General features: G+C 38.8%; 1 long non-coding RNA gene across 1 annotated transcript; it reads left to right on the top strand.

The window, feature by feature from the left end:
* Positions 1–32,902: 32,902 nt before the first annotated feature.
* On the top strand, positions 32,903–64,375 carry LOC143686376 (uncharacterized). The gene is made up of 3 exons (XR_013177098.1): positions 32,903–33,186; positions 61,590–61,753; positions 63,959–64,375. It is a non-coding gene; the product is annotated as an uncharacterized LOC143686376 (long non-coding RNA).
* The last annotated feature ends 7,714 nt before the right edge of the window (positions 64,376–72,089 follow it).

Raw genomic sequence — 72,089 nt, 5'->3', positions numbered from 1 at the left:
TTATCACTAATTATAAAGAACCTCTGAGAAGTAGAAATAAATAAAATAAGAACTGGAGCAGTGCCCTAGGGACATTTTGTGCCCCCGTGAAAAGCCACGTGATAGCTCTTTCCTGACCCTAAGGTCTCTGGGTGTTTTGACAAGCTTTACGGTGGTGTTGGCAAAAGCTTTGCTGTGATGGTAAGCTTACGCCTGCTCTCTGATCCCAAAAGGTAGTGCAGGGACCCACGGGAAATAGGGTCAACCTTTTGGATTCAGTTCAATTTCCACGTTTATAGATAGCCATAAAACTCAAATAGAATCTAAGGAAGTGAGAAATTTTGAAAACAGGAAAACAGGATTGCCACTTGTCCTGATTTCACCCCAATGCTTAGAGGAAATATCCCCTTGTGTCCAAAACAAAATTTTCCCCTACTAGCTCCACCCCACATCCTCAGGGATCTGCCTGGAGCCTGGCAGAAAGTGCGTACTGTTTGGCCAGAGCTGTCTCTGCTTTCTCCTCCCTTTCCTTCGCCTTCCTGTTTAAGGTACTGAAAAAATATTAACTTACTTGCTCAGGCACATCTTGTTCCTGAGACAGTCCTGATCACCAAATGCCTGGAATAAGATTTGTGACTCCTATGGCTGGAATAAGATTTGCTAGCATTGCAGTTACATGAAGCCAATTCTATGCAGCTGGAGATCCCTCTTGGCTCGCCAAACGATAGCAGTTGTCCCTGCACGGTCCTCCCGCAGAGTTAACAAGTCCACAGTCACTGCTTTTGCCTAGAGGACTGATTCACTTTCCACTGTTGGGAATGGTCTTCTCGCTGTGGGTACCATGGGCTCCCTGGGCCTTCCTGACCCTTCGTGTCCAGCATCCTCCCCCTGCAAGAACTTGCTCAGACATACTGATTTGGCAGAAAGGGGCTGGAACATCCAAGACATGTCTATTTAGACACCTTCGTCTCAGAAAGAAGAAATGTTTGCAGATTTATTTAACAATTATTTAGCAGCACCTGCTTTGTCTTTGGATGATAAACAGGCCTGGGTGAAGCTCTTAAGAGAAATGTTTTGACAATATAAAAAATAACAAATTTTAGTTATAAAGAGCAGGTCTCCTTTTATTTATATAACAGAAAATCCTGTACAGAATTAGTTTAATTAATGTATGAAAAAAGAGAACAGGAGGAAGAATACAAAATGGTGAAGAATTACCTCCCAGTGATCCTCATTAGAAAACACAAACAAAACACTTTTACAATTTTAGGGATGCCTAGTTCTATAGAAATCAGTTCTACCAAAATAGAAGCATCATAATGTAAGGATGTTTATGATGGCATAATATGTAGCAGCAAAACAGTAGAAATGACTTGAGTACCCATCATCGGAGGATGATTGAATACATTGTATATCCATATCATGGAATATTATGTGGGCATCTTCAAGGTCTGGGTATCATATCTGTATTGCAGATGTTCCCAGGAATGGGTTTCATTTGTAACTTTAAAAAAGAAAACACTTAGAAGTTCATGATACTTCAGTCTCAACCTGACTTGCAACCTCTAGAGAAATTCTATGAGGATGTGTAAAAAGAAATAAAATGTATGATTTGCATGGAGGAAAATAGTTTTAGATCCATTAAGCTTCTTTTCCCTCCTGGAACCAGGACAGGTTCCTCTGTTGCATTTTCAAGGGTACTTTGCTTTACTCTTCTATCTCTTTTGCCACCGAAGGAAATCATAATAGTGTTTGATCCACCTTTAGGATCCACTCGAATAAAGAGGCAGCCTATCTGTTTACTACCTTCTGCTCACTGTCTTTGCTTACACCGAGTCAACAATTCCATCCAGAAGGAGCTGCAGTCCCATTTTTCAGGCATCGAATGCGGTGGCGCTATAGGAGCGGATCTGTCTCCTGGCAGCTTGATACGTGCTAAATTCAATAAAGCTACCCTGGAGAAACAGAAAAATAAGGCCATGCTGCTACCCATCTACGGTTTGTGAAATCCATGTCTTTTCCACATAGCTACTATTTCATTTAAGAATTCTAAATTCAGGGGAAAAACTCATAGAACCCGAAAACATTAGACTGCTTTGGGGCATTATGAAAATTCCTCATGATCACCCCCGCTTGTCATTTTTACGGCCAACTTGTCATTCTGATGAAATCCTGGGACTGCTCCTAGATTGAATGACACGGCTGGCATCTCACTGGAAGGTACGTTTTAAAATAGTTTGATGTAAATTGAAAGAAATTCCCCTAAGAGACCAGGATCCGAAGTGGTAGAGTTTAAAAAAATCTTAACTTTTAATTTATCTATATAAGCAAGTGTAGGCTGCTTCCAAAGCAGGTTGGTTCCCTTTACAGAAGAAATGTGGTCTGCGGCAGATACAACTGTGAATCAGGAGCTTAGGATCATGTTATTCTCAGTTTCTGGAATTAGATTCTAAGTGTTTAAGCACTCGTGTTCGTGAACCCGTTGTGTGCCCCAGTACATAACTTCTTCCTCACGTCGTTGTGTACATAGATGGTGTTGAAGGAGTATTTGTTGATGGGTGACAGAATTTATATATATAATTATATCAAGTTTTTTATTATTTAGATATGGTGTTTTTCATTTGTAATTCAAGAAAGCTGCAATCTTAGTGATAGGAAGAAGATAGTTTTAAATCTAAACGGTTTTGATGCCGTGAATGTCATGCGCACACACACGCGGGCATGCGTATATGAAACTGGGTACATAAAACAAATGCTACAGAAAATATTAAATAGTGCAATACCTTTTCTTTTTAACAAGCACTTCTTGCTTCTGAAATAGGATAAGCAATGCAAAAAGTTTGGAGCGAAACAAAAGCCAACTTGAACAAGTGAGATAATGTTGGCTTTTTGAACATCTCTAGAAATCAGTATATTGAGGAAAAGATGGAAATAGGACAAGTAATACTGATTGCTTCATTTTAAAAATTATTTAGTTTATTACAAGTGACTGTAGTTTAGGTTAGGCTTGTGTATTCCTAACTTATCAAGGGTCAGAGGACACGCTCAGTGATTAGCCACTTCCATGGAACCATAAGGTCCCAAACCAATGATCCTCCAGGAGCAATAAGTCAATAATATGATTTACAGCTTAACCTCCTCGGAAATACTCCTCTTTTTTGGCTTCTCCCTCTGTTTCTCTCTTCTATCCACATGTTTTCTCATCTTCTTTATTTGTGTATCTCATCATTGCACTTTTCACAGCTTCTAAAACCTTTTTTTTTTTTTTTTCCTTTTGGCTCCCCTTCTCCTTGCCATTGACATGAAAGGCTGCCTTTTCCCTCAGAAGTGCTGGGGATCAGTGCACAGAAAAGTTAGAAAATACAGATTCAGTGGGCATCTGTTCATGTCTGCAATTCTAATTTCAGAAAGATTTTCATCCTAACCTGTAAAATTATGAGACAAAATGGTTTCTTTCTTCTTGAGTCAGGTTGCATTTCTAATGTAAATCTAGAACTTCTTTCATCTTTCTTGATTTGTCATTTGATTTCCTTGGCACAATGAAGCTTTCCTAATCTTTTTCAGGAAGTTTTTCAAAGTCCCTGAATGTATTCTTAGACATTACCTCCATGAAAAAAATTGGCCACACACACACACACACATACACACAAAAAAACCCAGCCTGAAAAGTTAATGGTAAATGAATCAGAAACATACGGATTAAATTCCCCTTAGAACACACAAGGGTTTAAAAATTAAGCAGAAAATTACTGAGTAAAATATTTTCTTGCCAAATTCCAAATGTTTGAAAAGTAGTTCAAGATGTCTGTTGAACCTGAAATAGGCCCAAGTCACCCATCCACATTTAATTCAAGCAAAAATAATTCTTACCAGCTGAATGTTCTAGTTGGTAGACTTGATTAGAAAAAATCAATAACTTAATCTAGAAGAAGCTTTTAAAAATATAATCTTTCATATTGAAAACCAATTTCCAATAAGGTATGATGGCTGCATTCGTGACTTCCCAGGCCACACAGGTTACCTGGTTATCAAAGCATGTTTTGATAACCTATGTATCTACGCTCCTATCCACAGTGTGGCAGTTCGGAGCTGTATGTATCCAGAAAAAGAGGCTCTTAAACTCAATCCACTCCTGTGGGTGCGAACCCATTGTAAGCAGGACCCTTTCATGAGGTTACTTCGGTTCTAAGGTGTGGCCCACCTCAGTCAGGGTGAGTTTTCATCTTATTACTGGAGTCCTTTATAAGCAGAGTGAAATTCAGACAGACAGAGAAAGACACAGGAAGCCAGAAGCCGAGCCCAGAGGAGAAAGGAGAGACAGGAGACACTGCATGTACCTTGCCGTGTGGCCAGCAGAAGCCCAAGGATTGCCAGCAGCCAGCTGCACAAAGCTGTCATCTTCGGGAAGAAAGCACTGTCTTGATGATGCCGTGATTTGGACTTTCTTGTAGCCTTCATCCGTGGGTGAATAGATTCCCATTGTTTAATCTGACCCTTTTCATGGTATTTGCTTGAGCAGCCCAGGAAACTAAAACACACACTCTGTGTTTCCCTGGGCGTCTCAGTTTCACTGTTTTCTTTGGTAATGTGGGCAACAAATATTGTAAAATGGTAGCAATCGACATGTTGAGCTTATTACTGTATGAAAAATTTCCCAGGGAAACTTTGACCTTCAGTGATGTTAAATATTCCTATTTAATTCCTTATAAAACCCGGTTTTTTAAGTAATGGTCCCATCAATCTTGATGAGGGATGAGTCTCAACCTGACAGATGAGGCCAAGACTAAATAGTCAAGAAGTAAGTGTGTTTGCTGGAAAGTTATAGTTGGTAATAAATAGAAAAGGTGATTACTGTATCAAAATATAACTCTTTTCAGGCAGGCCGTGGTGGCTCAGCAGGCAGAGTTCTCGGCTGCCATGCCAGAGACCCAGGTTTGATTCCCAGTGCCTGTCCACGTTAAAAAAAAAAAAAATGACTCTTTTCTAAAATAAGTACTTTCTATAGCTATGGAAGTCTGATGGAGTCAAATGGAAAATGAAGAAGAGAAATTTTCTGAGAGGGAAGTAAAGAAGGGGAGAAGAACTGGAAGTACTCAATGTCAAAGTTATGTTTTGGGGGCCAGATTAATGGCAACTGCATGTATTTTAAATGGAGGAAACAGGAATTTCAAAAATGAAAAGAAACTTTAGAAATCTTCTAGTTTAGAGTAGCTTTCTCATTTTCCAATTTTCAAATATTTCATTTGGTGGCTTTAGTTTATAAAGTTATACAATAATAAACACTGTGTGTTAGTTTTCTGTTGCTGCTAAAACAAATTACCACAGATTTAATGGCTTAAACTAAAACAACTTTATTCATTTACAGATATCTTAGTTGATATCTAAAACCAAGATGTCAGTGAGGCTGTGTTTCTTTTTTACAGGCTCTAGGGGAGACGCGGCTTCCTTGTCTTTTCCAGCCTCTAGAGTCCTTGGCTCATGGCCTCTTCTTCCTTCTTCCTCACCTTCTTCCATTTTCAAGCTTTCTCTCCAACTCTTCTTCCATCATCACATCTCTTTCTCTGGCTTTTCTTTTCTGCCTCTTTCTTCCCCTTGTAAGTACTCTTGTGATTAAATGGGCCCACGTGGGTAATCCAGGATAATCTCTCTATTATAAAATCTATTTAGCAACCTTAATCCCAACTATAACCTTAATCCCCCTTTGCCATTCAACCTACTAGATTCAAATTTTCTAGGGATTACAATGGAGCATTTTGGGTAACCATTAATCTTCCTATCACATGTGATCATAGATGAAAGTGTGAAATTCTATAGAAGACAGGGATTGGACTATGGCCTTTGTGGCAAACTTTTTTCTCCATTTATCAGAGTATAAGGAAGCAATTATAATCTGCCACCCCTAGTAATTCTAGAGATCTCAATGATTTCCAAATAGGAATGTATATGTCCTGTTTAGAGTCCAAACATTGATTTACTTTAGGCCTGTTCAGGCCAGTTCATGAACTAAAAGGAATCAATCATTTTTTTAAAACTTTTTTATTGTATAATAAAACATATATACAAAGCAAAGAAAGGAAAAAGCAATGGTCTTCAAAGCACTCTTCAACAAGTAGTTACAGGATAGATCCCAGAGTTTGTCATGGGCTACCATACCATCCTCTCAGATTTTTCCTTCTAGCCACTCCAGAACATTGGAAGCTAGAAGGAATAACTGTTTTTTTTATCATCACAATTGCCTTTTTCACATTACTGTGAAAAATAACATATATAAAAAAAGCAATAAATTTCAAAGCACAGCACAATTTGTAGAACAGTTTCAGAGTTTGGTATGGGTTACAATTCCACAATTTTAGGTTTTTACTTCTAGTTGCTCTAAAATACTGGAGACTAAAAGAAATATCAATATAATGATTCAGCAGTCATACTCATTTGTTAAACCCTACTTTCTCTGTATAACTCCACCATCATCTTTGATCTTTCTCCCACTCTTTAGGGGTATTGAGGCTAAACCCATACTAAATTTTTCATATTGGAAGGGGCTGTCAGCAATATGGGGTAGGGGGGTGGAACTAGCAGGAATCAGTCAATTTTAAGTTATTGAGTGGCTACCATATACCTAGAAGTCGACTCCTGAGGGAGATCGTTTACTTGTGTAGAATGTGGGGAATTTGAAAACCAAACTCCTAAAATTAGATGAAGGTGGATCTACATTATATCTGAGTTGGAGTCAATATCTCGAGCATTGTCTTATCTCCTGAATGTAAATTAAAAACTTTTTTGGCAATTATGGATAATGAAATGAAGCAGAAGTTAAAAATTTAAATAAAAATGGAAAAATCTTTGACCTTTATGAGAATGCCATAAAAGCTAAGCATTGCAGTGAGCTCTAATCTCCTGAGTTCAGAAATATAATGTAACTGGTTGTGGGGGAGAAAAGAAATTGAATAATTTTGTAAGGAACTGATTTTACTAAAAAGTACACAATTTACTAAAAAGTATCATAATTTTCCCACTTTATTCAACACAAATAGACAATTTTCAATTACATTTTAAGACATTAGACATAATAAGTATATATTTGACTTCATCATATTTACTAATATCATCTAATTTTCTTTCTATTGACTTACTTCTACTGTTTCAGCTATCATGAAGTAGCACATTTAGCACAGTAATCTATCCATTACTGGTATTCTATAAATTTTTTTGAAAAGAATAAATAAAAATAGAAATGTATTTGTGGCATATTCATATTGTTCTAGTTTGGAAACTGCCAGAATGTGATATACCAGAACTGGAACAGCTTTTTAAAAGGGGAATTTAATAAGTTACAGATTTACAGTTCTAAGCCTATAAAAACGTCCAAACTAAGGCATCCAGGAAAAGATACCTTAACTCAAGGAAGGTTGATGGTTCAGGAACACCTCTGTCAGCTGGCTAGTCACGTGCTGGTATCTACTGGTCTCTTGCTCCTGGGCTTTATTGCTTTAAACCTCTGTTCCTATAGGTACTTCTGGGGCTGGCTTTCATCTCTTGGCTTCCCTTGACTCTCTCCAGGTTATGGCTTGCTCATATCTCAGTGCAATGTCTGCTGGGCTCCAAGCATCCATGTCAGCTCTCTTTCTGTATCATTTATGTCTCCCTCCAAAATGTTTCCTCTTTTAAAGAATTCTTGTAAACTATACAAAACCCACCAGAAGTGGGTGGAGTCACATCTCTATCTAATCAAAAGGTCACACCCACAACTGGGTGTGTCATGTCTCTGTGGAAATAATCTAATCAAAAGATTTCAACCTACAGCATTGAATCAGGATTAAAAGAAATGGCTGCTCCCATAAGATTGAATCAGAATTGAAACATGGCTTTTCTGGGGCACATAATATTTTCAAACCAGCACATATATCATACATAAACAATAACTAAAAAGGAATATATCAATGGATGAACAAATTGCTGAGGCAAAATAAACAAATGTTTATTCAAAGTTTAGATTCTCAGTAAAATAATACTTTTAAGTAACTAAAAAGAATGATAAGCTATATATCAATTTCTAGCTATCAAGAAATTAAAACAAAAACTAAAACACTGCTGTTTGGAAACATGCCACATGGCATACACTGTGGTTATAAATTTTTTCTAAAACCTGGATGGGAACATCTAGTTGGTCAGAGAGAACGAAATATCAGTATGCCTTCAGGTTTCCATAGAGGCAGGTAGGACCCAGTCTCATTTTTCTTGGGAGCCCTCTCAAATTAAAACGGCCTTCAAGAGGCTGGTGAACCCAAATAAGTTCCATTGGATTATATAGGTGATTTTATGTATGAAGTGTCTTAGTGTTATTATTAACAATTACAGTGTTGATTAATTAATTGAGAGAAAATTACAATCCATGGGTTATTCCCATTATACACATTATTTCATTTATCTCTTTAAAAGCATTAGGAGGTGGGTGTCAACATCTCTACCTCACAGAAATTAACCTGCCATAGGATCTCATAGTTGATTCCAGACACAATACACTCCTGCTGGTCTGTAGCTCTAATCCTCACTGCATTAAAATGAACACTATACCATTAAAAAATATGAAACTAAAGGAACAAATTCCTCTTGGTGGGCTTCTACAAAGCCCAAAGGGCATATTGCATCTTACTCCATCCTGTTGAAAACAAGGACAGGAAGTCTTTATACACTAAAGGAGTGCAATTTGTCTCGTTCATTTCTTTTCTTAAATGATGCACAATATTACTGAAATCTTGATTTGAGTTCTGCACACTAACTTTAAAATGATTTATGGAGGAGAAGCAAAGATGAGTTTTGGATCACTGACTATAGAAAAGCGAAGAACGAGATGAAATGTAATACTGAGGATATGAACAATCAACAGGATAGTAAGCCATTACCTTCCACATTTGATATAATGAAAATCCTAGCATGAGTTCCAAATCTTATTGGACTTTTTTCTTTCTTCAGTTCTTTAAACTCTGTAGAGATTCTGTGTTCTGAAATTGTTAAGGACCGATTCTGGATAAAGAATGGGCTGGACATTTCAACCTCAAGGAGTGTTTTCCCAAATATTTTGACTTACTCTTAAACGTGCACATAGGAAAATACCAGGAAGAAATGAAACCTGACAATGTTGAGAACCTGAAATTACAATCCAAACCTAAAGTATTTGTTTCCTTCAACTTCTTCCCAATGATGTCATCTGGATAGATTTTCAGCGGAGTTACATGATTTTCTTAGCAATATTTTCTGCGCTTTCTAATATCTATCTGACATCCATATATTTTGGTAAATGAGTGTTGATATTTTTATGGCTTCAACTTTATATTTGTTTTTATGCACATTATCTTAGCAGTTGCATCAAAGTTCAAACAGTAGGCATACCCCACTCCTCTACTATTCTTTTTTCTCATACATTATCTCATTCTATTTCACAATACAGGCAGGACCTCCTGTTCTTTTCATGCCACATTCTCTCCCTCAGTGATATTATAAATGACCAAAATTTCAGCAACCTAATGCCCTTCATCCCTTCTATGTGCATTTAGAACATATTTAGATGTTCTCTAAATGCCTCTCTTCAGCCCAGAAGCCTCCCCTGAGTTTCTGGCTCACGCATCAAGTTTTCTGCTGGTGTCTTAGCCTGGATGTCCTATAGGTACCTAAATGAACATGTGTGAACACTCATCATCTTCCACATCGCACCAGCTCTGCCTTCATCATTCTTGGAGGCAGCCATGGGAGTCTTCTTCCTTATATCCTCGACTCCTCTCTGCCTTTGCAGGTTTTACTTCCCAAATATTTCTTGACTTTTCTCCAACCTCCTTCGCTGAGCTCACTGCCAAGAGATTCCCAAATGACCTTCTTCAAAACCCTTCATAGAGTCACCTGAGTGAATTATTTCAACATAAATATGGCTACAGCACCTTCCAGATGGCTCTTCATTGTCTCCAGGATGAAGTCCAAGTCCCTCAGCGAGAGGTACAAGACCGATGATGAGCCATCCTATATCCTACCAGCACATTTATTTTTCTTTTCAAGTTAGCCTAAGTGGATCAGTATTGCTTTGCTTCATTTCTTACCACTTTCTGTACTTAAAATTGCTTGTATCCCTTACAAAAGACACTGTTTCCCAATGCCCTTTCTCCTGTTGAACTGGCTCAATCCCATTGTAAGTGAAGACTAAACCTTAGCTCATGAATCACCTCTTTCTGGATGCTTTCCCTCAGCTCCGTTTGTATTCCCACCTGCCTAATAGAAGTTCCTGTCCTCTAACTCCCACAGATGTATATGCCCATCATTACAAATGAGCACAGGGTCACACTGTATCAGGATGTGTCAACATGTGTCTTCCTCCACCCCCATTTCGAGCCTGAGCATTTCTTGAGAAGAATACCTGGATATGCCTGTTTTGTTTTAGTCTTGTTTTTGTTTCAGTGCCTTGTACTTACTAGGTTCTTTATAAGTATAAGGAGACTAGAATGGATGAATAAGTAAAGGTGACTAGAGAACAAGTGTGTATGTATATATTGGTACACCATGCTGTCTCTAACTCTGATCCCATCTACTTGAAATTCCAAGTACTGCAATTTTGGTAGGACAAAATCACTACTTTGAAATGTTACATTTTCATAGTTTGATACCATACACAATAAGTAGAAATTTAAATGAAAATTGATTGATCTGGTAAAGTGTTCATATTCTGCCCACTATTTTCACAGTTCTGGGTCCAAAATCATTATAATAAAGTTTCTACCTTAGCATTCATCAAAACTATAAAAGAAATGTTACCCTTCATGGGTGTATTAGTGCAAAGGGCCCAATGCTGCTTTCAAAGACTATTTTCTTATACAGAGACATTTTCTAGTCAGGCAATCATCTTGTTAAACATTCCCTATAAAATTTTAAAAATCATTACCTGGGAGTCTATCACTGTGGCACTAATCATACCTCTACAATTAAGCTTATTTCAACCCTTTCACTGTAATCCTTTTTCTTTAATCAAGGGTTTATTATTGGACTGTTAATGTGAAAGTTGAAATAAAAAAACGTCAGCCCAGAAATGAATTCTAATAGTAGCAGTTATAGAAAGCCCTGAGAAATTCTAATATTTTTCTATGAGATTTATGTCAGGGTGTGGGTTTCATTTCTTCCCCCTCCTCTTTTTTTGTCTGTGGAATGATTTGTCTTTCCTAAGGGAGACTGAAATGTTTCCTTATGTCTTTAAGGATATCCTTTATCTACTACATTTCAGCTTTCCTTAGTGTGAGCACAAATGCACAATTATTTTATTTAGCTGGGGTATTGGGGGAGCAAATACGGTTGGCCTGCGGATGTCTTCTGTCTTTTCTGCATCACTAAATAGAAGTGCAGTTTTGACTTCTGTAAGGAAAAAGGATCAGAAAGTAATTTTATCTTGCCAAATGAATTAACCAGCTTTTGTATCTCCCAGGAATTTCACTAATGGAGAGAAGTTTAAGTTCAAGGACAACATGTATCTTAATATCAAATTAGGCCAATTCTGACTTGAAAATGTACTAATTTGATCTAAAGATTTTAAAGTGAATTCACACACATGATTGCATTTGCAAGATGCAATAATCCTATGAATAATCAGAGCCATTCCAAACCTCCTAAATCTCTCCTGAAGCCCCTTTCTCCACCTATCTCCACCACTCTACTCCCTTGGTCCAGCCTCAGTGACCTCTCATCAGTCAATATCCTTCTATCACCTCATATCATCTCTTGCTCCGTACCCCAATTAATTTTCCCCATGAGAGCCTGAGAGATATATGTTTTGAAATGATCATGTTAATTCTCCTAGAACCCTCAATGGCTTCACTTAATTTGTGTGTGTGTGTGTGTGTGTGTGTGTGTGTGTGTGTGTGTTTAAAGATAAAAAGCAAAGCCTTTTACATGGAGGGCAGGCATATAGGTTGCCTGGCCCCACATCAGTCCTCTGGCTGGCTCTCCTTACCCAGCTCCTCCACAGAGGCTGGAAAAGCCAAGTACTTCCCAGCCTTCCTTGCACTTGCACCTAGAGGAGCATATGTGTCTGATTTCTCATCAATGAGGTATAAGTAGAAATGTGCTGAGGAATGGGGCTTTTGTTTTTTTATATGAAACAGACAGATGCAGTCCATGTTTCTTCTTTTCCTTCACTTCTTCCTTCCTGGGATATGATTGTGATGGCTGGGGTTTCAGCAACCATCTTGTGAACATGAGATAACGTGAAGGTGAAAAACAATACATGGATAAAGGAAGGAGGAAAAACAGAGCAAGTCTGGATCTCTGATGGTATCAATGAGTAGCTAAACCAATGCCAGTAATAACCTATTTCTAAAATTTGGGTTACATAAGAAAAATTAAACCCATATATATTTTAACCACTATTAGGAGAATCTTATATTTGTGGAAATCAGAAGCATTCTTAGCAGAAATACATGGCTTACAAAGTCTCCCATAATTCTCCCATCTTCCAGTTGTGCTGAATCTTCTCTGAATTCCTAGTATGCTCCTCCTGCCTTGTTGACTCCCCTATCACCTCACCCCAAGCCCTCACTCCATACACCTCACCTAATTCATTCCTACTAAATCTTCAGATCTCTCTGAATTAAAGTTTGTCTTTCTCCAAGAGACTTTCACTGATTCTCAAACTAGTGAGAATATATTCCAGTTATATACTCTTACAGCAATGGACAATTTTTCTTGGCATATATTATATTGTGACTCAATATTTATTCATGTGAGTAATAATGTTGTCTCTTTTAAGAGTTCATAAGATCCATCAGAGCAGAAACTGTATTGTTCACTATTGTCTGCCCTCTTCTTAGCAAACTACATGACACCAAACAGGCATTCAGTAATTTCAAGGAAGAAAGGAAGAGGTGAAAAAAAGGGCAATAGGAAGGCAGGAAAGTATGCAATCTTTTACATCATGAAACAGGAAACTTAGGCTCAACAAAGTCAAATGATTTATTCCAAGTCACATGACTAGTTACCTTTTCATAACAAAATGGTTCATTAACAGATTTTGAGCAAAATTGAATTTTTTCATTCTTAACTTCTTAACTTTTCATAAAATTAGGAAGTGAAGGTCATACATCCACATGGAAACTCTGTACTATTTTGATAACTTTTCTGAGAGTCTAAAATTAGTTAAAATAAAAAAGATTTTAAAATTCCTACTTTATCTAATAAGAATATCTCTACTTTAAAATCTTTCTTCAAAGTTTCTATTGACCTTATATTCAATTTTACCTAGTTATTCTTTCTAAAATTTCCCCTTTGATAGTTGCAGACACTTACGTAGTGGTAGGGTTGGCTCAGCAGGACTCCACAAAGAAGATTATTGCATTCGACCTTAACTATACTTCAGGAAAAATATGAATAGTATAGTATTTTAAAAGGCAAGAGAATCCTAATTTGAATTTGGCCAGTAAAATCTGTTCCATCAGAAACACAAGGATTTGTGCCAGACGATAATTCAAAGGGAAATTCTGCTATAAATAGGGCCCCACAATTTTAAGAATGAGAGAGAGAAAGAAGGAAGCAGAGGAGAAGAAAGGAAGGAAGAAAGGGAGAGGGAGAGAGAGTAGGAGGAAGGAAGATCTGATGAGAATGGATGCTTTGAACTTTCTAAAATCCCAAATCTGAATATGAACTGGGACTCTCCTTTGATTTTGTAGCTTTCTATGTCATGTATAGAAAGGAATAGCCTAAAATGAGTTTCTGAAACCCAATATGAGAGTATCATAGTGCACTTGTTTCAAAAAGTATTAAAAGAAACATATGCTTTCATTATGTTAGTTTTATTTTACTTCGTTTAATTTTTCTTAAAAAAAAAAAAAGCAAAGTTTCATTCACGTGTTCTGCTATAAATAGATGTTGGAGATCAATGCAACACTGTCAGAGAGCCAAAGATGGAGAAAGTGATCAGAGTCTACACTGGATTTCAATGGCTTGGTAAGACTCTAACGGATCCCCAGAGATCCATGAAGGGACTATAAAGGATTATGAAACTCTCTGGGAATATAGAATCAAATTTTGTGTGGATAGGTATTTTTCTGGGGAGATAGCCTAGAGCTTTAGTCAGATATTTCAAGGGTCTTGATTCTAAAATAGGTTAAGAACTACTGGTTCAGATAACAAAATATAGTAGTAGAGTTAGAAATCAGAAGTTAGATCCTCTTTAAAAGATTAAAATATAGGTGTTTACTATAGCATATATAGTTTGTTTTAGAGAGGGATACTTATGGTATAAATAAATCCATGACATGATCAGTTGTGTTTTATGCAATTTCTAAAAATCATTGAATCATTTATTGGTTTGCTACTTACCTCTTTTCACTGAACTAAGGTAGTGACACTTTATATGTGCCAGATACTATGATAAGCTTGTTAAATTCATTACTTCATTTAATTCTTCTAACAAATCTAGGTAGCCACTATTATTATCCTCATTTTCCAGAAGAGAAAATACAGTTTCTAAGGTTTTCAATATACACTTAATGTGAAAGCTCAGGGCTGAATGGAGGAAAGAAGTAAATGAAAGCATATTTTCAGGTTTCAAGGAAAATAAGACACATAAATGAGAAAATAATGAGCAGTTAGAAGTAATGCATGATAATGGCCAAAGAGACTGTAAAATAAATAAATAAATAAGCAAGCAAACATTTTAGGATTTAAAAAAGATCCTTTGGGATTTCGTCTGGACCATGACCACTGGTTAAAAGCTAAGTAGAAGAGGAAGAGAAAATATTAGTCAGCAGGAGTTACCCAAGTAAGGCTGGGAATTAACAAAGGGACTAAGGAATCTGACTTAGCAAGGAACGAATTCCTGTTGGGGAGTGATGGGAGATAAGGCTGGCAAGGTTGTCTGGGTGCAGATTTTGATGGTCTTCCGTGTTGAACTAAAACATTTGACCTTTACCCTGTAGATAATGAAAACCACTTGAGTGTTTTGAGTTGGCTGACATCATGCAAAGTGTTTTTAGTAAGATTAATTTGGCATCAGTATGTTGGATAGACTGAAAATAGGCGAGATCAGAACTAGGTGGTCCAGCTAGGTAAGCAAAAGAATCAAGAGAAAGACGACCTGGATGGAGGTGGAAATGTCAAGAAGGGAAGGATTTGAAGACATCCCATGAAATAATTAATGGCATTCCGGTGTGATTACGCTCCTTTAAATATGTTTCCTATGTAAAAAGGAGACCACCAAAGAAGCCCCACATTTATGGAATTGGTCTCTGAAGGAGGTGTCAACTTGTTTATAGCTCATCTCTTCCCATTTCAACTCCTTTTTGTTAATGTCTCTTTTTTTTCCTTTCATTTTTCATTTCTTCATCTAATCAATAAACTTTTTTAGGGCTGTTAGAGGCCAAGCTCAGATTCAATGCTAGGAATTGGGCAGGAAACAAGGGAGAGAAAACCCCTGCCCTGACGGAGGTTATTTTCCATTGTTGATAGGCAGACAGGGACCAAATAACGGTAATGTCCCAAAGGAAAAAAGCAGAGAATTAAGTAAGTTAATGTGCCAGGAGTGACTGTGGGTAATTTGGGAGACTGGTTAGAGTGGTCCTTCTTGATGTTTAAACAGAGTTTTGAAAGACAAGGATCAGACAACCATCCACAATATTGGGATATGAATATTCCAGTAGAGGACACAGCTAGTGTCAAAGGCCCCAGGACAGAAGTGAATGTGGTTTGTTCCAGGAACCGAAAAGGCCCAGTTGAACTTGTATACTGTGTGCCACAGTAAGAGAGGCAAGAGATAGTGTCAGAAAGGTGGGTAGAAGCCGGATGGGGTAAGGTCACATAAGGCCCCGAAATAAGTTGAAGGGCTACTCTCTGTTTGAGAAGTGAAATGATTGGAACATTTTCAAGAGGAGTATAAAATCTAATTTCCATTTTAAAAGGTTATTCTGCTTGCCATCTTGAACACTGATCATAGGGGCAACCGGAGAGCCAGGGAGCTCAGCAGGAGTCAGTTGCCCTCGTTCAGGGAAGGGATTGCCGAGATATTGGCAACATGGAATAGGGTTTTAACAGGAGGAGCAGAGACTTGTTGGGAGTTGGATGGGTTTTGCAGGCAGAATTGTCAGCACACACTGATGGATTGGAGGTGCACAGGGAAAGAATAATTCCCAAATTTTTCTGCTTGGGCATGAGTGATGGAGCTAAGAAATGGAAAAATATTAAGAGTGGCAGGGGAGAATTGAGAATCTCTCTTTTTGGCTGTTCTGTTTCTTTGACTTTAGCCTGACTTGCCCCTCTTTGCATAAAGGCCTGATAACTTACCACCTCCCCTTATATATCCTCCCAAATGCCCAGTTCCTCTTTGCTGGGCCCTGGGGAAAGCTTGACTAGGCAGCCTGACTTTGACCAATAGCACTTGGTGGCTGGAGACTAGTGAGGAAAGATAGCACGGGTGTTTAGGGTATTAAAGAAGTCTCTTAGATGGTTAACATTTAGGGATTTTAAGGTTTATGGTTATAGGATGAAACTGCAATTGACAGAAATTTGGAAATCAAGAAAAGTAGCTAGTCTTGACAGAAAAAAAGGGGAAAGTTTACATTTGACATACTGTTTGAGATGAAGGCAGAAAATTCTCATGGCAATATTCTGCCTGAGTTAGAGACATGCCATTTTGTGGAATCTTTTATTCCTGGATTTACAGATAAATGTAATGTGGAGAGTGAGTCTGGCTGCTAAAGTCACTGCTAAGGAACTCCACATACAAATGTAAAGTTTAAAAATAGATACCTTTCATAAGTTTATTTGTGCCCATTTCATTTAATTCAGCAGTATGCCTTGATATTATCCTCCATATGTATAGGAATCTTTATTTACAAAAGGATAGAGTCATCAGAAGGCTGTAGGTAGAAATTAACTGAGTCGATTTACAAAATCACAATGTTAATGTGACTTCTGAGGACCACGTCTCTTGCATTAAATCAGGTATAACCACATCTAGGGAGTATATTGTTTCCTAAGGAATTTCAGACAACTGTTTCGTGCTATGTTTAGAAATTTACAGAGGAGAAAGATGGGGGTCTTTATTCATTCTCATTGGCTGACTGATGACATTTTCAGGAAAAGAATTTCAAAGAAACAAGTCTACTTTTTAATCTCAAAAATGTTGTCTCTGTCATGAAAATGTACCATCAAAGGAGTTATGAAAATTGACCATAATTGAAGATTCACTTTATTTTCTTTATAGATTATTTTGAATCTGTTTTAAGAAATGAGTAGATATCCTCTTCAAATATATTGTGTGCTGTGAAAAGAAAGTTTGGTCTCATTTTCTAAATTGACTTTTTAACCTGGTGGTGTTAAGTGGGGAAGAAGTCTTTGGGGTTATGGTGTGTTTTGATAGAGATGCTAAGACATCTGGTTATTTTCAGTCATTTTCTCACTGTGGGAAGATATTGCTGCTGTATTAAGCAGGGAAGATAGCCCCTTGCTATCCATGGAAAATTAGAAGAAATGAAAAAGTGCCCTAGAGTTTCGAGAAAAATTCCATTTTATTTTTTAATTGTACATATCTGATGACTCTGTTCCTAAAACATGTGTCTCAAAATATGCACTTCTGATACAAGAATAATGAATCTGGTAGAAATATCAGAAGCTGAAGGTCCAAGAGAAAACAATTTTGAAGTCACTAAATGTACAGAATTTGTGACCTCCCTAAGTCATTTTCATGGCAGAGAATCTGGACTATTTAACAGGTCTTGATCTCACCTTTTTGGAACTCATAGGGCACTGGACTACATGATGACTCCAATTCAAAACTCTGATCCTTACATGGTGAGATTTTGGTGAATTCATTGTGTTTTAACTGAGGCCATGAGAAACACGTCCATCAGGTCCAGTTCTGATTGTACCCAGGTAGATGGTTTATAGACTGTTAGCCTGCACTGCTGGTTTAGATTTGAGGAATTACTCTACAAGAACAAGGCAGGTTCTATTTTTGACATTTCACCAACGAGACCACTTGTACATTATGACCTGATTTGATTTACTGTAAGAAAATAAGAGTGCTGTAATTTGTAAAAGACATTTATTACACAAGTCCAAAAAATGAAAAAAAATAAAAGAAATGCTTAGCGTCTCTGTCCATCCCCATCTGGTTTTATTTTAATCTCACTCTAGTCACATATGAAATTTTGCTTAGCTGTCTTCATTTTCTTAGTCAATCTTGATTAATGGCCTTCAAAGTAAAAATAATTGGCCTGCATCAGGGTTGTTTTATAACTCTTGTTCACAAAGAATGTGAAAGGCTGGAAAATGAGCCTAAACAGAAGGAATGCATTACATTCCTCTTTGAGAAAGAGCAGTCCTTCAGTTGTGTTTCACTGTGTATTTTTATAACAGGCGCCTCCTTGACCGTCCATGATATTGCAGATTTGTGGTGCCAAGAGCTTATGTATATTTCATCAAACTGACCATGTCAGCACCACATCTCCACGCAGCCACACATGTGAAGGCAGAACTCACCCAGACCAGCCTCACAGGCCTGAGAATTTCAAAAGTAAATTATCAAGAAAGCCGCAGCTATGAAACCCAGAAGTTAAAAACGGGCAGGGGGCTAATTGTCTCTGAAGTTTAAATGGCTTGTTTATAAAAGGCTTCTCTAGTGTGTGTATTTTTCCCCCTTTTTTTAAAAGTGTGTTCCACTTTAAAGGAGTTAGGGGAAGTGCAGGCGCCGTGTGCCCGTTGTGGGTTTGGAATTGAGCTCTGCTTCCTTTCAAGGTCCCCACTTCTGGGAGAGCTTGTCTGTTAAAGAAGGTCAGAAATAAATTTTGAGTTTTAAAAAAACACATTCTAAACATTCTGAGAAGATAATTTCTTTCTTACATGAAGTTTTTGTAAATGGGCGCATGACGTCTCTTAAAAAGGTCGTCATTTTATAATTGCACTGATTAGAAAATTAACATCAAGAACTTTCCAGCATTTGAACAATTCCAATATTAGGTTAAATTACCCAATGATTTTTCAGAAACTTTAGACATTGTGGTGGTTGGTATTTTAAAAATAATTAAAATTTCTCTGGTTTTCAACTCATGTGGGTTATAAATACTCGCCAACCTGCAGACCCCAGCATACTTATATCCCATGCTAGATCATTCCACCAGCACCTCTGATGGGAAGTGTTTCTTGAACCCTTGTCTTCTATTTCACACAACCCAAGCCATTCCTTGCTACATCAGGTAGGGAGGCTGCATGAAGGTGGCAAAAGGAGGGGCAAGTTTTCTGAGGTGGATAAAAATCTTCGTGACAGATTAAGGTATCACTAGCCTTTGTTGGAAACCTATATTCCATGAGTTTTCATAAAAGGAACATAAGTTCCATTTTGGTTGGGAAGGCTGAATCCCAACCTTCTGGTGTCAGGAAGTAGAAGTGGGCTAGAGACTCCCCAACGGCCATGCTTAATCTCCCCACATTTGCCTTTTACTCTGCCAGGCTTTCTGGGACTCTCACTTTGGCTCAGGTTTCTCTGTCCATTTCCCTTCCTACATGGCTCATCCAGTCTTCTCAGCCCCTGCTTTCCTATCTTTGTCCTTTGAGTCTTCTTGTCCTCTTCAGTGCTTCTCCCTTGACCCCAGTCTCCACTGATCTCTCAAGAGATGTGAATTGAGAGATGTCACATGAATCTCTCACATGTCACTTGGATGTGACTGCGATTTTCTTGGCTGGTGATATGTTTCCTTTTACTTATGCATCACAGAGTATTTCACTTTTCAGAAAACTTGGTAATCACTGATAACTTCCCAGTCTAACACCCACACACCCACACATATGACCCACACTAATCTGTAATATCTGAATGTTGTATACTTGCAACGGTTTTAAAAATTTATTTAGTGTATACCATCATGATATCCAACATTTATTTGATGCTTTCTGAGTGTGTGTCACTGCACCACACACTTTAGTGTATGCCCAGTACCGGGCAAAACTAACAATAGATACTTGAATATATTGCCTCATTTCATCCTTTTCCCCCCAAACTTAGAAATACATATTTTAAGCCTCATTTTGTAGGTGAATAAACATTACCTTGGACAGGTTAGGAAAATTATCCAGGTAAGAAGTAAAAAGAAGTTAAAATCAAGTTTTACTCCAAAGCCCATTTTCTTACCTCTACATTAGGCTTTCTCAATCTTGCCACTATTAACACTTTGGGTCAGATGATCCCTTGTCATAAGAGGTCTGTGTATTGTAGGGTGTTAACAGCATTCCTGGGCTCTACTTTCTAGATACCAGAATGGCTGCCTCACCCCAAGTCATATCAGCTCAAAAGTTCTCCAGATATTGCCAATTTCCCCCAGGTATGGAGTGAATAAAATTGCCCTTAGTTGAGAACCACAATTTTACATGTTTCCACTGCATGGAGACCCTCATGGGAAACCCTACAGCTGCCCATAACTTGGCTGATCTAGACGAAGTTCTTTCTGGTCACCAACATCATACAGTCTCAATCATGGTCCATCCCAAGACATGGGGGAGAGGCCACAGGAGCCCCTCAGAGGGGCCATGTGAAGAAGACAAAACATGTGAATGTTTAGTCTTAACACTCTCCCTAAGGGGCTTGCCAGAGGCCAGAGAGGACTTCTGAAAGTGAAACCAAGGACCGTGGTACCTTTATTATACTCAAGTTTATGGGCCCCCTGGAGGATGGCAGGTTCCCATCCATTACGCCATGGAGTGGGAGAAATAGCATGGACTCAGAGGTAGGGTAGGACATGGGTCTCCGTGAGACTGCTTGGATCTCCAGTAGAGCACATGTAAGTGACTGGCAGCTCTCAGAAGCTCCCAATCTGCTCCTGGTTGGAGCCGCCTTTTTGACTTTCAAAGATTCCAAGTCTCTTCTGCATCAACCCGTGAGGACTATAAGCTTCAGTCACCAAAGTAACATTTTTCATTAACCTTTGTACTCCACTTTCTGGGGATGCTAACTCCCTAATTATAGATCCTCCAGTTCTCTGCTTGCATTTTTACAAATGCAGAAAGTGGGTCCACTTTCAAAGAAGTACTTCATCAGTTTATGAAACTCTGGCCTGGGGTCTTGATTAACTGATGTCTAACTGATGACATCTTTGTCCGTGACATTCTCACAGATACACATTCCAACTCTTTAACTACACCCCACCGTTAAAGGTAGAAAGGAAAATATCAGGTCTGCTACTACAAGCATGCAAAAAGGTACCAGACTTCCAGCTTACTTTGAAATCCCACCGGCTCCAGCCTTTAGGGTTTGGGAGGACTTCTGGGAGGAAAGCAGAACTTAGTGGTGTTCCAGTCAGTGACTGGAGATGATCCAGGTAAGGTGGGAATAAGATGGTTCTGAGGACAGAGAACAACAAGCACAAAATGCTTTAGTAGGGAGAAAGAGAGGGGCCTCTCTAAGGAAAGCTGAGTGACCATATTGTGTCCAGCAGCCTTGTTATATGTGCAGTGTATGCCTACCAGCCTCCCTTTTCTCAAATCATACTGCACACTAATCTGATGATAGAATAGAAGTGATCTTTTCTGGGGTCAAAGCAGAAGGGTTGATGCGCGTGTTGAGTATATGAAACCCCTCCAAGCCATACTGGGTTTTTCTCCAGCCACATGGCACATATGTATTATAACTACATATAATATAACATATTTACATATTTCAGAGAGGAATAAGGGATTTAGAAAGAATATATACATTATTTCTTGGAATATTTTTAGAAAAGAAAAAGGCTTTCCACAGAACAAGTATTTAGAATAGAGTGTGGTGAGCAAACGAAATATATCAATTCATTTATTTATTCTGAAGCCCTGAGGGTCAAATTTTAAGGCAAATGATTTTTAAATTTACAGAAATCAAAGCTTTAAGCTGGTTGAACTCTTATCAGTTTAAGTGTCAAATAGCATGCTCCTTTGGGGGATTTTAAAAAACATCGACAGCATTATTTTAAACAAACCAAAAATGAATAAATTTTATAGCTATCTTATTGCTCCAGAAAAGTGAAGACAATGGAAGCAAAGGCGCACCAGAAGCCTTATTTTGATTATTTGTTCGGCTGTGCCATTATAGGGAAAATAAACAGTTGCTAGGTCTAATAATTTTGACAACTACAGAACACAAAGACAAATAATGAGACCAAAATTTCTTCTAGTTTTGCCTCTTTTTAGGGGCTTAAATTAGTTAATATATTTACTGGCCCTTCATTTTCCCTATGCCCATTCCCTCCCTGCTATCTTCCAATCTCTACTTAAGAAATCTGCATTGATCTTTTCATACAATATGAGGCTATATGTACTTTCTTACATAAACATTTGCAATTCACCGAGGAGGATGTAAGATGCATCTTGCATGCTTATCAGCGCCACCAGAACTTTACAGATTACTGCCTGCCTCAGGATTCCAGTTCCCTGGTGCTTATGCATAAGCAATGGATTTATGCAAACATTGTAACATTTCCAAACAGACTGTGACATGAGTTGTTCCTAGTTCATATAAGGTTCAGATATGCTGCCTATTTTCTGCTAGTACTAGATCATTCATCTCATCAAGTTTAAAATGTATCATCTCAGCTTATAATGTTGTCAATATAAAATGTCATAATGTGGTACTCAATTTGAAAGGCAAGATGGATATTAATCTCAAAGGCTTCCGTGCACTGCTGGTGTGGAAGTGTACAACATGAAGCAGCATCAGTCTGTTTGGTAGTCTCAACATCGCCCACCATATGCATAGGTGGTAAACATTTTGTTACATACAGTCTACTAATTCTCTTTGATCTAGAGTGTTTATGCAGCCCCAGTAGTATAATACGCATTATAACTTAAATTGGATAATATATTTAGAAAGGAAAAAAAAAGGCTTTACAAAGAACAGCATCATGGAAGTATAATGATAACATGCCTATTTACATAATGATAATGCACATATTTACTGCCAAGAACGTTTGTTTTGCATTAGTGTTTGTAGTAGGGCACAGGGAATTAAAGAATTACAAAAGGGAGATTTTTCTGTTCTCCGTAACTGTAGTAGGATGTTTATTGGCAGTGAAGAAAGAAATAGAAAAACCCATATTTTAACTGGTGAGAAAAATGAACAATGCTAGTTGTTAAGTTCACATTGCTTAGGAATACAAATAGGCATGTGCCCAAACTCTTCACTTTTTTTCTAGTTCTGAGACATGGTGTGCCTTAAAGCAAGTAAAAACTCTTTCACGGATTTTATTTTTTTGGCAGCAAGCCTTAAAATTAAATACATAAAAAATATCTCTGTTGGGTGTATGCATTCTTAACAAACACGTGTTTAAGGAAAGCCACCGTTGGAATCATTTACTCCAAGATGTGAAAATCTGCACTTTTGCTTTTGCATCCAAAAATTGTAAATTTTATTTATATGCCTAAGAAAGCCTGGAACCTTTCACTTAAAAAAAAAAAAAGTTGGGAGATGTTATTTTGTGAGCTGTCATATGTTTTCCGAACTTTTTATAATAGAAAGGAGTCTCCGAAGAGCCCTTTTCCTCATGCCTTTAACAAAGGCATGTCCCAGTTTATTAAAAATCATACACAACAATCCTGCTTGCCAGGTTTTATACTCCTAATGAAAATTTGGTCCAGAGCACAAAAAAATATCTGGAAAAATGCCTGAAATTTCCCTGACGCAGATGTTTCAACAGAAGGTGCTTGCATGCCATTCGTTAATATGGCGCCATACGGGACTCAGTGTGACCGCTGCAATATAACCAGTAAGTAACACACGCAGCGTGCGCCGGCTGCGCCAAATTCCCCGTCTGTTGTGTGGAGCTCATATCCCACGGATTGAGACGTACCTTGATGAAACTGCATTGTCATGGAATGATAATATTTGTGGATCACCATGCACAAAAAATATCCTATTGAGAATGTGGGAGGTCCCTTTAAAGATTCCGTGCGCTTCTTGGCTCTGCAGCCCGTTAGAATGGATGTGACTATTAGTGTTGTGGCGTCCTTTTTTTTTTTCTCTCCTCTTGTGCCAACTTGCAGGAATAACTCCATGAAGAGAAGATTACTTTTTTCAAAGAATTTGAGTTTGAGAGAACATAGTGAAAAGGCCGTGTGGAAGCTGTCGGGTGTAGATATGCAAGGCAAATGTACAGGCTGCCTTAGTTTATTCTTTGCTTTAAAATATATATGAGGGAAGTGACTCAGTGTTCGCTCTCTTTGAAAGAAGAAGAATTTTTCCTTTCTTGCTATACTGAGTTTTTTTTAAGTGAACCCAGATCATTAATGCTTGATAAGATTATCTGGGGCAGCATCCATTTAGAGGAGCCTATTTGTAGCTACTCAGTACAAATAGCCTACTCACTTCTGGCTACTGTTACATTATAATTATGTTAATGTGCATATTAACATTATGTTATAATGTATATGAAAATAATGTTGGGCTACCATATGGTGGGAAGACGGAGGGAAGAGGGCAGGAGAATCATCTATCCAGTACCTCGTGGTCACTGAAGGGAGCTAAAGGAATGTATACACAGTCAAGTGTATTTTTTGTGTTTCTTAAAGTATTAGTTTGCTAATTATGAAGAACTAAAATATAAAGACCCGAAGCCTACATTTGTTTTCTATGGCTGTGGTAATAAAGTACCACAACCTGGGAGTCTTAAGACAGCAGGAAATTATTCTCCTTCAGTTCTGGAGGCTAGAACTCCCAGGGCTCCCTGCGAGGCTCCCCAGGAAGAAGGCTTCCTTGCCTCTTCCTTGCTGCTGGTGGTCCCAGCAACCCTTGGTGTCCCATGGCTGGTGGCAGCGTCAACCTTGTGTGTACCTCTGCCTTCACACACTCTGCCCCGGGTGCACCCGCCGTATTAGAACTTTGTAACACCATTTCGGTGCTCTGACATTCTCCTAATGGATTAGGAAAAATGAGAGACCTGGGCTGCTCTCAAAATCTGAGAGGCTCTATATGTAAGTTGCATGGTGTTTTTCAAGACAATAATTAAGTTCTTTTATTATGCTACCATTTTCACACCGTATGGTTTTTGGAGGGGAAAAAGTGTTTACATGGTACTTTTAAATATTTTCTTTTCTCTTTTTTGGGGGGAAAGATGATAAATTTTAAATATTTCATCAACTCAGCAAATTGAATATCTGCACAAAGAAAATTTTTTAATATTAAGCAATGATTACTTCAAATTTGCTTTAGATTCTTTCTTCTCTTTAACAGAGATTTTGACATCAATGCTAAACATGCATGCAATAGGGTAGGAGATGGAGAGATTCTTTGATCACTTTGTTTAAATAAAACAAATGCTTTTTTTAATTAATAAAATTGTTGGTTGTTTTATTAATAAATAATTTCTCAATAGTAATTATGTAATCATTTTCTTAGTATGCTCATGTCATATAAAGACTTAATATATATTACTGTTAAATCTTTAATTTTTGCAATTCTCAACCTACAAAGTAAGCAGCCCCAATTATTGATGAGGAAACTGAAGCTCAATACTTTTAAGAGACTTGCCCAGAATCATACACATAATAATCGACGAGTCTAGGTCTTGAGCTTGTAGTTTCCATCTCTAAATCCTTGATTCTTTTCACTGGACTATACAGTCTTTCAATGTCAAATTGCTACGATAAACCATGAAATTACTTATTTTCAAAGTGTGGTCAATGAACAGCGCTTACCTGTGAAATCAAGGATTTCTGTAGGTCTATTCAGAATGTTATTCTTATAATTTAATATGTCAGTGTCTACATTGACAACATAATATGCAATTATCTAAACATCTATTTCTGACACATCAATATAGTGCTTTTAGGATACATCAAGAGGACATATATGTAGTTTTATTCAGATGTTCTGTAAGAGAAATTGACAAATGTAGCACACAAATCTTTTGACTTCATGGAAAATGTACCCAACCAAAAATTGTTTAAGGTCCACTGGCTAAACAAAAACATTAGTGTAAGACTAACTGAGATATTCATTTGTAATTATGAAATCCTACCTCAACATGACTCTTATCATCTGCTTTTTTTATGTAAAATTTTATTTTTTAATCCTATAAATTTACTTTTATTTGAAAAGCTCCCAGACTCTCTAAGTTGCTCTGAAAATCCAAGTAGAGGCATATTTCTGCACTCCAGAAAATAACTAAATTTCTCTTTGTGTAATCATCCTTCAGTTAGAAATACTTCAGTTAGGAATAATGTTCCTGCTGGAACATTATTCAAAACTCCTGACTAAGAGCAATATTGGATACTGACAATCTTCTTTAAGACCAACTTGAAAATTTTTCTCTCCACAGCAGTGCTTCACAGGGAGAAATGGGGAAACCTCTGCTTCCAAGTGAAATGCCACCAAAGAATCATATACTGTTAATTCCCTTCCAGACACTGATCAAGTTAATTTTTTTCTCAATTCAAAATATGTTCTTTGAAGCTATGCTGCTTGATATTATTTTAACATACACTTACTAATCTCCAAACTTCATCTCATTCACTGATGGTTTTCTTTTCCTTCAGGTAGATTAAAACATTCCTAAATGCTGCCTCCTTAGCAAATGCCTGAAGTATGGAAACCTTCCCAGAAACTATCGGTCAATGTGAAAAATACTGGGCGTTCTGAAGTAATTCCACATTGTTGCACCCACTGGCTAAGCCACCCAAGTGAGAGATGCTGCCAGCTGTGTTGTTGATGGATGAGAGCTGTTTCGTGTTTTTATTCCTGAATAGTTTCCTTTGGATATTTTAACAATTTTATGGTAATTATTTTTACTTTGTTTTCTCTCTTTCTTCACTTTGCTTCTCTCTTCTTCCCCCCACAGCCCCCTCCTCGTCTCTTCCTTTCCCGCTGTTTGTCAGTCATCACACTCAGCCTCTGTGTATTCCATCTGGGCTGCTGAAGAGGGAAGGGCTGTTGATTTTGCCTGTTTAATCAACTTTGGCACATTATCCAGCTCCCCAAACCCTTTCTTTAGTACCAGAGATTTGTTGTCCTCCCATTTTGAAACTGAGTGAGATTTAAGGTCCTGGCTTTGGTGACTGTGTATCCGTGTCTACTAGAAAGCAGACATTGAGTAAGAATACAAATGTTAACCTAGGAAAAGAGGCGTCTCAAGTTGCTTGCCCCAAACTAAAATTTAAAATGGTTACTGAGCTTATTGACAAGATCACATATCCTGCTTTCATCAACACTTCTTCTCTTCTTCTGCTTAGCATATTTCCTTCTCCTGCTTCAGAATGTCCAGGTCTTGAACAGTCTCTCATTTCATTTTTGAAAAAGAGAGGTACAGAGAAAGAAATGGGCTTCTTTGTGGTCCAAAATCACCAAGAAGACCCCACTTGCATAGTTGTGTTCTAATGCAACATTCTGAATTGAAATACATTTTGTGGGGAGAAGATGGCGGCTTAGTAAGACGCACGGGTCTTAGTTCCTCCTCCAGAAAAGCAACTAAAGAAACAGAAACAATACGAAACAGCTCCCGGAGTCATGACAGAGACCAAAAAGACAGTGTACCCCATTCTGGACCGGCTGAACGGGCAGGGAGAATCCGCTGCGGTGAGATACCTGAGGGGCGCGCGTTTTCCCGGCCGGGGCGGCTGGCGACTGGGGTCCCCTCCACGCACGTGGCTCCCCGGTCTGACTGGGAGCGTTGGATAGCGGGGCCCTCCCGTCATGCTTGGCGTCTCGGGCCAGCTGAGCAATTTGGACCAGCACTCCCCCAAGCCGCGGCGGCTGGCGACCCCCCTCCATGCGCGGTTTCCCGGCCGACTGCGAGATTCGGATTGGCAAGTTAAAGGAGCCACAGCATCTTTTACTGGTGGGACCCGCAGACAGACAAGCGCCACGAGCGCCACCTACTGGGGAGGAAAAGAAAAACAGAGCCGAGAGATTTCACAGAAAAACCTTTCAACCAGCCAGGTCCCACACCCAGGGAAATCGGATCAAATGCCCAGACACCAGCAGAAAATAATGGATGACGCTCGGAAAATTGAAGATATGGCCCAGTCAAAGGAACAAAACAATAGTTCAAATGAGATACAGGAGCTGAGACAACTAATGCTGAATATACGAACAGAAATGGAAAAACTCTTCAAAAACCAAATCAATAAATTGAGGGAGGACATGAAGAAGACATGGGCTGAACAAAAAGAAGAAATAGAAAATCTGAAAAAACAAATCACAGAACTTATGGGAGTGAAGGACAAAGAAGAAAAAATGGAAAAAACAATGGATACCTACAATGGTAGACCTAAAGAGACAGAAGCTACAATTATTGAACTGGAGGATAGAACATCTGAATTCCAAAAAGAAACAGAAACTATAGGGAAAAGAATGGAAAAACTTGAGCAGGGGATCAGGGAACTGAATGACAATATGAAGCGCACAAATATACGTGTTGTGGGTGTCCCAGAAGGAGAAGAGAAGGGAAAAGGAGGAGAAAAACTAATGGAAGAAATTATCACTGAAAATTTCCCAACTTTTATGAAAGACCTAAATTCACAGATCCAAGAAGTGCAGCGCACCCCAAAGAGAATAGACCCAAATAGGCGTTCTCCAAGACATTTACTAGTTAGAATGTCAGACGTCAAAGAGAAAGAGAGGATCTTGAAAGCAGCAAGAGAAAAACAATCTGTCACATACAAGGGAAACCCAATAAGACTATGTGTAGATTTCTCAGCAGAAACCATGGAAGCTAGAAGACAGTGGGATGATATATTTAAATTACTAAAAGAGAAAAACTGCCAACCAAGACTTCTATATCCAGCAAAATTGTCCTTCAAAAATGAAGGAGAAATTAAAACATTTATAGACAAAAAGTCACTGAGAGAATTTGTGACCAAGAGACCAGCTCTGCAAGAAATACTAAAGGGAGCACTAGAGTCAGATACGAAAAGACAGAAGAGAGAGGTATGGAGTAAAGTGTAGAAAGAAGGAAAATCAGATATGATATATATAATACAAAAGCCAAAATGGTAGAGGAAAATATTATCCAAACAGTAATAACACTAAAAGTTAAGGGACTGAATTTCCCAATCAAAAGACATAGAATGGCAGAATGGATTACGACCCAGCAATACCACTGCTAGGTATCTACTCAAAGGACTTAAGGGCAAAGACACAGATGGACATTTGCACACCAGTGTTTATAGCAGCATTATCTACAATTGCAAAGAGAGGGAAACAGTCAAAATGTCCATCAACAGACGAGTGGCTAAACAAACTGTGGCGTATACCTACGATGAAATATTATGCAGCTTTAAGACAGACTAAACTTATGAAGCATGTAATAACATGGATGGACCTAGAGAACATTATGCTGAGTGAGTCTAGCCCAAAACTAAAGGACAAATACTGTATGGTCCCACTGATGTGAACCGACATTCGAGAATCAGCTTGGAATATATCATTGGTAACAGAGACCAGAAGGAGTTAGAAACAGAGTAAGATAATGGGTAATTGGAGCTGAAGGGATACAGACTGTGCAACAGGACTAGATACAAAAACTCAAGAATGGACAGCACAATAATACCTAAGTGTAACGTAACTATGTTGGAATACTGAATGAAGCTGCACCTGAAATATGGTTTTTTGTTTGTTTGTTTGTTTGTTTGTATCTTTTGTTTTTGTTTTTTTCTTTTTCCTTTTTATATATATATATTTTTATTAGTATTATTATTTTAATTCTCTTCTCTATATTAACATTCTATATCTTTTTCTGCTGTTTTGCTAGTTCTTTTCCTAAATCGATGCAAATGTACTAAGAAATGATGATCATACATCTATGTGATGATACTAAGAATTACTGAGTGCATGTGTAGAATGGAATGATTTCTAAATGTTGTGTTAATTTCTTTTCTTTTTTTGATTAATAAAAAATAAATAAATAAATAAATAAATAAAAATTAAAAAAAAAAAGAAATACATTTTGTGCTGCAAAAATAAGGAAACACAATTGTGCTGAGAGCATGTCAGCAATCAAAACCCCTTTAAATGCTGTCTCTTTCACCATTCTCTGTCATCAGGATGGCCAACAGCTTTTGCAAGCCCGTTTAGAGGTTTTGTGGCCTCTCAGGCACATGCCAGGGGAAATAAAAAAGAGAGAATAGAGCTAGTTGTTGATGGTTCTAGAGCATTTTGAGCAGATTAAGGAATGTGCGTAGAATGTAGGAACAGTGAAAAGAATTAAACGAGATCATGAAAAACAAACCAAGTTATGAAGTTATGACATGCTAATTAGGGTGGCAAATGGATCTCCAAGAGACACTGGGGAGAAATTATTGATGAGACAGATGACAGTGTGGCTGTGATTGGAAGGGGGAGAAGAGTGAAGGAGAAAGAGATGGGGGCTAAAACATGAGTCCTTATACTCTTGTTATAAAGTGAAAAATTCTTCGTTGGCAAGAATATCCTCTTCATGTTGACCTCATCCCTATGGTGACAGTCGCATGACTTTTCTTTCTTTCCTTTCTTTTGCTCCATGCGTAAATGAAGGGTTTGGGTACAGGGCTACCGAGAGAGGCATTACGTTAGGTATTCTGGACATTACATATCCACATTTAAAATGTGAAGATGTCGATCTCCCTTTTATCTTTGCTTTTTATTTCTCTCTTCAGTAGTTAAAGTATATTGACCAAGCATTCCTGTAGATGTGTTATTAGCAGTATGCCCAGTGTCTTCACAACTGCTGTGTTATTAGCAAAATGTCCAATTTCTTCACAAATGTTGTCCCCCATGAAGACGAGCTAATCCTAGGGTGAGGGCTCTGACTGATCTGAACACAATTTCCCCAGAGCCAAGAGATCCCTTGTTTCGCTTGGAACTGTATGCTTTCAGCTCACATTTGAACACTATGTGTTGTATTTCTTCATTAGGCTACAAAGTAAATGATGAGAATTATGTCAAAATAGAATATTAAATATTATGGTATTTGAAAATAAGAGACATGTCCATATTAACAAGTGGGGAAATGAATACCTCCTGTTTGAAGTCTTCAGAGATAAATGAGGAAATAGGATATTTGGCTTTTATTTATAATTGATTGAAAGTCTCATTCAGAAGATTGGAGAAATTGCTAGTTCTCTGGTAACCCAGTTTCTTCTTAGCAAATTTTAAATCTGAAAACATCTGCGGATGTTTAAGAGTATCCGGCGATTGACAAAATGCTATTCTATCTTTGGTGAAAAGAATATTGTAGTATAAAAATGTAGTATTCTAAATGGCCCCAGGTTGGCTTTTTTTATTAATGCTGATTTTTAATTTGACTTCGAGAACCCTGTTTCTTTGTTTCCTTCATGCATTTTACTGTAAAATAGCTCATTAGAATTACCACATGTGGTCTTTGCAGAGATTATTTTTGGTAAGAGCGGTTTAGTTCATTAACCCTTTAATTTTGATCACCTCAGCAGTAAGAGGAAACACTTACATAAATGTTAATGAAATGCATACTCATGGAAGAGAATTAGGGAACTGATACAATGGCACCTTGATGAAAGAATTAACTTTCATTTTTCATGCTGGGTACAAGAAAAGATCATTTTTAGTCATCACAGAAATGATGAAAGTTTGGTCTTTCATTCAATTCATATGGCAGAATGGTGAATCCTCTAAGAGCTCTCCGGAGTTTTATCATGACGGTACTGGTTAAAATAGTGTAACTTATAGCCATGCAAACTCAGGTACAAAGCCCAGCTCTACCTTCCACTAACTTAGATAAGCTCTTAAAGTCTATGTGCCTCAGTTTCCTCATCTGTAATACGGCAGCGTTATACTTCTCTCTGACAGATGTCATATGCATTAAAGTAAGATAAAATAAGGGTAAGCTTAGTACTGCCCCCGGCATACGGTTGCAAGCGGGAGAAATGGTATCTGTACTAGCAGGAGAGATGGTATCTGGACAGTGCATACTCACTTTGTGATACTGTATATCCTCCTACCTCTTGGTATGGAAATAGCAACTAGGGTAGAAAGGATACCTGAAAATGATATCAGCCTAGAAGCAAAAGACTTATTCTCCTTTTTCATAGTTTATCACTACAAATAACGGCTTCACTTACTGGGTGCTTATTAGATGATAAGCACTTTACTGTTTTAGTGATATTAATTCCTTCAAAACAGCTTTGGCTAACATGTTTATTGCCATTTTACAGATCAGGAAACTAAGGCTTAGAGAAAAGAACTTTCCCAGGGTCACAGAGTTTAGTGAGTAGCAGAGCTAATAATTGACCCAGGTGTGTCTGGTTTTAGGGCACAAGCTCGTAAACACGAGGTTACTCTGCATTGGCGTCAATATTAAATAGCAGATTAAAGTCACTGTCCTGGCCACAAGACCCTCTGGAATGCTTCCCTAATCCTCTGCAGGGAGTCTGACCGCTGATACAGTGCCAGAGCTCTTCCAATTCAGATGTCAGGAATGCCAGAGCCTGTGGATAATAGCACTTTGAGGGTTTTAAGGCTAATCAATATACCTGTAATAGTCAGACCTTTGTCTATTATCTAATTTTCCTCACTTCTAACATTTTCTAGGGCAGCTGACCTATACATTGCCCTCTTTCTTAAAACCTTTTATGATTTACCTCAGATCTTCCATTCACACGAATGTCTTATTTTCCTTTTAACAGGTGGCCAGTTACAAACCTTGCTTTAGCCAACCTAAACATTAGATGATTGTTATTCTTGGAAAACAATGTTAAAGCCCAGAACTGTAATTGCCTGCCAGGTAACATGGCATAGTAAAAATAACATAACATTGCACTCGCCTTGTTAAAGCATTGCACAAATTCTGGATCAGAGTCATTGGTTTGGTGCTAGCACAGTATATAGCAACCATAAAATGCTATCGATACCAATTATTGTGAAATGAAATCAGGAGGCTGAACACCAAGAGAACTTTCTAATTGGCTATTAATGATGTCATAATGGGCACAGTTCGAATATATTAGACACATGAATATGACCTTTCTACTTTTTTTTGGCTTGAACATTTTCCATTCCATCTCAGCAGCGAAACCCTTCACTGCATTCACAGTTTTTCCCCTGGGTTTCACAACATCTTTCCCTGAAATCCGATTCACTGAATATTTCACCTACAGAAGCACAGATCAAGGATATATTCAGTTCCCAATCAGGGTTAAGTAAGATGGTCAACTCTGGGCCTTAATTTATGAAAAAGCATTTTTATAAGTTTTTTTTAATGAAGTAAATTTGTGGAACAAATTGTAAGTAATTCAAAACATAAATATTATTTAGACAAATAAGTTGTTCGGGTGTAGAAAAAAGTAGTGTATGAGAATTAATGCAGTCAGAGTGTGAGCCTATCATGGTGTAATGCACAGGGTAGGAGGTGAGGCCAATTAATGCTTCTGACTAGGGTTGCCAAGTAGCGTGCAGAATGCCCAGTTAAACCTGAATTTCAGATAAAAGAAATATATATTTTTTTAATTCAAGTGTGTCTCAACTATTGCATGGGGCATACTTAGGCTAAAAATAATTCATTCCTCTCACATTCAAATTTTACTGGGTGTCCTCTATTTTTATTTGGTAAACCTGGCCAACCCACCCTGAGCTTTAGTTTATTTCCACTTGTACAGTAAGATAATAATCCCTACCTCCTCACGTTACTCAAATGGAATCACGAAACTTTTTTTCAACTTAAACATTTTCTGCTATAAGCCTATCCCCTCAGACTTTACAAAAGGAAAGAGAACAAGAATCAGAGGCAGAGAGAGAAACAGAAAAGGAGCGAGAGAGATGAAACAGGAAGGGCCATTCCACCCAACACATGCCCGGGCTGAGAGCGAGATGGAAGGCGGTGCCTGCTCATGCCTCCATCTCCCTAAGGCTGTCTCTCATCATGTGAGCACCTGATGGTGTGGGAGTGTGATTCTAGTGTTTAAAGATACTTATTTTTCATGCAACATGGTCCTAAAATGCAAGCCAACTGCTTCATCTGGAGCTCAACCAAAGAAACAGTGATCTGTTCCAATGGCAGAGGGAAAAAAAAAATCTTTGGACTTATTGAGAAATGGCATGTTGATATCAAATGCAGCACTTCCTAAAGGATTTTTAAGGGTAATTTTAAGTGTGCAATTTTCATTTTACATATTGGTCTGAGAGCTCAATCTCCATGTAAAATGTAATTTCCCTGTGACTGATGCGAAGAATGTTTTGTATACTGGAAGGTGCTAAGCGGATGTAAGGAATGATTGAGTATTTTTACATTCTTCTTTTACGTCCTGTTATTTTTCATTATCATCATCACTATACCAAATAAAATGATGTTAAAATTTTTGAGCATTTACCACAGACCTTTAAGTAAATGGGAAGCAATGTGAAGACAATAAATTCTAAGACAAGTATGGCTTTGCGACTTAGGACTAATATCTTAGAAGAATAAAAGGAGTCAATGTATGTGTTATAGAATCTTAGGGGGAAAAGATTAGAAGCAATGAAATAACTAACTATAAATACTATTTCATTTGTAGTTTGTATATACAATGACAGCACTTCTTTAAAATGAAATAATGGGCAGTTAGGGTTAGTTGAAGTGATAGAGTGGAAAAGTAAATCTCAGGAAAAGAAATTTCATGGAACTTCTGTCTAGTACCTTGTAGAATAGTCTTCCATGAGGTGTGATAGAAGCCAAATAGAGTTAATGGTTTAAAATAGATCAAATTAAACATTTCAGGATATATCACAGAGCATTACCCTGCACTAGCAGGAAGGAAGGTCAAAGAATCTAAATTGACCCTGCTTCACCTAATTTTTATGAAAGTTAACTACATATCTATTAGTATATAGCTACTAGGTTTCTCATAAGCATTTACTTAAAAAACACAAGCTCCCATCATTCTCTGACATTGAATATCTTGTTTTGAATCTTGGCTCTCTACTATCATGAATGATGTTTTAGTTGCCAGTGTCATCTAGCAGTCCCATGGGTCACATTTTCAGGTAAATAACACCTACAGTGTGACATGACATCAGATCTGACTCTGGTTACTTGTGGGTTTTGAAGTAAAATGTTTGGATGCTGTTTGGCTAAAAAAGAAATTGATAATTTTTGTGATTATCTCTGGTGATATGTTGGAAGAGTGATGTGCAGGGCAAGATGAGGCTGAAGAGCTAATGGGGACCCAGATGATGAGGTCGGGAAGAAATGCTGCTGGGGCAGTGGGTGGGGTGAGGAAGCTAAGGGAGCAATGGTAGAAGAGGGAGTGGAGAATTAAGAGTCTGAAAGTGCCCTTTTCTCTTCTACCAGCTATTCAGTGTGGGACATGTTGAACTGAATTTTCTGAGAGGTCTTCTCAGGTAGATACACCTGGCAGGCATTTGGAATGTAGGTCTGGTATCCAGAAAAATGTTCACGGCTGTAGAAGCAGATTTTTTTGAGACGTCCCATAAGTAAAAGATGCAGGAGAACATGAAGTTGCCTCGGGAGAGACAGGGTGTGAGAGGAAAAGAAAGCTGAGAGTAGGAGGCAGCATCAGGCCCACATTTAAAGTGTGGACAGAAAAAGGACAGGGAGGAAGTAGTCAAGAAAGTGGCAAGATCCTAAAAAAAAGTATGATAAAATCCTATATATTTGACATAGGTAAAAATTACTGGTTATGAAACAGTAACTTTGTTTTTGAAACACATTGGTCCCTTTCCATCTTCTATCCAAAGGCATAGATACACACACACACACATGCACTCACACACGCACGCACACACGCCCCAACACCTTGGCCAAAGGCAATCTCTTCTATATACTACTTAGGAGATAAATACTTCCAAGAACTGTATAGAAGGGCTCTTAGGAGCAGAGAACCAAAAAGGATTTCAAGAAACCATTTGGTTCATCTCCTTGCCAGTGGGGACAATTCCTAAATCATCCAAGGAAGAAAATTGTCAATTCTATTTTTAAAGTATCTCCACAGATGGCAGTTCCACAGGCTTCTCTGCTAATTTGCTCCAGCGTTTAATCAGCCTGACACACAAAGTTCTTCTTCACATCTAACTCAATGCTATCTTGCTATAAGTTAGGATCTATATTTTCTAAGAAGTGTGTAAATATAAAGCATTTTAAAAATCCAGAATGCCCAAAGCAAGTGTTCTCATAAGTGCTGGAATGAAGCATGTGGTAGTTTTTTTAATCTGTTGCTAATAGCATGTAATTTAATCCCAATGAGGGATGAAAGCATCCTAAATCTGCTACCAGTAGACACTGAATAAATGAATACTCAAATGTCCTTTTGTTCTGAGCAGAAATAACATACAGAGAAAACCTCTGTAGATAAACTGAACCAAAATTTTTCTCTAAGAAAAAGATCCCATATGAGAATTTGAATATATATTTTTTATAAACTCTAAAAGCCTTTTATTTGTGGTATATATGATCAGGTACAAAATGTTCAAGTGTATAGTGGCTGTTTATGAAGAGTATGAACATTATTTTCCAACTGTTCTCCTTCCTAAATACCATCATTAGACAAATTTCTTATTCTTCAAGCCAGAAATCCACTAAAGGGTTGCTTTGAACTTTCTTAAGTGACATTCCTCAGCAAGGAGAGAGACCTACAGAAAAAGCTGGAAAAGAGCAACAAAACAAAAGCTTTATTTGTAAATTTTATTTTTAACATTGATTTTGAGTAAAATCGCTCATAAGGGCCCAATATTGTGTAATGCATCGTTAATGACAGTGGTATGCCTAACAAAGGAAAAAATACCCTCCTAAGTATGTAGGCACAATTAGGTTAAAAAGCAGAGTTTAGAAAGCATCCCCTGTTCTTTCCCTTGCTGTGGTAAACACCCTCAGCAGCTTCCTGGGAGTTGTACCTCACTGGGCTTCCAGCTCACAGGTGCCAAAGGTGAGCTAATTACACCAAAGCTTAGAGACACACTGATCAAGGAAGAGGGCTTGCCCGACTTTTGTGGATGAAAACAAACAGCACAGAATAAATTACAGAAAGCAAAACGTTAGAAAAAATAGACTAATCCCAATTTTTTAAAAAGAGCGACCGAGAGCACAACATTGTAAATATAAGGAATAGCACCAAATCATATATTTGACTATGGTTAAAAGAGGGTGTTTTAGGTTGTATATATGGTACTAAAATAAAATTAAAGACAAAAGAGCACTACCTTGGGGTACATGGAGAACTATTGCCCAGTTCTGACAAGAATACCCAAACAAATCTGTTCTCTCAATTTCATGAAGAAGGGAGATGCTCTGTCATCTTTCTCTGTCACAGACCTCACCTCTTGCATCTTGCTTGGGATTTTCTTCCAAATCTATTTTTTTTTTTTGTCACTTGATTAACGCCCAAGGACCACCTTAAATGATATCTACTCAGAGGGAGCAGTTCTTGACCTTCTTAACAGAGTGAGATGCCCCTGTTCTCCATTCTCCAGCTACTCCCTATACTCAACCCTTCCGAGATGAATTATATTATGTTTTAATTGTTCTATGCCTTATCTGTCTCTCCCACTGGGTGGTGAGGAAGGACAGCCCCTTCAACTTATTCAGACCTGTGTCTCCAGTGGCTAGCACATTGTGCTGATAAAAGAATGTGAAGTATATGAAGATCAGATCAGTGAATATATGGCTGTCAACATGTTTCCTGCCTATTTGTTGACAGACAAAAATCTGTTTATCAGTGGGGGCTCCCTGACCTGTCAACTAGGTCAGCATCTCTTTTCATAAATTTATATATATATAAATTCATATATTATATATATATACATTTCATTTTGTTTTATTAATTACGTTTGTAATATCTTGATCAAAACTCTCTTGTCCATTTGTAGTCTCATGATGAAAACAGAAACCACTTTAGATCATTTAAATGGAAGGAATCTAACACAAGGATTTGGTTATATAGATTATGAAAGAGCTGAGAAGTTAAATAGAGATGGTAAGCAACGTGGAACAAGAAGCCACTACCACCCCAAGGGCTAGAGGGACTACTGGAGGAGGTGGCATTACCAGAGCCCAGAAGCAAGGGTGCCTGTTGGGAATAGGAGCCACGAGTAGCAGGAGCTAGGATCCAGAGGAAAGGCAGTCATCATCTGAGAAAGGAAGATAGAGGAAGAAGCAGAGATCCTCCCTCCCTCCTGCGCTCCAAACTTTAGCCAATGCCTGCTCTTGGATGAGCTAGTCAAAGGCAGCCCCAGGGCCTATCCCCTGCTCTCCCCCGCCCCCCCACCTCTGGAGGAGCAGGAGAAGGAAAAGGCATTGATAGGAGAACTAACAGTAAGGGAAGGGCACTTGCCAGTTGGCTGTAAGCAACATGAGGACCAGAACTGTTAACTGTTTGGTTCCTGGCTTTATTCCCAGCCATTGACACATACTACATGATATAGATCATGCAAAGAGATGTTGAAACAATTTCGCAACAAGATATTGAATCAACTGTACCTGAATGACTCTCCTATATCTCATTGACCAAATTCTCTGGCATAATTAATGTCCTGCACATTTGTAAATCCCCACTAAAAGATAACATTCAAGAGGCAGAGGATTTATTACCTGTTTTGCTCACTGACTTAGCTCTAGCACTTACAGCATGCTTGTCCAGTAGCAGGAACTCTATAAATATTTTTCAAACCAATGAACAGAGGTTTGGAATAGTGGAAAAGCCCACCTTATCATCTTCTTCTTGCTTAGAATGTAATGAGTCAGGTCATGGGGCTGGTGCCTCTTAAGACTGAAAGGAGAAATGAAACTGGTTGCCATCCAGGAAGGTCATCAAGACCTTAATATCTCTAACATGAGCTTAACAAACTGTGAAAACTGTCTGCAGCCTAAGGAAAGCAGCAGTGGTGCAAAATCTAAAGCCTCACAAAGCCTCTTAACAAATTTGCATAAGATATGAAATGCATGGTTACAGCTGTTAACATGAAAAATCCTATCTAAGGGGGTGAGGTTCTAATTTGAGGTATAAAAATTTATCCTAGTAGACCAGAGACTTGAAACTTCAAAATAGTTATAAGGTGTTATAAGGAATAGAAGTTAGATAGGTGTTTCTGCAGGTAAACAATATATAGTGCTGAGATACAAGGCATATACTATACAGTGTACACCAACTGACTACAACTAAACCTAAAACAACACACATTAGAATTTGTTTCAGTTTGCTAATGCTGCTGGAATGCAATATAACAGAAATAGATTGGCTTTTACAAAGGACATTTATTAGGCTACAAATTTACAGTTCTAAGGCCATGAAAACATCCGAATTAAGGCATCAACAAGAAGATACCTTCACTCAAGAAAGGCCAATCACATCTGGAGTTTCTCTGTCACATGGGAAGGTACATGGCAATGTTTGCCGACCCTTCTCTCCTGGGTTGGTGCGCTCTCTCCGCTCCTGTGGGTCCTTCTGGCTATGCCTAGGTCATTTTCCAGCTCTAAGAATCTGTGGGTCCTCTCTTAGCTTCTCTGGGGCAAACTCCAGATTTCACCTCTTAGCTTTGCATCTCCTGGGACATTTTCTGTCTCCACGCATCTGTTTTCTCTACTTGGTTTCATCTTTCCACTCTCTGTATCTGCTCTGAGCTCTCTCTACGTTTTCTGTCTTTCATACTCTTCATAGAGGATTCCAGTAAAAGGATTAAGACCCACTTTGAATTGGATGGGTCACCTCTCCATGGAAACAACCTAATCAGAAGGTCCCACCCACAATAGGTCTGTACCCACAAGATTGGACTAGAAGAACATGGCTTTTGTGGGGGTACATAACAGTTTCAAACCAGCACAGAAGTTGTACACTGTTTTGGGGAAAAATTTTTACTTGAGAAATGGGAAACCAGAAGAGATATCAGCCTAAAGTCATACCTGGAAGGTTTAGAGGCAAAAATGTTGTGAGGCAAAAAATGATTAGAGGCAAAAAAAAAAAAAAAATGGAAGCCTGAGAAGGGAAATGGAGAAATCGCCCTTGTGAAAAACATCAGAGTACGAAGAACCAAAGAACTCTTTGACTTCATCCATACTCTTTGCACCTCAGTTTTCTCATCTGTGAAATGGGGATAGCAATAGAATCTACTTCCTAGGGAGTTTATGACGATCATGTGAGAAAGATCCACGTAAGAAGCTGAAGCTTAGAACCGTGTCTGCACAGAGTAAGTGTGCAGGGAGAGTCAGGCTGGATGCAATTGTTATCTCCAATGAAGCTTGCATGAGCAGATGCTAATGTACCATGAAAGTGTGAGGTAGGATGTCAGAATTTTCCCAAGTAGGTGTGCAGAAAAGACTTCCTTAAAGAATATGTGAAATGTCCTTCACTGGTGGGGTTGTTCCAGGGTATTCTGACTTGAGGGCAAGAGAAATAGACTAATTTTCTCCACCCTTCTGCCCCACAAATGACCTTTCGCGTTCTCTTTCAGCCTTTATGTCCATAAAATGTATAATTTCCCTTTCTGGCAGTTCATAGAAGAGTGTTATTCCCAACCCTGTGAGTCTGCTCTGTATGGAAAATGCCCTGGGTTCTTAGAGACTTAACACCCGGCCCTGTGAACATGAGCAAGATTATTCTCTCCAAGCAGCTCTTTTCACATGTGATAAGCTTGGCAAGCTGCCCTGGTAAGTGTCAAGCCCTGAATGTTTTTGTTTTTGCGCTGGTGGTCCTGAGGAGTTACTGGAATACTTCTGGGGATCTGTTTTGTATCAAACTGTTGGCTGAGAGTGACATTGAGAAGAAGCAGGTAAAGACAAGGAGAGGGGCTCTGGACTGTATCGCATTTAATTCTGATAGCAGACTCCCTGTCTGCCTTAAAGCTTCCTCCAGTCTTTCTTTGGCTCCTTCACTTTGTGTTTCTCAATATTAAAGGGCAATCTTTTGTGTGTGTGTTCTCCCCTTTTCGCTTCCCAGAGAGGCTTGTCAAAACTCCTTATCTGTTAATGAATGAATGGAATTTCTCCAGCGCAGGCCGGACCGGGTTAATGCAGCTCTGGCTAGCACGGGTGGGTCACTGAGTTAACGGAGCACGAAAGGGCCAAGTGCACTGAAAACTTCAGAATTGCTCTCGTGCCAGGGAGTGCCATCAGCAGTCATTTTCCTTCAGGCAGAGGGAGGGGCAAGAAAAAGAGGTAAGGAGGATAGAAGCAGTCTTAGGTTAATTTCCTCCCATGGGGAGAGATGCACATTGTACCAGTTAACATTGTCTTTGGCATTTGCAGTATTCATTGCACTTTGAGACTTGAAAGCGTGTGTTTAGGAGCCTGACTACATTTCCGTGCTGGCTGAGAGCTCTGCTTCTTTTTCATAATAGGACTTTTTGGTTATTTAACTGAAATTCATTTTTGTGATTTCCTCCAAACCTCAACTATGTAAGACCTTTTCGAATTGTGCAAAGCGAAGGGAACTACACTGTTATGTTTGTTGATTCCATGATGCTCAGTTTAATTTTTATCTCCCATTGTACGTCCCACAGTGACCCACAAGGGGTGATGACATTTAATATATAAGGGATGATTTAACCAATGAATGATGCACACATATATATTTAAGGATTCTGGATTCTGGATTCTCGTTCTGCAAGGAATCTCTGGGAAAATGCCCATACAAACCCTAAAAAGCAAACTGCTAAGGAAAGAAAGAACACTGTCCTAATTTCACAATGTGAGGTGGGCTTTGGAGAGGGAAGATGTAAGCATCAGGGTAGGAATTCACCCAGTGCTTCTGCTGAGAAGCTCATTATGTCTGTTACATTCTCAAGATCGATTCATTAAGTTTCACATGCAAGTTAAGGATATACATGGAATATACCCTTCTAAATATATCACAGCCTGGGTGAAAGCTGTTGGGAGGGAACTATGAAGAGGATTTAAAGTCAGAAGACTAGGATTTAAATCCCAGCTTCACTTCTTGCTCTATGTGACCATGTTCAAGTCATTTAATCAGTCTGCACCCCAGATCCACATCTGCAACATGGAGATAGGATTAAGCATCATCTTACTCCATATAGACAGGCTATAGACATTGATATATTTGTAATTGTAAGGTGGTTTCAATTCAATCCCCATTTTCCAGAAGGATTTGTAAAAGACATATCCCTGAAATCAAAGGAAAAATAAGTTTATTCATTAATCAGAATAATGAGAAAGGACATTCAAAAAATCAAACTTCTAGAAGATATAAAGGCTTACAAATTTCTTTTCAGGAAATAGGAAGTTCATTTCAAGAGTTCTGCTTCTTCAGAAATAATTGCTCTTATAAAGGCGATCATTTTCAGTCCATTGATGTGCTGTATACCAAACAGAATGGAGAAGAGATACATCATTGTATTTCTTATGTTACCTGCATGACATAAAAGTCTCCTCATGTGATTAGTGATTTAGTAAATGAAAGGCAGCCCTTCACTCTCAATCTAACAATATCTTAGTTTTAGATAAAGTACATCTATTTCTACTTGTTGTGTTCACAAACTAAGCTTTTGCTGATTTTTATTTTGGGGTGACAAAAGGACTAAGGACTCTGGGCTCGATGCTCCTTTTCACATGCCACATTTTTAAATCTGCTATTGCATCTGTAAAGCTGAGCTTGCAGGTACCTGTTATTCCATCTTGTTGACCACTAAACTCAGAAACTGGTGAAAATGATCCAACTATAGAAAAAAGTATCTCTTTTTCTGATGACTGATTTTTAAATTTCTATTTGCTTTTTACTGTCAACTCCCTCCCCGAAGTCCTGACTGGCCTATTCCTTTTGATTGTCATCTTCTGGGGTGTAAGGACATTTCTACTTGCATCTTTGCCTGTGACTATCTCATATCAGTTCACCTTTTAGCATTTTCTTGTAATTTTGCTGCTTTCTATTCTCCCAATCGGGCCTGCTTCATATTCTGCTAAGACAAATACATCTATGATGCTAGAACTGGTTTTCCTTTTTTGCCATTAATATGCCAATGGCCACAATATTACATGTGATAAAAATGGCCCCTGATCAATTGAGGAGTATCAAGGAAGACAAAACTTCTTAGGTAGATTCAGAATTACACAATGTTTTTGCTGGAAAAGACCTTATAGGTCTCTTCCAACTGCTTCATTTAGCTGACAAGGAAACTGAGCTCTAAAGAGAGGAAAGGTTGGACATTGGTTGTAGATAAGAGTTATTTATAACTTCTAAATGTAAATTTGGACCTTTTTAAACGTGAATTTGAGATAAAATAGAAGAGTTCTTGACAGGGAAGTGGATAAGAAGGGGATGGGAAAATTCGGAACCCATTTGGCTGGGATTGGGGAATGGAAGGAATTGGGAAATCTTTGTGTGTGGCCAGAGGGAGGCACAGGAGTGAGGAGGGAAGCGGTGTGCAGAAAAGAAATGCACCAGAAGAGAGTTTAAGACAGTGAGAGTGAAAAGACAAACAGCTTTATAGGTTAACCAGTGCAGGAATTGAAATGACCAATTTCAGAAATTATGTAGGCTGAACTCCTTAAAAAGCCAACGTTCAAAGGATAATTCTATTTCCTTAAGGATAAGGCAAAAAAAAAAAGATCGAGAGGAAAGTTTGTTGTGTTAAGGATGGTTTAAGAGAACAATTTGGGTGAAATGTTGGAAGAAGTGGTTGCTCTTTCCTTAAGCAAATTAGAGAAATTAGAGACACAGTTTAACTTAGTGCAGAAATAGTGTGGAGTAGGCTGTAAGCAGATCCCTTTAAACAAAGCAGAGCTCATGTGCGGAATTTGCGGACCTGTAAGGAATGTGCAATCCAAGCTTCTATATCTGAGGTAAATTGGATTTTGCAGCCTGAATGACAGGCCAAGGATGAGATTCCAGATTACCCTGCTCTCTTGTGCAGATTGTGTGTTTTACTCTTTGGGGTTGTTGGAGTTGATAATTGAGTCTATCCGCTGTGCCAATATCGACAGCAATTAAAAAAAAAAAGCACTGCTAATCATTTGAATATTTTCTATAGACGTAAACAACTCCAATAATAGGTGTTCTAAGTCTACTACCAAATAAGCTAAAACGAGTGACCATGGCAGCTTCCAGATCACAGAGCCAGTGTACACACCTAGCCGGCTTCATAGGATGGGTATGCTTTAACGAAAAAAAGTATAGAAATCTGTTATGCTCCTTGTTGCTGCAAGGTTAGTAAAATAATGTAAAAACCTTTACTTCCCTCAAGAATAAGGCAAGTGATTAGAAACCTTATATAAAACCGTATCAGTATGATGATAAATATGAAAGCATATTTATCATCATACTGATACTCAACAATTATTTATGGAGTTCCTACATTTACTGTGGGACTGTTGGAAATCCAAAACAGATATGTAAAATTTGATAAGTTTACAGTTTTTGTGTGCTTTAGAGATTTTAGCCATAGGTACTGTTCTAGTTTGCAAGCTGCCGATATGTGATATACCAGACATGGAATGGCTTTCAAAAAGGGGAATTTATTCAGTTGCTAGTTAACAGTTTTAAGGCTGTGAAAATGTCCAAATTAAGGCAAGGCTATGAAAGTGTCCAAATTAAGGCACCAACAAGAGGTTACCTTCACTCAAGAAAGTCCAAAGAAATTCGGGGTTTCTCTCTCAGCTGGAAGGGTACGTGGGGAAGTCTGCTAGCTTTCTCTCCAGGCTTCTTGGTTCATGAAGCTCTCCAGGGGTGTTTACCTTCTTCATCTCCAGAGGTCTCTGGCTGTGTGGGCTCTATAAGCTTTTTCCAGAATGGCTCCCTTTTAAAAGGCTCCCATAAGCAACTCCACTTTAAATGGGTGGAGAAACATCTCCATGAATAATCAAAAAACTCCCACCCAGTAATATTGAATGAGAATTAAAGGACATGGCTTTTCTGGGGTCCACCACAGATTCAAACTGGCACAGAAACCAAATAGCGGTTTTCTTAGAGTACTGGTTTTCTTAGAGTACTGCTATTGTCTTCTCTCTCAACATAGCAGCTGTAGGGATTAGGGGATGAAGCAGTGCCACAGTGTAGGTGAAGTTGCTAATTTAGTTCTCAGACATAATTTATTTAAAGAGAAACAATAAAACAGAAATTAAAAGACCCTAAGAAGTAAGATAATATCACTCTAAATTATAGACTTAAGGGACAATTTTTAGAAAGAAGAATTCCATCCACAAAGCTATGTAAAAATCTCTTCATGACAAAGTCAGCAAAACAGGGAAAAGATAGGCCGGAGATATGAAGATGAATGATTCAGATCTATCAGGTGTCACTCAAGCTGCTCTGTTTTGAAGATTCACTCATTAATATATTCATTTCGTTAATCTTGTTAAATATCTACAAGGTGTTTGACAGTACAAAATAACAGGACATTGTGTCTCACTTAAAAAAAAAACAGCTAAAAATCTGACAGTAAAAGCTCTCTTCATATTAACATCTCTCTCTGGTGCAGTATTTAGATAGGTTATAATGAAAGTTATCATGAACTTGGGGAGAAGAGAGAAGAAAGGTGAGAGTCACTTCACAAAGGAGGTAACATTTAAACTAGAACTTGATGGAAGAGTAGAATATTTGCAAGTCAACAAAGTGGGAGAGAACATTCTAGACAACAGTGATAGCTTTAACAAAGCCAGAGAAGTAGAATAGGCTATTTTGAACCCACACAGATATGAAAGCTTAATGCGAGATAACATTAAAAATCAGGGGGAATAATATGGGCTATTCAATAAATGCTTATAGGACATTAAAGATATCCCTGTATGAGGGGCAGGTGGGAATTAATTAATTACTCCTCATCTACCCACAAAAATTAAATTCCAGAAGGATAAAAAAAACATGAAAAAACATGAAGCAAATACAGAAAATCAGATTTATAGCCTTAAGATAGGATAAATAAGAGATAAAAGCATACACCATTGAAGAAAGTATCTATATATCTGACTATATTCAAATTAAAGCAGTGTTAAATGAAAAATACCAAAAATAAGGTAAAGAGAATGTTCACAACCTGGGAGAGGACATTTGCAAGGCATGTAAGAAATTATTATCTAGAATTTTTGAAGAATGCTTACCAATCAATTAAAACAGACCATAAAAAACCTTAATAGGAACACAGGCAAAGGATATATAAATAGGTAATTCACAGAATGGGGGAAAGATTGGCCTGAATTCAAATGAAAGGCTGCCTAATCTCTCTTATAAGCTGGAAAACCACAATTAGATGTTTCAGACTTTCACTTTGACAAAACACAAAATGTTTTATAATACCAGATGTGAGCAAGAATATAAAACAGGACTCTCATACACTGTGGTGGAACTGGAAATGCAACAATTTTGGAGAACAATTTGACAATATCTAGCAAAGTTGAAGAAGAGTTGAAGAAAAGTTGACCTATCAATTTCATCCCTAAGCATATAATACAGAGAACTTTGGTACAAGTTCCCAAAGAGATGTGTAAAGGATGGAGATTGCATTATGGTTTATTTAAGTGAAAAATGAAAGCCAAGAAACAAAAAACATAAATGTCCATCAACACAGAAAGAAGAAGCACTACAAAATGATAAACTAGACCTATGAGTATAATAGTGACTAAAAATTAGAGTGTGGATAGATGCAAAGCAGTATTAGTTTTCTTTCAAAAAAGTAGAAGAATAAAAACATGGCTGCTTGGGAATAATAAGTACCAAATTCATGATTATGATATCTCTAGTTGTGATATTTTCTGTCTTCCCAAAAATAAAATAAACTTGAATCAAGCCAGGTATACACATGTGTTCAATAGTTTTCTACAATTTTCTCTGCGTTCTATATTCTATGTAGCATGGAATCAAGGTTCTTGATTATTCACATGAAGCTCAGGAATCATCTAAATAGAATGTTTTCAAAAGCTGTGATGCCTGCACCATTACTCTATAGAGAGGATTTTGATCAATAGAAGATGGGTTATTCTTGGAATATATATTTCTCATTGTGTTCTGGTATCTTGTTCCTAAGCATAGATCTGTCACTTTAACAGAGTACGAAATGCTCAGCAGTTAGAAACTGGTTCATATTTGTTGTTATTTATGATCATGAAACTCAGCAATCAATAACTGCTTCAGAAACTGGAAAGCTTCCCTAAGAGGAGAAAAGCATGGAAGAAATGGAGTAAGACAAAGCCTCTTGCTTGTTTTTTTGGACAGGTCCATTGGTCTTTTTTGAGTAGGGCTCAGCAGTGGTAGCTTCTCCCTTCTCCATGTGGCATCAGAGAGGGCACCTAGCCTGGGGGCTGACACTCACTCATTTTCTGGTGATTGATGCTGGCCATTGGCTAGATCTTAGCTGGGGCAATCAGTTGAAGAAATTACATGTGGCCTGAGCTTCCTCACAACATAGTAGCTGTTTAAGTTTTCTACCCACCATTGTGACAAATTACCACAAATTTAGTGTCTTGAAACAATACAAATTTATTATCTTACAGTTCTTTAGGCAGAAGTTGGATATGGGTCTCCCTGAACTAAAATCAAGGTGTTTGCAGCACTGCATTTCTTTCTGGAAGCTCAATCCATTTCTGTGCCTTTTCTAGTTTATGGAGGTTTCCCACAAAGGCTCATGGCCATTTCCTCCATCCTCAAAGCCAGCAACAGTGCATCTCTCTATGCTTTTTTGCATAATCACCTCTCCCTCTGCCTCCCTGTCTATGGCCATCCTTTTGTAGTCAGGTCTCCCTCTGACTCTGAACTCTTCTGCCCCCTCTTCCACTTTGAAGGGCCCTTGTGATTACATGGGACCCACTCAGATAATCCCAGGTAATCTTCCCATTTTAAAATCCTTAGTTTAATCATATCTGCAAAGTCCCTTTTGCTGTATAAGGTCATATATTCATAGGTTGCATGTATTCTTTCCTCTTTGGGAGGCCATTATTTTGCCTATCATGGTATCTGATTCCGATGGCAAGGAACTGAGAGACAGAGTTGAGTAGAAACCAGATTACCTCTTATGCCCTCACTTTGAAAGATATGCAGCGTCCTTCCACCACACTCCTACTTGTCGAAGCAGCTGCAATGCCCACACATCTTTAAAACGAAGAAAAATAGATTCCACCTCTTGATGAAAGTATGACAAGGTTCCAGAGGAAAATGTGGGAATAAAAATATTGCTCTGGTCAGTTTTGGAAAATAAAATCTGCTGCAAGTAGTGTATGTGGATGAAAACACTGTTTCTGACATCCCAAAGCCTGTGGTAAAATTGTGGCTCTTCTACTTAGGAAAATCAACTTTTCCAATCTTAAGTTTTTCATCTGCAAAATGGGGGTTATATTACAATGCCAAAGGATAGTTGTAGTTATTAAATGAGAAAATCTATGTGGGATGTTTGGCATGTCTGGTTCATAATAAGACCTTATTAAATGTTACTACTGTCTAGCTTATTGAATTTAGGCAAACTAATCACTCTGAAGCTCAGTTTCTTTATATGTATAATAGCGATAAGAGTACTTACTTCAAAGAAATAAATGGGCTTAAGTATGGCTGGTAGTTAGTAAGCATTTGATAAAAAATACATATATATAATTATAATTATATACATATATAGTTAGAATTATATTATAAAACTATGTATATAATTACAATAATTACATATAATGGACTATTCCTAACCCCTATAAAACAGCATCACACTACAGGAAAGAAAAGCATTAAAATTATGAGACCATATGTGCATAACTATAAGGAACCTCAGAAACTATTTGTTGAATTTGTGAATTTAATTGGGTATTTCAAATGCGTGCCACAATGAAAATTATCAACCAAAACAGTATTGTGAACATTATGGCAATATAAATGTGTGTGCTGATTCTTTGCAAACAAATGACATTGGGGTCTGCTGGATATGGTTTGAACAATAATAATGATAAAGGAATAGAGGAAAGAAAAGAGGAAAATAGTCCTTGTGAGGCTTTGATGATCATTAATCCACTCTAAGCTGTAAAGGACTCAGAGAGCCACATCCGTCTAAGCTCACTGAACATAGCCAAGACTGCTTGGAGCGATGCCTTAATTACATTCTGATTAGAATGGCACTGCCTAGAAACAGATTCCAAATTAAGTCATTTCTGTTCTTCAGGAAGTTCTTCTAGTACAGCTATACATGATGTGTATCAGCACATGAAATGAAAGATGTACTGTTTTTAAAATTTCTAAAATTGGGTCTTGTTTTACTAAAGTAAAAAGTTCTGTTTCAAAAATAAGATTGTGTATGTTGGATGAGAGTCACAACTAGCTGATGCTTCCATTGCCATGACCCTCAAAGACTCTTCTGGATCAGGACACTTTGATGTCACAGCAAATCCACTTCCAATCAGTGGATGGGTGTATGACCCAAACAGCTGCCCAGCACTCCAGGCTCAGAAGGTCCCAGGCTTGGGTTTCCATGGTCAGTGGTGGCTACCTTGAAACTCTTAATGATTTTATCTTTGAATGTGTGTTTCGTACATAAAGTCATAAGAGCTGATGGAGAATGAGCCAGGGGCTTGGCACTTCAGCTAATGTGTGCCTCCTTACCTCTCTAGGGTAGGCTCTAGGCAACAGATCCCCATCCTCTAATACCTTGTGCCTCACACCCTTCCGCTTTCCTACCTGGTCCCACAACACCTGACACCCTCTACCTGGAGCAGTGACCAGGGAAAGGGACCAGTCTGATCAGCCGGGGGAGGCCCGTGTTCTATTCTAGTTTCCACCCTGGAGACTGGGCTGGACATTGGCATAAGGAGGTTTGGGGTTGAACATGCCTGCACCCCATGGCACCTCAGGGCAGGGCACAGTGGTGGTTGTCCCGGTCCTGGTTTAGCAGCATTGCAGTGCATTTGATGGGTGACTCCGTGGGCTTGCCTGCTCCTTACCGCGTATGAGCATGACCCTGCGTGGAGGTTGCAATCCTTTGGGTGTCACCCATCCATCATGGGTTAGGTGGTGGGCCATGGAAGGGGAATTTGGCTTCCCTGTCCCCTGCCAAGGAACAACAAGTTGGTCTGGTGGTCTAGGGCAGCATTCCCAGGTTCCTATGAGGGTCTGTGCTTAGCCTTGGTGTATTTGTGTACCTGAGGGAATGCAATATTAAAAAGTAAATGTAGAATACTAAAAATAAAGAGAAAGACAGAGAAACAAGAGAAAATTTTTATGTTGTAGTAGGTTTAATGGCCCTTTTTTCCTGTAGTTTGAACTACATTTTCTTACACTGAGCTGGGAAAATTATGTAACCAGTTCTGCTTCCGTATATTGCTGGTTTTTCTTGATTTCTTTCAACTCTAAGCAGTGGTAGAAGTGAAGGAGGGTACTGTTCAAGGGACTTGCTATCTCTACTGTAAAAAAGGCTATTTCACTGGTCTGAATGGTAACAACTTCTAAGGTAAATAAAAAAATGGCTTCACAACTGGTCTAAACCAGCATTCTTAAAAGACTTTAAGACAGCCATTCTAGGGCAGTCTCCAATTAGATTTGAATTCTGATTCATTTCTGTGCTTGGCTTTTGGCACTTAAACTGAAAGCAGACTTGTAATTGATTAAAACTGTACAATGATTTTATGGATTTTTAAGAATATTGCTTATTTTTTTGTTTCTTTTTTTCTTTTTGACAGCTTTTGTATAACTTATTACAATAGTCATTATAATATAGCCCATCTCATATGTAGGTAAGTTGAATTTGAAGGACTCCATAAAGTAGCCCAAATATTCTAATATCCTGCCCCCAAATATTCTAATATTCCTCCATTAAAAGAATAATTCTTGGGCGGGCAATGGTGGCTCAGTGGCAGAATTCTTGCCAGCCATACGGGAGACCCAAGTTCGATTTCCAGAGCCTGCCTGTGCCAAAAAAAAGAAGAAGAATTCTTTGTTATAAGATTTCATCCCTGATTAACATAAATGGCTCATTTAGGCTTGGAAGGACAGAGTGTCATATAACTTGACTTTTTCAAATCACAACCTAAGATCCAGCTGGATAATAGTGTAGATTCTCCCAAAAGGAAGAATATTACTCAATATTTACTCCCCACAAATCAATAAACATCATGAGATATTAAATAATATTCCTTCCATTCATATTTTAAGTTCTGAAAAATCTTAGAAAAATTTCCTTATAAAGAACATATATTCTTTTTCTTCTTCATTATATTAGCCCAAATGCTTCAGAGAGTGAGTTATAAAAGAGTCAGACAAGGTACTGGCAACCTTCTTATTAAATAGCAAATTTATTTTTGATAGCCAATGGGTGGCATCAGTGCAGATGTTAAGAAATAGACAGAAAGGGAGAGGGAAATAAAGCTGATGGGATTTGCTAGTAGATCAAGCATGGGGTGTTAGAGAAGGAATGGACATAAGGAAGACTCTTAGGCATTGAACCTGAACAGTGGAGTTGATGAATATGCCATTTACTCAGATGGTAAAAAACTGATGGAGGAAATGGCTTGCTGTTGGGGTGAACAAAACTTCTTATTTTGGCCTTGATGATTTTGAGATGTCTATTAACACCTAAATAGAGAAGTCCACGGTATGTTTAGATTCAATAATCTGGATCCAAGTGGAAATGTGAGGGTTGGATACTTGTGCCAATAACCTGCCAATTGATTGTACTTAAAACCCTGAGAGCTGCTGAGATCACCTGGGACCAGATTGCTCCAGCAAACAAGAGGATTGGATCCATGCCCTGAGGCACCCCAGCATCTGGTATTAAAGCACTAGAGCAAAGGCATTCCCAGAGGAGTTGGAATAAAACATTGCATAGTGTCACCTAAGTCAAGAGAAGAGAAAGGTCTCAAAGAGGAGTCGAATGTGTCAAATTAGAGAAGTCAGGATAGCAGAAGTGAGAAAAACAGCTGGGAGATTCGCTTTATGGAGTTCAGTGCTGATCCAAATGAGGTGTTGTAGGGGAATGGCAAAAAAGAAACTTAATTTGGAAGAGAAAATAATAATACTTTCAAGAATTTTGCTATGAAGGTAGCAAAGAAGTTCTATACTAACTGGAGTTGAGGTAAAATTCCTGTAATCCGTTATACATACTACTAATAAAGGTAGCTTACATAGTATAACTCACAAAGTTTTGTTCAAAATGAAAAGTCTTTATTTTTTTAAGTAGCTTCATTTTACCACAATGCTTCTCATTGTCATTTTGATATCAGTCCCAATCCAGTATTCCTTTTCAGCTAGCTCATTCCTTAGAGCACTCTCTATTTTAGCAAATGCACCAATATTTAACTATTTGTTCAGGCCACAAGTTTTAAAGCCATCCTTGGTTCTCTCTGTCTTTTAAATGCGATATCCAATCCACATAAAAAAATCCCATTGACTCTACCTTCAAAATATATCCTGAATCTGATCACTTCTCTCTCCCCTCACTGTTGCTTCCTTTAGTTTTAGCTGCTGTATTAGTTTGCTTAAGCTGCTGGAATGTAATATGCCAGAAATGGAATGGCTTTTATAAAGGGGATTTATTAAGTTGCAAGTCTATATTTCTAAGACCGTGAAAATGTCCAAATTAAGACACCAACAAGAAGTTACCTTTACCCAAGAAAGGCTGATGCCATCTGGAACAACTCTGTCACTGGGAAGACACATGACTGGCATCTGCTGGTCCTTGTTCCTGGTTCTGATGCTTCTGGCTTCTGATGCCAGTTGTTTCCTCTCTAAGCATCTGTGGGCCTTCACTTAGCTCCTCCAGGACACAACTCTGAGTTCTGGCTTGCTTAGCATCTCATGGAAAGGCACATGGCGACATCTGCCAGCCTCTGCCTGTGTCTAGGCATCTGCTCTCTCTGTTGGCACGCTAAGCATCTCCAAACATCCATATCTCTGTCAACTCTGAAGCAGCTATTCTCTAAGCATCTGTATCTGAGACTTTCCCAGAATGTTTCCTCTTTTAAAGGACTCGAATAAACTAAACAAGACCCACCATGAATGGGTGAAGTCATATCTCCATCACTCAAAAGGCCATGCCTGCAATTGGGTGCACCACATCTGTGGAGATAAGCTAATCAAAAATTTCTACCCTATGATATTGAGTCAGGATTAAAAGAAATGGCTACCCCCATAAGATTGGATCAGATAAAAAACATGGCTGGGTTACATAATAGTTTCAAACCGGCACAGCTACCAGATGACAAATGACCTGCAAAACCACCCTAACTCATCTCCATTATTCCACAAAGCTCCTCTACGGTATATCCTCATATAGTAATCCAAGTAATCCATGCAAAATAATGACTAATCTTGCCTTACCTCTACTTTCAACATTCAAATGGCTTTCCTTGTCACAGAATAGAATCCAAAGTCTTACCATGGCCACAGGCTATGATGTATCCTTTGGTTGCTTCTCTGCATCATTAACTACTCCTGTATAGCAAACAACCTGAAAACTCAGGGGCTTAAAACAACAGACATTTATTATCACTCATGTGTCTATGGCTTGGCTAAGAGTTAACTGAACCAGGTTGTACCCAATTGAGATGGCTTTGCTCAGTGGATCTGCTTCTCCTTTGACCAGAAGGCTAGCCTGAACATATTTTCATAGCAATGGCAGATGTGCAGAGGGAGAGCAGAAAGAGACAAGGCTTCCTAAGGCCCCGGTTTGCAACTGGCATTTATTACTTCCACCTTGTTTCATTGATTAAGGCAAATCACATAGCTAAAGGCAAAGTCAAAGACAGGGAAATGTACTACTCCCCTAGAGTGGAAGAAACCATGATATCATATGGCAAAGGGTGTGCACACAGGGAGGAGTGAATGCCTGAGACCAAAAGGCAGTTCACAACATACTTAGATCCAATTTCCTCTCTCTTGTTTATTTCACTTGATGTAAATCACGCTAACCATATTTGCTATTAGAGCTGCCATCTCAAGGCCTTTGGACCTGTGTTTCCATCTGCTTGGGATACTCTTTCCCCAAATTACCACATGCCTCTTTTTCATTTTTTTATTTCTTCAGATCTCTGCTAAAATCTCACATCCTCAAAGTTTCCCATGATTAGGGCTTAGCAAACTGTGACCATGGGACAGTTCTTGCCCATTGTCTTTCTTTGTAAATAAAGTTTTATTGAAATATGGACATGCCCAGTTGCTTACTTATTGTTTATGGCTGCTTTCACCTGAATATGACAGCTCTGAACAGTTGTGTCAGAAAAACTGTCTGGCCCAAAAAGCCTAACATATTGTATCTTGGCCTCAACAGAAAATAGTTTGCTGACCTCAGCTCTAGCTCATTATCCTGCTTTATTTTCCTTTTTGTTGCTGATCACTTCTTGATGTTCTATTATGTTTACTTGCCCACATGCTCATGATTGAGCTCCTCCAGTAGAATATAAGCTTCTATAGAGCAGGATTTTGTCATATTTATTGCTGCATTACTGGTTCTAGAGCTGTGACAGTTACTCAGAATTGTTTTCTCATTTTAAGTTTTAGCATGGGTATCATTTTCTCAGTGGGACCTCTCTGGATCACCTTGTCACTCCTAGTTCCTCCTCCCCTGCCTTATATATTTTATTTCCTTTATAGAACTTATTGACTTCTTACACAACACCAAATTTTCTCAATCATATTATTGTTTATTGTCTGGCTCTGCTCATGACAGGCACTTGATACAGTGCCTGGCATATATGAAGTGCTCAATAAATATTTATTTGAAAAATGAGCAAATGACAACTTCTTAGGGAACAAATTTTAAATTTTAGAAAATAATATAAATGATAGGAAGCAGCACCATTACTCAGTGCTAGGGGGATTCTGAGGAATATCCCCCAAAGGGTCTCAAATCCTCCTGCATTATTATCTAATGAGGTTTCTTTGTCACGGATCAGATGATCCCAGCAGCGTACAGAACAGGACATCAAGGTTATTATGACCTTTTCAGAAAGACATGCTGCCCACCGGCACCAAGAGATAATTGAAAATAGCAGCAAATGCCCAGCTTAAAGCCCTTCGATTTACATATCCTGCTTGCTAGCTCTGTTCAATACGTATATTTCAGTAAGGATCGGAGGAATTTCCTTTAGTATTCCAAGCAAGGGAAAGGGAAATGCTAACTAATTTCACCTTGGACTCAAATTTTGTCTCAGGGAGAGTGTAATACAAAGGAAGGAGGTCCAAACACTCCCCTCCCATCCTTAGAATGTGTGAGATGGATCACGATGGTAGCATTTCCTCTGTTGCGTCCTCTGTTGTCTGGCCCCTCACCCTCTGAGTGAGCACTGCCACCTGTGGAATGACAGCCATTCAAATCAGGAAGATTATTACCTACAGAGCTGGAAGTAGCTCATGTAATACGCAGAGGTGTCCAGAGGTATGGGAGTGAAAGGATGGTTTTCATTCATTTGTAGTGGCTGCAGGAGGGGCACATTCCAGGAGCAGGGGCAACTGCCTGGCTTCTATCTATAGGTAAGAGAAGGTGAATAGAAAAGGTCTTCGCATCACAAGATCTGGCTGCATAAATAGCTGATGGGCACAGGGAGTGTGTTCAAGGTGATTTATCGTGAGATGCTATAACAGATGCTGCCAGTGCCCTGCCGAGTCCCCTTGCCCTTAACACTTTGAGGCATAGCAGCTCAACTTCCAACTTTTTCAGCACCTGCTCTTCTTTGCCTGAGGGTTTTCTCTTGCTCCTAGAGCTTGCTTGGCCAACTGCACAGACCAGAAGTGCAGGGGAATTAGTAATTCCCAAGAGCAGCCTTTAACTAGTGGCTGACAGGTTTCAGTGCATAGATCCTCCAGCTTCCTCGCCCCTCCGGTGGGTTAACCCTGGGCTGTGTGTTTTACATGCACTCCCAAAGTTTCCCAGGAGATCGAGCACCAGTCATCTGTATGGTGACTGGTTTGATAATGTGACATTTATTGGCTGTCTTAACTTTCTTTTCTTATTTCCCTCACTCCCACCACACTGGTGTTTCTTTCACTTCCCAAATAAGCTACTTGCAAACAAAGTATTATCTCAAGGTCTGCTTCTGGGGAAACCCAAACTAAGAAACATGCCTTCCCAATAAATTGCTATGTGTAGTTCCCTAATCTAACTTAAATTTGTGTGATAATCTTATTTTATGTCCAGATATTAGGGAAAGCGTAGATTCACCCTGAAAAGCCATATTCTCTTTTTTAAGAGTAGATTGAACCCTTTGAAATATTTAGTATTAACCTTTCAGTAACTTATCTTGGTTACCAGGGGCCAAATACTTGTAACCCGAAAGAATTAACAAAATAATCACTGATATGTTAACTCTTAGATCCTTAATATAATAAAATATTTTTGGATCTGGTTGCTCTTTTATAAAACCCATGCCTTTTATTTTACAAATGAAAACTCCTTAGGCAGTTTTAGGTTTGGGAAGTGACTTATCTAAGGTCTTACTGCTAATTGGCGTCACAGTTGAAATCACTAATTAAATTCATTTATTACCTAAGATATTATTTGATGCCTGGTCAATTATGCTGTATGCAGTCTCTCTTCTAAACCTTCTCTGTTCTCCATGTTTGGACAGTTTTATAAGGAACATACTTCTGGACGTTTTGAGAAAGGAAACATTTCTTTATTTCCTTGGCCTGTTGCCTCCCCCTTTACAAACAGAAGGGTGTGGGCTCCCTGAACACAGAAGAGACTCCTTTTCATGATTTCTTAGTTTACCTGCATATCCAGGGCTATTCCTTTCAAAAAAAGAGAAAATGTCCTTACTTTCTCTGTCTGCCAATTTCTGCAGCAACCAGCTGTGGGAACAGCCATCTTCATGTTATAGCAGAACTAATGATTCACCTCCTGGGACTTGTGAGACTCCCTAGCTCCCTAGATAAGCACATAAGGGGAGGGAGGTTGCCTGCATATTTTAGCTCTATCCCTGTTCTGGATCGGGTTTATGCACCTCCCCAGGGGCGATCCTGTCCACCTGTCCCATGGGCCTTGACCCCATAGCAGCTCACGCCTGTAACTGTGGGTACATCCTTTTCTGAGATCAGAAAGTCCACACGGCTGTTGCTGCAGCCTTATCTCTTAACTCCACAGGTTGTCTCAGCGCCTGCAGGGGCAGGGCTGGGCTGCCAGCATCAAAGCCTCTTCATGCCTGGGAGGTCAGCAGCCTCAGAAGCGCCCCCACTCTGGCATGACACAACCAAGCTCATGGAGCGTCTCATCTCCTGGAGGGCGGGTTAACACAGGCCAGGGGCGTCTTCTTCATGGGTTTTAAATTTAAATGGCTTTTTGGTTTACGACATGTTGAATAAAACATATAGCATAGGCATTTTGCCCATTCTAGAGACTGGACATCAAAGTAGAGAAAGCTTAATGATTTTCCTCAAATTGCTTACTGTACCATCAGAAAGCTTGGGAAACAAACAAAAAAAACAAGCTCTTGATTTCATCTTAGCTTGACTTTTTCAGTCCTTTTCCTGTTTCTGTTTGCTTTTCCCTCAGTTTGTCTGTAGGGAGGTGGATATGGTTAATTTCTTTCTGAAGAATAATCCATCTAGGACAGTGGATGCTGCTTAGCTCTACAAGGCTTTTAAGTATCTCATGCATTATGTGGCCCAAATGGCTACATTAGGAGAAAAAAAAATCCTGATTTGTGACATTCAAATATGGGATTTCTTTGAATAGCAATTCTGCTTTCTTATGCTGCAGCATCGTGATCAATGGCACCAAAAAGCAAGAGGTTCCTCTTATTGCTATATATTTTTATTTCCCTCCAAATATCAATGCCACATCAACTGTTAAGCTGAAAAACCTCATTTAATGTCAGCTTGCTCACAGTTATGAAAATTCAGGTAATGTATTCCTGTTACTAATTGTATTTGAGAAAGTGTTATTAATTTCATATATCAAGTTCGCAGTGGCCATCTGTTCCCCACGAACCGCTGCGTCTCCCTCCATCTGCCCTGTTTTTCTTCTGCTAATCGGGTGGCAAGGGCTCAGATGATCGGGAAGTTTCTCTCTGACTTTTGATTTGTCACTCATCATCAAGCCAGCTGTGCATTTGTAACAGACTCCACCGACGGGTGGTGGTGAATTTAAATCTGTCTGCTTTTCTTTTTTTTTAATAAAACTTTTTTTTTGTCAAAAATGTTTAAAGGAAGCCAGATTGTATTTTCTACACTGTAAAATGTGCTTTGCTGCCACTAATTTGGCTGCATCTGCACTCTCATGAATATAGATGAAGGTACATGGCCAGGATATTATTAGGGAGTACAGCGAGCGGGGAAGAATTTTAAATGCGGCAAGATACCATAGTTTAGATTTCTGAGAACATTAGGACAAACTAATGTGAAACTGCTGACATTTGCTAGCTTTAAGTTCAAGATGAGTTTTTGAATCTTAACCACAGAGATTCTTCTTGGAATATTTTTGCATATGCGTGGTTGGAGGGAAAGAGGTTAGGAGGAGGATTCTGAGAGAACATTATTAAATCTTCATATCAAATTTCTTCACCTCGTCACCCATAAATCATGGACTACAGTCAGTGTGCAAGTTACTTGTTTGACTTAATATCTCACAATTGGACAAGTTGAGTATGATATTAACCACCATCATGATTATCCAGGAAACTAGGATTCATCCCTGTGGGATAAGATACTAAGTCTATAGATTCAGAAACTTGAAGATAAACCTAGAATGCCAATTTTTTGTTTGCTTGTGATATCTATATTTTAATGTTGTAGAAGAGTAAAAGTAAAAATCAGTTATTAAAAGATCATTCATCTTTTCTGATAAGCATTGTTTTCCCAAAATCCAACAGAGTATAACACCATGCTGATATTAATTCTGATTGACCAAGTTCTATTTTGCCTTCAAAGTTATTCCATGCAACTAGATATGAGAAAATATTCAACCCATATTCAATTAACATTTATTGGAAGTATACCCCTAGGGACAGAAAAGTAATCAAAACAACGGGTCAATATTCTGTTCTCAAGAAATTTACAATCTGCTAATTACACCATGTGATAAGGTACCCTACTGCATTTCTAGGTAAAACTCTGAACAGTGAAGCAACAACTTCCAGATAAAAACACACACAAATCTCCATAAGAATAAACATTTTAATTGCATTAGCTCCAAAAGAAAAGAAAAGGTTTATAGACCTACAACGTGTCTAATCAGTTTGTATTTTTTTACATTAAACATGGTATTTCTTAAGATTTTTTCTTCATAATTGTACCACTTCAGCATCAAAGAAGACTCTCAGTTTTGCTTTCCAAAAAAAAAAAAGTTTTAAAAACTGCGAATTTCCATTATAATTTTGTATTTTTTTAAGTTGGCAGCATTTTACAGTGCCGAGTCTATGCCATAATATTAAAGAATGAAAATGAAGGCTTGATCAATACTTTTTTTTCAATATCCAGAAACCAATTCAACATAGGAGTCAAAAAAGCCCAATGTTTCTTACAGCTGTGAAAGAGAACGTCCATTGGCATTTTTATGCTTTTGAAATTGTCATAAGAACAAAATAATTGTGTAAATGTAAAGTAATTTAAACTACTATAATTAATGACAAAAAAATAACAGAGGGAATACTGGATGGAACTTATTTCAGGGAGTAATATGAAATTATTATTTTGTAGTACCTTAACTTCTTTAGCCATTTTTGTTGCAGAAACCATGTTCCTGCTTTTTGCCCAGGGATTTTACTGTTTTAATAGGGCCTAACAGACTAAATTTTATTAGGGTTTTAAGATGTACCTGGGTTTTCCTGAACTACAAACCCAGAATAAAGTTTCGATTCCATTTTTTAACTTGTCTTTAGATACTGTTTATGAAAAACCTCTTTGTGTCTCTATGAAGAAGATTGGGGATACCAACCTGAACCCCTTTAAGAGAATTTGGAGGGTTTCTAGGCCAGTCCGTATCTTTAAGAGTAAAACAAGGAAACTTAACCGAGGCACTCTCCTTGTGTCTCGTGGATGCCTGTCCCCAGATCTTCTCCATAGGCCCACCACACAAGTCCCAGAAGTTCCGTGTGTGATAGCCCCTTCCCTTAACCTGCATCTAGGTCTAGAAGTTTCCCAACTCGTTTAGATCCATTTTTTTAATTGACATTAGTAGGCAATAAAGTTCTAAAAAGCTGTATTCTTTGAGCTCTTCTAAATGAGAGCTAGTCCAAGTCCAGTCTGGGGACCAAAACTGGGGACCATTTGTTAGAAGTGCAAACTCTCAGGCCCTACCCCTGATCTACAGAATCAGAAACTGCATTTTCAACTGGCTTTTCCCATGATTAGGATGTACGTTAAAGTCGAGAAGTAATGCCATGCAGAACGTTATTGTTCTCCCCTGCACATTTCCAAGGTGATGTCCTGTAGTACTTGTCTGCTCTCAGACACAAAATGTCTCTTCTTAGGTCATATCTGTCCCTGTTTGGCTAACTGTATCCTTCTCCCTTATTTGTGTAAATAAACATACTTTTAACATGCACAGGATTTGGGTATAACAAAGAGGGTAGAATCCTCCTGAGCAGAGGCATGTGCTGCAGTGTTACCGCTGATGCTTTCCCTTCTTTGCATGGATAATGAACTGTGCTCACTTGTACCAGGAAGGACCTCGGAATAGCGTTAATGATATTAATAGAATACACGTTAACAACACGGAAGGGAAGACCAGGCCTATTTAAGCGCTACTTTCTGTTTCCTTTCCCTAGGTAGATAATGAAGTAGATTCACTTTTCCCATGGCACTGGGCTGCCTGATATTTTGCTGTGTTACATGACGTGCTTCAGCATGACTAATACATCCCAGCTGGTCTCAACAGCAGGAAAATGGGGGAGGGGGGCGAGGGAAGGCGCGGGAGGGGTGACATGGTTGGGAAGTTGCGCATGCGCAGACGGAGGCAGCTCTGCTGTGTCTGTGATTAGAGTTGGGGGTGGGGTGGGAAGAAAGAGTGAATGGAAAGGAGGAAAATGAGGAAATCCCAGGAGTTCTGGAGACTTGAAATCTTTCAAGCTGTCATTTACCTTTGCAAAGTTGTGGATGGTGACCGTGTTTACAAGCTGTGGATCTGTAAACAGCACGTGTGCAAACCGTTAGCTATTGTTTTGAAAATGACAGTATGGCCAATAATTTCAATTCCAGTGTTTTAAGTGTGAACCAGATGATGCTATGTTTTATTTAAAGCTGGGCATGTATCATGAAGGGTGGAAACTTGTACCTCTGGAACACTTTTATATTGTGTAGTGTGCCATATGTTGCCTGCTTTCGGGTTTTTAAAGAGATTGCCTCCTGCCTAGAGGTAGCTTGTCTCAAGATTATAACCGCATCTTGCTTGAGGGTAGAAATGAAACCATTCATTTAACAGCACAGTAATGGGATTGGTATAAAGGTGTTAGTTCTATTCAATGTTCTGTAAGTATTAGGTTGAATTATAGGTTGGCTAGAAAGGAAAGAAATACAGAATCAACATAAAAGGTATAGAACTATATAAAAGATAAGGTCAATATATGTTAGTTAAAAAAATAAAAGTCAAACATGTTGGGTAGATGAGTCATTTCTAACTTAACATTCTTTTTTAAAACTTCAGTTATAAAGTAAACCTCTCCTATTTTACAACTTGTGTTGGAAACCAGTTGCTTGCTCCCAATTTATTCTCGATAAAGGCAAAAATGCCTGCTAATGTTTGCTTTGATTTATCCTGGGTTTATAGATACAAGAAACTTGCTTTATGCATATTCGAGGTGAATACTTAACTTTGGTGAGTTCAAACTGGGCTGTGGTCATTTAATAAAAGATTTCTGCCCTCTCAGATTGCCTTTCAAACATGCTTATCTGATGTTCAGCTGAACGGGAATGGCACCTGGCTCTGAAATGACATCCACTGCAATGAGATAGTGTGCTTCTTGACCCCATTGGAATGTGAGACTTTGCTGTACATTGAAGATCGGAGCAGCAGGGAGAGTGGCACGAGAAGGTAAAGCCACCCCAGGACTTGATATAGGTCATACATATTTCTGTTTTTACTTAGAAGGACGGTTTCGCTGATCTTCAAGGACTCCAAGGCCTAAACTCATAGAAAATTGTTTATTCTGGGCTGCTTTCCCAAGCATTTTGCTCCTGAGATTCCAGTTCTATCTCCCTGAGAGGAGGCGAATGTTGGCAGCCTCGTATAATTCCACCTCACTAAGGAGTCATCCAAAATATCATTACCGCTTAATTTGCTTAATATTAGTATCCATGCTAAACTAGGATCTTCCTTTTTTAAAAAAAAATGGCAGTTTAGAACAGGATTTCTTAGCAGGTAATAACTATCTAGGTTTATTTTTAAAACCCTTTCTTGTTAGCATAAGAAACAAAATCCAGCAATGACAGAAGATTAGGTTTCCCTGGAGGCTGTGTTCAGAGTTTCTTTTTTGTGTTGGGCTCCCTCCTTTTGTAAGATGTGATCAGCAGCCTGTATTTGGGGGCCTGTGGGGGAAGAGATTAAGTTCTCCTCAGCTGGCCGTCCGAGGGTGTGGCTTTTTAACATTTTGGCTAACAGATGGTGACAAACCAACAGGTGCACCCAGATCACAGCACCAAGCTTTCTACATCTGCTGGGTGCACAAATAGTGTGCTCGCTGCAGCTTCCCCCACGCCAGCTGGGGCCTGGGTTGCGACCGAGCTCGCCTGTCACAAGGTACAGCGAGATAGGGGCCGGCAACCTTCGACTGTTAACCTGCTGATGTGATGTGCTTTAGAGGATCAGCAGGGCAAGAATGCTTTGATGGGGATATTAATCGGTGAACAGAGAAACAAAGGGTACAGACCCTGAAGTGAGAGGAGAAAGTGGCAGGAGGTGTTGCTAACAAAATACGTTTTTCAAGATGTAACAGCTTCTCTCTTCAGGGCCAGAGATTTTAGTGTTTTAGCAAGGACACTGACCTGTGTTTATTGCCCTGCTCGAAAACTGCCATTGGATGGACTAAAAATTATTGAATGGAAACAACCCAGAGAACTATTAAGACAATTCCTTCTGCAGTGGTAACTAACCTTCAGTGTGAATTTGGTGTGCACAGCACTCTGCCTGCATTCTCACATTGTGTCCTGACCACAAAACTGTGAGCCACCCATTTTGCAGAGGAGAAGCTGAGGCACAAAGGGGCTGAGCGACTCACAATTGGAAAAGAGCAGAATTAGGATATACGAATTCATCATCGTTTAAACCCATTATATCGAAAGCTCACCAAACCTCAGGCACAGACTTGCATGCAAGCTGACTCTCCAAACCAAGTTTGCCCCACTCCGAGGCACCTCCATGTAACAGCTATGCTGTACAGTTGAGGATCTGTTTCTTGAAACCTCTCTCTACTTGAAGGTGCAGAGGAGAAATGTACTTGGAGTGACTTAAAGTTGCAAACCTCACATATTAAGTTCAACTTGAAACAATTTTTTGTGGTCTGACTATCAAGTTCTTTATGCACATAAAAGAAGTCCATCTACCCATATGTTGTTTAATCTCAATCATTGACCTTATTTAAAGCTTAGGATTTTGAGACTTAAGAATTCTCACTCCCACACCCTTATTTTTACAGATGAGGAAAATGACTCACAGAGCTATCTCCTGGGGTCATGCAGGGGCTGGAATTCCAATTTCCTGATTTCCTACCCTCAAGTTCAGAGCTATTTTTTCCACATTAGATTGCTTTGTTTCCATTTCCATGTATTTAATGCTCATCCCTTTAAAGGATTTTGGAAAATAGTTATAGCTGACCAGTTCTTCCCTCTAGTCATGGCATGTCAGCTTTTGACCCTGAGTCTGCTGAGTGAGGAGGAAACACAGTTGGTCCATGCTTTATCATCCAGGCTTTCACCATTCATTATGAAATTGAACACACAAGAGCAGACTCTCTATTTTAAAAGCTAAGAAGGACAAATGAACTAAGGACCACCATCTTCCCTATGTGGCTTGTGAGAGTCCCTGGAACTCTTCTGGACACATGCTACCTGGCCAGACAAGGGTCAGAGAAGGAGGCTTGTTCCATATTTTTTTCCTCAACTATGACTCACATTGTGACTGCTGATTCATTGGTTTATGCCACTTTACAATCTGTTCCTCCTGGGAGGGTGCCTTCCAAGGTGTTTTCTTTGTTGCTGGCACAATCTACATGTGTCTGGAACTGTGTTCTGTGTCTTATAGGTGTTACATCATTTCATCTCCCCAGAATACACTATGTTTCAGACAATACTACTAGCCCATTTTACAGATGAAGAAACTGTGGGTTTATATTCTGAAGTAAAGTGTGCAAGATCACAAGGCTGGTAATTATTTGTATGGTTTTTATTATTGACTAATTCTCCCACTGGGCTGTAAGTTGTATGAAGACAGAGATTGTGTCTGCTGAGATGCCAATAGTCTTCCCAGGATTTTAAAAATATTTAAAGATACTTTATGTATATATGCTTAATAAATATTTGTTGATCAACTGAATGAAAGCATAGAAGAATGAAGTAACAAACTGGAATTCAAACCCACGTCTGCTGAATTCAATCTACCTTTTAACCTGTGCATATGACTCCACATTATTCAACCTGGCATTCCTGCTTATTCATTAAAGTACCATGTCTTATCTCTGCTTTCCTTCCTTGTACCTCTTACTCCCCCTCTCCCTTTTAGCTCAGATATGATGTGTTGAATATTTTCCAGATGCTTCTGTTAACCAGTCTTCAAAAAGCAGCAAGAATTACTTACCATCTTCCTCTGCTTACACTCCTTTTTTTCATTTGTCAGCAGGGAAATGCAATACTGGTATTTTTCTGCTTATCAGATCATCTTTTTCCTTAGGAGAAATGAAATGCCATGACAACTTAAAGCCTTCTTGAAGAATATAAAGAATATGGGTTCCCCATACTCAGAATTGATTTCCTGAATTGTGAGCCTTCCCAGGTCCAGAATAGCCTCCCCACGGTGGGATTTGGAAGGCACAAGCAATTAGAATAAGATTCAGGGTAAGGCTCTGGTCCTAAAAGGGAATGGGGTCACTAACTATGGTAACTGGACAGATCTGAGATGAAGAGAAAGTTCAAGACATATGACAGATAGGATTGACAAGGGAAAGGCAGAATGATTCAGAGGGGGCAGCCCAGGAATCCAGGAGTTATTTTTAAAAAAGACTAACTCCTGGGTCTGGCTGGCAGCAATGAACCAGTAAGGACCAAGGTCAAAGCCTGTGGCTTTAAAAGCACCACAAGCTCCTAAAATAATTCCAGTCCTACCAAGAAGAACACAGAGAATCATTGATTTAAACCTCCCTTGCTTATAATTGGATCAGGAATTAGGGAAAGTTTGAATCAGTGAGTGGCGATTTAAGCCATGATGCTCTGAGGATTCAGGGAATAGGAAATCAGGGAAAACGGAGGCAGGGGCGTGAAGAGCCAGCAGGCAAGGTAGTCACAGCCCCTCTTAGAATTGTATCCTGCTGCAAACAACTTCACAGATGCTAATAAGCAAAGGGAGGTGGGTCCTATGTCCACTACATTTCTACACATCCCATGGGTTCCTTAGAAATCCTGAAACAAAGTGGAGACTTGATAGATGTGCTAAATGAAAAAAAAAAAAAAAAAAAGGAATGCTAGAATGCTGCTTTTCGCTAGGAAATATGGATGTTTCCATTCCAGGCAGGCACTTAATTCCTACAGAATTTCCAACAGTGGTCATAGTGATAAGTTCTTTAAAGTTCGTAGCAGCCAATATTGCAATTTAAGAATTACCAAAAAGACGAATCTTAGTATTCAAGAAACAAATACTAGTAAACACTGTGGATTTTTTCCAAAAAAAAAAAATTTCCTGAATGAAATTTGTTTTTGTGTTTTTTGCTACTTTCCTTTGAAAGGATTGAGGAGTTGTAGATAATCATTCTAATGATTTATAAGATGTTTTGATTGAGACCCAAGAAAGAAAAGTTCATTAGAAAATCACAAGTTGAATTTCTGTGATTATTCCTTTATTCGTGACCCAGAGATTGGTAAATGCACACTTGTGATTTCAACATCCCTTTATTTGTACACGCACACACAGCGCCAAAAGTGATTAGTCCCATCAGAGATGAAACTCCTATTTATTTATCTCATGCCGGGCCTTCTGGGAACATCCATGCCTGAGACGGGCACACCCCCGCCACACAGCCCCTTGCCCTTCCTCTGAACTTTGTGTTCCTGCGTGGGCGGGTTTGGCCGCTTGCTATTTGACTGCAGCTTTAACACTCTGCTGTTTTTTTTTGAAGTGTAGTGGAATGGAAAACTCAGTCACTCTGGATTCAAACTAAATAGTTATCTATCAAACTGTGAGTCCCTCTCTGCTCTGTGGGCGTATTTAAAATTAGGAAGCACACAGCAGCCACTTGTCTTAGTGAACGTTGCGCCTTGCCTTGGGCCACACAAGAGCAGCCAGGCACAGAGCCAGCTCCCACAGAGATGGCAGGTTCCAGGGTGTGGACCCAGGGAGCCTCATTTTGAGTGTTAGATGGATCTGTGAGCAGTGTACGTCTGCATCAACTGCACAAAGTTCCCCACAACGGTATTAACCCCACAGCTAAGATTAACTGAGAATGTTTTTCGATCTTCACAGTCATAATCTGCTCCTCAGGTGAAAACTGAGTACCAAATGCCAGTATACTGTGAGAACAGGTGTACCAACCTCTGCCTGGGACTTGGGGAGGGGAAGTAATGAGCTACGAATGGCTAAATCAGAAGTTATAGGTAAGTAGGCTCTTAAACAAGTGTGCCTGGACTCATGGAGCTTGAAAAAGCCCGCTTTGGCCTGCTGCCCACAGTGTAGCTTCATACAAAGAGGCACTTCATAAAGTGTGTTTCATGGAACACAGTACTGCATGATGCTCCATGCAAAAGTTGCATATTGTAGAACACACTCCAGCATGTGAGCATGTGAAAGACTCAGAAACATCTGTAGTTAAAAAAAAAAAAATCAGTTTAGCACAAAGAATCTCAACATATTTGACAGTAAAAACATTTTTATGCAGTTGCATCCTAACATCTTTCAAACCAGTTTTTGGTTGTGCACACTTTGGGAAACACTGATTTAAAAGGCAATTATATGTGGATAGCACCTTACAGAAAGCAAAATGTAGCAATTCTGAGACTTTAAAACGTTGGATTCAATGGAGGTTCTAGACTCCCATGGGGCAATGGAATTTGGTATTCCACCCTCCCATGCCACTATCCTTCAAATAGAAGGCATTGTTTTTATTGTTTTTGCTGAGATCCAGTACATACTGTACATGTACCCCAGGAAAACATATTCTTAAACTTAATCCATTCCTGGGGGTGTGGGTCCATCGTGAGTAAGATCTCTTCAGAACATTACTTCAGCTAAGGTGTGGCCCAAATGCCTCAGGCTGGGCTTTAATCCGAATTACTGGAGTCCTTTATAAGGAAAGTGAAAGTCTGACTGAGAAAAAAAAACACAGGAAGCAGCCAAAAGCTGATGTCAGTAGAACCTGGAAGAGAATGGAGAAGCCAGGAGAAGCTGCTAGGTACATTATCATGTGACAGACAGGCCAAGGACCAAGGATTGCTGTCAACCAGCCTCAGAAAACCACAGTTTTCTGGGCGGAAGCATTGTGCTTTGATGGCACCAGATTATGGGCTTCCCCTAGCCTCAAAACCATGGACCAATAAATTCCTGTTGTTTAAGCTAACCTGTTGCATGGTATTTGCTTCAGAAATCAGGAAAGTAAAGCATGTACCTAAATCAATTGAGTTTCTTCTTAGCTATCTCACTAAGACACCACTTCTGATCACATAATTTTTGTTGAAGGACTTGAATTTCTAGTCTTTAACCTTAAGGTGACATGGAGATCCACGGATGGGAATGCAGCACCCTACTCTTTAAAAACCAAGAGATCCTTCCTGTGACAAAGTATAACTTGAACCAACTTTTTGTTAGTACGGCTGGAACCTAAGTGAGCATGAGAAGTTACAGAGGAGAATGTTCTGACCTACACTGAGACATTTTCTGCCAAGGTCTTTTGGATTGCTGTTCTATAAGCCAGGTGCTAGGCTTCTGCAGCCCACCTGCAGGGCTGACTTTGTGGTGTGAAACTTGAGCAGTCCCACAGGACCCCATGCTTAGAAGTACTCTGGGCTTGGTTCAACACTCTGCTGTTGATCACTTGAAAGTCTTAATTTTTTTTTACATTTTTATTTTGCACAGCGCCTTGCAAATTATGTAGTTGGTCAAGGCGAGCGTTTCTTCTGGCACTATTGTTCAAAAGGGCTACTTGCTTGGTCTTCCCCAGCATATTGACCACTGTTGTCACTTTCATTTATCAGCTCACAGAGCTGAAATAAATGTGAAGCACCTTGAAGACACCATTGTGGAGTAGTGAAAATCCAGTCTTTGGAGTCAGATAAAAGTGGGTTCAAACCATAGCATGCACATTTTCTATTGGTTGAATCTGAACACAGTTACTGAGCTTCTCTTTGGCGCCACCGTGTTCAGCTGTACAGCTCTGTACAAGGCCCCTGGCACATGCATGTGTAATTGGCACAAAGTTTCCACATGAGGCTAGAGGTGGCCCAGCTGAGCGTCCTCACTTTTGAAAATGGAAAAATGCTTCTGCCTCCAAATATTGACTGTTATCTAGTATAGACGTCACTCAAAACCTGTTAAATCCCTTTCCTAAAAATAAAAATTTACACTCAGAGCTTTGAAAAGACAATAAAAATGTTAGCTGACACCTAAACCCATAATATTAAAATATTCATTAAATAGTTAAACATACATGTGTCTGTTTATATCTATAAATTCACGAACAATGCATACAGTATCTTACGTAACAGAAGACCTGCAATGCTGATGTTAAATTTCAATTTCTCTTAACTAACAAACTTTTGAAAACTTCCTGGTCATTATCTTTTGCATTGTTCTTGTTCTGCACCAAAGGCTACTCTATTCTCCTGTCTGGGTTCTGTGTGTGTTTGAGGACAGTTCATTTTTTCATAGAAATGTATAAAAATTTCTGTGAATACTCGATTCTCTCATCTAAATTCACCTAAAGTCTATATTCATCTAAAATCTATATTCATGCATTATATCTCTCATTTTTATTTATCTCCAGTCCAGTTTTTAAGCATATTTTTAATTTAGTACATTCTTTTGGTAAAAACATGCATGCCCAACAATCAGATAATTCTGGGGTTGAATTTCACCTTGTATTGGTTTCCTGTGGCTGCCATAAGAAATTACCAAATCTAGGTTGTTTATAACAACAGAAAATTTTTCTCTCTCACATTTCTAGAGGACAGAAGTCTAAAATCAAGCTACTGGCCTGGCTGGTTCTTTTTGGAAGCTCTGTAGGAAAATCTGTACCATATGGCGCTCCTGGCTTCTGGTTGCTGCCACCAATTCTTGGCATTCCTTGGCTTATAGATAGATGCAGCAATCCAATCTCCACCTGTATCACCACATGGACTTCTTCTCTGTGTCTGTATCTTAGATATCCATAGAAGTGAGTTGCTGGGTCGTGTGGTAATTCTGTACTTAACTTCCTGAGGAACCACCCAACTGTTTGCCACAGTGGCTGTACCATTTTACATTTCCATCAACCATGAACAAGTGTTCCTATTTCTCCACATCCTCTGCTACATTTGCTATTTTCCTTTTTTTTTAACTAGCCTTTCTAGTAAGTGTGAAGTGGTATCTCATTGTGGTTTTGATTTGCATCAAACTAATGGCTAATGATGTTGATCTTTTCCTGTGCTTTTTGATCATTTGAGTATCTTCTCTAGAAAGAAATGATTATTCAAGTTTTTGCACATTTTTAAATTGGGTTGTTTGTCTTTTTGTTGTTTAGTTGTAGGATTTCTTTATATTCTGGGTATTAAACCAATGTAGGATATGTGGTTTCCAAATATTTTTCTTACTTTCAAATAGTCCTTTGAGGCACAAAAGTTTTTAATTTTGATGAGGTGACATTTGTCTATTTTTTCTTTTGTTGCTTATACTTTAGGTATGAAGTCTAATAAATTATTGCCTAACACAAGGTCCTAAAAATTCTTCCCTATATTTTCTTCCAGAACTTTTATAGTTCTGGTTCTTACATTTAGGTTATTGGTGCGTTTGAGTTGATGTTTGTATATAGTATGAGGTTGTGTAACCTTTCTTCTTTTGCATATGGAATCCAGTTTTCCTAGTATTATTTGTTGAAGAAACTATTCTTTCCCACTTGAGTGGACTTGGCACCCTTCTCAAAAACCAGTAGGCCATAAATATGAGGGTTGATTTCTAAACTCTCAATTCAGTGCTATTTGTCTATATGTCTGTCCTGGTGCCAGCACCAAGTTGTTTTGATTACTCTGGCTTTGTGATACCGTTTAAGATCAGGTCTTTATTTCTTTACACTTATTTGATCCACTGTCTAGTGCCATTTCCTTTCAGTCTGAAGAACTTCTTTCAGCATTGCTTATAGGGCAGGTCCAGTGATAATAAACTCCCTCAGCTTTTGTTTATCTTGGAATGTCTAATCTCTCCCTCATTTCTGAAAGAATGTCTCATTGAATACAAAATTCTTGATTGGAAATTGTTTCCTTTCATCATTTTATGTATTTCAACCCACTGTATTCTTGCTTCCATGGTCTCTGATGAGAAATTGACTCTTAATCAAATTAGGACTCCTTTGTACATAACATGCTGCTTTTCTCTTGCAGCTTTCAGAACTCCCTCCTTGTCTTTTGTCTTCAACAATTTGATCACCTGTGTCTGGGCATATTTCTCTTCAAGTTTGTCTTGTTTGGTGTTGTTGGCCTTCTAGGATATGCATATTCACACCTTTTGTTAAGTTATAGAAGTTTTCTTTATATATTCCTTCTGCTTTCTCTTTCTTTCTTCCTTTCTTTCTTTCTTTCCTTCCTTCCTTCCTTCTTTCTCTCCTTCCTTCTCTCCTTCCTTCCTTCCTTCTCTCCTTCCTTCCTTCCTTCCTTCCTTCCTTCCTTCCTTCCTTCCTTCCCTTCCTCCCTCCCTCCCTCCCTCCTTCCTTTCCTTTCCTTTCCTTTCCTTTCCTTTCCTTTCCTTTCCTTTCCTTTCCTTTCCTTCCTTCTTTCCTCTTTCCTCCCTCCCTCCCTCCCTCCCTCCCTCCCTCCCTCCCTCCCTCCCTTCCTTCCTTCCTTCTCCTTCTGGGACTCCCATGAGACGTACATTGATACACTCAATGGTACCCCCACAGGTCCATTAAGCTATTTTTTTCTTTTCCTAATTCTTTCTCTCTTTGCTCCTTAGCCTGACTCACTTCAGTTGTCTTATCTTCAAGTTCATTGATTCTTTCTTCTGCTAGCTTGTCTATTGAAATCATTGTGGGAGCCATTCATTTCAATTATTGTGGGTTTTGACTACAATAATTCTGTTTGGTTCCTTTTTTGAACTTTCTGTTTCTTTATTGAGATTCTCATATTGCTCATTGATTGTTTTCCTGCTATCCTTTAGTTCTTTCTTTGTATTTTCTTTCATCTCCTTGAGCATATTGAAGACACTTTTTTTAAAGTCTTTATCTTTATCTTATATGTCCACACTACGAACGTTTTGTTGATCTTTTCTGGATTTTTATCCTCTTCCTTTGGGTGAGCCTCCATTTCCTTATTCTTTGTCTTGTAATTTTTTGTTATGCAATGTACATTTTATTATTTTAAAATGTTAATTCTGGGATTTAGTCCTGAGATGTCTGTTTCTTAAGTTTGACCCAGCTAATTATATAACAGAGGTTTTCTTGAGTGGCAAGAGTTAACAGTATCAAACAACCAATGCAAAAACACCTTTCACTGTCTTTGCATATTGGCTTTGTATTGGCCAGTACTTTCTGTAAGAATTCAGCACCCCACTCAAGTAGGTCAGCTCAAGTGCAGGGTCCTCCCTGCCTTTTCTGAGCCTTTGTCTTATCCTGAGCTCTGCTTGCTAGTGGCCTTAGAAGTTACCCATTTACAGGAATTTAAATTCCCCCTCTACACCTAGGAAACAGACCTTCTCCCTCTCCCAGGTGCTATCCTGCAGAACTTATTTGGCTACTTGACTCCATTATTTCTTATACTGCATTCCCTGTCCTGAGCCGCTTTGTGCCGGGGGACAAATTTGGGGGTTGGGTGAGTTAGAGAGGCGTTTCCTACGTCAGTCGTTCCTAACTGAAGGAGGTGAGGGACCCACAAAAAGAGTACTGGGCAACTCCACATTGCTCTGGGAAGGTGAGGAGGAGTGGATCAGCAAGGATGCCAGGTGCTCCTCTTATGGCTCTTTGAAGTTGTGCTTTCTTAATTTGGCACTTGCT

This window comes from Tamandua tetradactyla, chromosome 6 (genome assembly GCF_023851605.1).
Source record: "Tamandua tetradactyla isolate mTamTet1 chromosome 6, mTamTet1.pri, whole genome shotgun sequence".
Classification (NCBI taxonomy): domain Eukaryota; kingdom Metazoa; phylum Chordata; class Mammalia; order Pilosa; family Myrmecophagidae; genus Tamandua; species Tamandua tetradactyla.
The sequence above is the reverse complement of the archived record's forward strand: the minus strand, read 5'-3'. Positions and strand labels throughout refer to the sequence as shown.